Source organism: Aulonocara sp. 'chitande type north' Nkhata Bay, linkage group LG13, assembly GCF_057382095.1.
Source record: "Aulonocara sp. 'chitande type north' Nkhata Bay isolate Kocher_YH1m ecotype deep benthic linkage group LG13, A_spYH_male_GT1.1, whole genome shotgun sequence".
In the NCBI taxonomy this organism is placed as follows: domain Eukaryota; kingdom Metazoa; phylum Chordata; class Actinopteri; order Cichliformes; family Cichlidae; genus Aulonocara; species Aulonocara sp. 'chitande type north' Nkhata Bay.
Window position 1 is genome coordinate 31,720,707 of NC_141356.1, and position 70,599 is coordinate 31,791,305.

At 44.8% G+C, this 70,599-nt stretch overlaps 2 protein-coding genes, 1 long non-coding RNA gene and 2 other non-coding genes across 11 annotated transcripts; 2 read left to right on the top strand and 3 right to left on the bottom strand.

Moving 5' to 3' along the window:
- Nucleotides 1-1,197: 1,197 nt before the first annotated feature.
- LOC147316427 (LIM domain-binding protein 3-like) lies at nt 1,198-36,992 on the bottom strand. Of its 6 annotated transcripts, none has more exons than XM_086259929.1 (15): nt 36,886-36,992; nt 32,356-32,543; nt 21,284-21,435; nt 18,923-18,992; nt 16,127-16,149; nt 14,317-14,505; nt 12,093-12,256; nt 11,837-11,876; nt 8,651-8,707; nt 6,564-6,832; nt 6,093-6,486; nt 5,729-5,909; nt 5,463-5,583; nt 5,012-5,127; nt 1,198-4,903 (listed from the first exon to the last, which is right to left on the bottom strand). In XM_086259929.1, exons 2-15 carry the CDS (start codon nt 32,449-32,451, stop codon nt 4,814-4,816), a joined length of 1,962 nt encoding a protein of 653 aa, XP_086116055.1. In that variant the 5' UTR covers nt 32,452-32,543; nt 36,886-36,992; the 3' UTR covers nt 1,198-4,813. The 6 variants fall into 6 exon arrangements, with proteins under 6 accessions (XP_086116055.1, XP_086116054.1, XP_086116057.1 ...); XM_086259928.1 differs by lacking the exon at nt 36,886-36,992 and adding an exon at nt 32,630-32,784; XM_086259931.1 differs by lacking the exons at nt 8,651-8,707; nt 36,886-36,992 and adding an exon at nt 32,630-32,784.
- On the top strand, nt 22,225-22,298 carry trnat-cgu (transfer RNA threonine (anticodon CGU)). The gene has a single exon. It is a non-coding gene; the product is annotated as a tRNA-Thr (tRNA).
- Nucleotides 22,633-22,706, bottom strand: trnat-agu (transfer RNA threonine (anticodon AGU)). Its single transcript has one exon. It is a non-coding gene; the product is annotated as a tRNA-Thr (tRNA).
- Nucleotides 36,993-38,475: 1,483 nt separating the features above from the next.
- opn4a (opsin 4a (melanopsin)) lies at nt 38,476-66,084 on the bottom strand. 2 transcript variants are annotated; one of them, XM_086259946.1, is made up of 12 exons: nt 65,697-66,084; nt 62,307-62,514; nt 50,611-50,753; nt 49,115-49,248; nt 48,145-48,348; nt 47,807-47,978; nt 47,553-47,729; nt 46,724-46,831; nt 46,010-46,205; nt 45,771-45,935; nt 44,123-44,182; nt 38,476-43,381 (listed from the first exon to the last, which is right to left on the bottom strand). In XM_086259946.1, the coding sequence occupies exons 2-12, from the start codon at nt 62,481-62,483 to the stop codon at nt 43,211-43,213; spliced, it is 1,707 nt and encodes a 568-aa protein (XP_086116072.1). In that variant the 5' UTR covers nt 62,484-62,514; nt 65,697-66,084; the 3' UTR covers nt 38,476-43,210. The 2 variants fall into 2 exon arrangements, with proteins under 2 accessions (XP_086116072.1, XP_086116071.1); XM_086259945.1 differs by having other exon boundaries at nt 65,687-66,084.
- On the top strand, nt 64,608-67,197 carry LOC147316431 (uncharacterized). The gene is made up of 3 exons (XR_015124482.1): nt 64,608-64,835; nt 65,592-65,895; nt 67,045-67,197. It is a non-coding gene; the product is annotated as an uncharacterized LOC147316431 (long non-coding RNA).
- Nucleotides 67,198-70,599: the final 3,402 nt, after the last annotated feature.

Genomic DNA, 70,599 nt, shown 5'->3' on the forward strand with positions numbered 1-70,599 from the left:
AGAATCCGCGAGTTTCTCTGTGAGTTTCCCATTACGTCGTAGCTACTCGGTGCTTGTTGGAAGTTTAGGGGTTTTTTCGCTGTAAAAAGAAGTTTTCTTCCCACGCACAGCGGACACTAATGTTTTTGTCACTTTTTATGGAATCAAACTCAAAGTAAGGTCAGTACTTCCACGCTTTAAACGCTGCACGCTCATACTCTCTCTGCACTCGATATATGATCCACTGTTGATCTGCACACAGCTGTTGTCACGAACGGCGCACTCGCTTACGTCACTGTCATGAGATACTCTTGCAGAAAAATAACGGTTTTAGTAACGCAGTAACGCAGCGTTCCTACGGGAAAGTAACGGGGATCTAATTACCGTTTTTGCAATAGTAATCCCTTACTTTACTCGTTACTTGAAAAAAGTAATCAGATTACAGTAACGCGTGCCCATCACTGTTAATGACCTTGTAGTACCATATCACCCTATTAGAGCACTTCGCTCTCGCTCTGCAGGCCTACTTGTTGTTCCTAGAGTATTTAAAAGTAGAATGGGAGGCAGAGCCTTCAGTTTTCAGGCCCCTCTTCTGTGGAACCAGCTTCCAGTTTGGATTCAGGAGACAGACACTATCTCTACTTTTAAGATTAGGCTTAAAACTTTCCTTTTTGCTAAAGCATATAGTTAGGGCTGGACCAGGTGACCCTGAACCCTCCCTTAGTTATGCTGCAATAGACGTAGGCTGCCAGGGATTCCCATGATGCACTGAGTTTTTCTTCTTCACTCACTATGTGTTAACAGACCTCTCTGCATTGAATCATATCTGTTATTAACCTCTGTCTCTCTTCCACAGCATGTCTTTATCCTGTCTTCCTTCTCTCTCCCCAACCAATCACAGCAGATGGCCCCGCCCCTCCCTGAGCCTGGTTCTGCTGGAGGTTTCTTCCTGTTAAAAGGGAGTTTTTCCTTCCCACTGTCGCCAAAGTGCTTGCTCATAGGGGGTCACATGATTGTTGGGTTTTTCTCTGTATGTATTATTGTGCGATCTACTTTACAATATAAAGACCTTGAGGCGACTGTTGTTGTGATTTGGCGCTGTATAAATAAAACTGAATTGAATTTAATGTAGAAACATTTTGTAACACCTGCCAGATTTCATATGTTTTAGTTTATTATTTCAGTTTTAGCTTAAAATTGTTGATTTGTGATTGCACATTCAGGAGCTGAATATATTTTTATTTTCTTGCTTCTTAAACAAATCTTCATATCAGAAAAATGAATCAATTAGATGTTTCCAGAAGATGCTTCCAGGTGTTTGAAGTGCTCAGTTTATTCAACCTGCAACACAAAAACTCTTCAAATGTTCAAAACCTGTTAAACAAAAAGTAAAGCAGAGTTCTTCACTCACAGTATGACATCATTACTTACAAACACTCAAAAATAACAGTGAACAGACGCGTTAGCTTGTCTTTTTTTCACAAACTGATCCTGATATGCCGCATGCACACATTCATCCTCAGAAAAACACACAAACTGTATAAAAGTACAATTCAGAGTAAAAACTGTACACCGGCACACAAACTGGTCAGTGTGCCAGTCAGACCGAGCAGAGGTGGATTTCAGCAAAGGCACGGTTCTCTGCAGGGAGACAAACGCTTTCATTTAAATCACAGAATAAAACTAAAGTTTAAATCAAAGAATCAGAGGCTCCGTTCACACTACTCAACAACCAAAGTTTATAAGCTGTGCTCAACCCAAAAGCTTACTTATTTGCAGTTCCTCTACTGGTCACTAGGTGTAACTAAAACACCTCGCCTGTACTAGCAAATTAAAGATGAAAAAATCAAATTTTTCTCCAGAAAACAGTGTAGTACTTTAAAAAAATAACTCCTCCTCCTCCTCTTGTTCTTTTACCAAACGTTTCACAATTCCGAAAGTTTCTGTTTGCTTAGTTGCAGTTCCTCTAGTGGCCACCTGAGGCTGCTATAACATACGAAGTGTGTTCAGATGCTTTTCATTCTTTTATGTGAGTTTTATTTTATTTTTCAAAAAAGAATCATATTATATTGTTATGGGGGTTAGTTGGGGTTCCTCTCACGGCCTCTAGATGTTCCCAAAACGATTTGTAGTGAAATGCAAAAATAAAATTACATTTGAAAAAATTACAACAAAACCCCCCATTATAGTCATTTTTTAAATTCATCTCTTAGAAACTTATCACAAAGTCTTTTCTGTTTATAGAATGATTTAATATAATGAAAGTTCCATTTGCGCAATTGCACTTCCTCTAATCACCACCAGAGGCCACTAAAACACCACAGCAGTGTTAAATCAGTTTGGGAAGTAAACAAAGTCAGATGATTTTAATTATTTTATATACTCTATTATTCAGTTTGTAACAGTCACAGTGGTGTGGTGTCTCTTTAATGTAACATAAGTCAAGGGGTTATGAGGTCATTAGTGTGCACCACTGCCCTCTCTGATTTATGGGAACAAAGTGCTTGCTCTCCAGAAACCTTTGCAACGTTACGGGCTGTATGAACACTGTGTGTCATGTTTGATAAGTAGCAGCCGTTCAACCGGGCCTTGTATGGTTGATGAAGAGGAGGTGCATTAACGGATATGCTGTGGAATTCCCAGTACCAGTGTGATCGTGTATTCTTCCTGCTATCCTGCTAAGGTTTCGACCGCCTCCTCTCAACCACTGAACACAACCCAACATTACAACGGAGTTTAACTCAACAAAGGACTGGAATTGAATTACATTGTGGTTTGCTCTGTTGTTGGCCACTAGGTGGTGCTAAAACATGCTGCCTTTAATGACAAAAGCGGAACAAAGTAAAAAAACAAAAACGTAGATTTTTTTAAAGGAAAATCCAGCTTTCAGAAACACAATGCTTCTTCTGTTTACAGAATTTTTTAATACACCAAGAGTTTCTGTTTGCTTAGCTGCACTTCTTCTAGTGGCCACAGGAGGACGCTAAAATAGGGTGACTGGTTATTAGAACATGAACCATGGCGTAGTTTTTAAAATGTAAAAAAGTCTTTATGTGCTTAATGATTAAGTCTTAGCAGAGAACAAGTCAAATGAAAGATCTGAATTAAGTTGTGGTTTGCTGATGTTCCTTTAATGGCCAAGAGAGGCTCCTAAAAACTGTCTTTGTATTAAAAACGTATGAAAATTAACAGAGAAACGCTTTTAAAAACCTTCACTGAAGTCCGTTTCCCCAACTGTAATGATCTAAGTACATATAAGATTATTCTGTGTTTTACAACCATGAGAGCAGCCACATGTTTGATGCCACAAAAAAAATAAAGAAAATACAAAGTCTAATCTTTTTCAGATTTGGGAGGATTCACGGTCTGCAGTGTGGGCGGAGCCATTGTGTTGTTAACAGTCAGACTAAGGTTATCACATTTACAGTGTAGTTAAAACACACACACACATAAATCATCATGAAATCAGTACTTAAACTTAACCACGTGATGCCAAACGCTCTGAAACAAACATGAATCAAATAACTAATCATTTGCACGCAGCAGTGACGATATACTAGCGTCTCAATAAAGATCACACTGTCGAATAAATATGAAATTCAAGGTTATTTCTCCCCCCGAAGCACGTGAAGTCGAAGAGCTGTCTCACCTGAGCAGGTTCACCTGAACAAACAAGTCCAAATGCACCTTAGTGCGGCGTGAGAGCAGAAGCACACCTGCACTTGGAGCCCAACAGCTTCTGTGGTCAGTTTAACGTTTCCAGTTTATCTAGACTCCGTCACTCACACAGTATCTCTGTGCGTTTAGATGCGGTTTTCACATTTAAAACATCTGGAGGTTCACCTGCTCAGGCGGGGCCACAGAAACGTGTCACCTGTCGTGTGTTCATGCCCCCAGAGTCGGAGTAGTGACGACAGGTTGCAACGTCAGAAACACTTTTCAGTCTTTTTTATCTCCAATTTGCTGCTGTTTATAGATTTTTCAGCTTCTCTGCAGTCTGTTGTTTCACTTCGTATTGCCTCATAAAAACTTTCATATAATTTTATTTTAGTCTAAAAGGGAAATAAAAATATTAAAGTCGCATTCAAACAGTCAACAGAGGCACATTACCAAAAATAGTCCAAAAATGGTGAGAACAATATCCGCTATACGGAGTCCAGAGAGTGCCACTCTACAAAGTTTAATTATAATAAATTTGTAATTTCATTCATATGAAATAATTCACAAGTTAACTTGAAATTTTAAACACTACAAACCAAGCCAAAAAAAAGTACTAATAAAACTTTATAATTTTTATTTCTGACATTTTTTTTCATGAAAATAATAACTTTATCAAAATAATTAAAAAAAACTCTCTTAACCCTCTTAACCCTAAATATCCCACTACTTTAACCCCGTGTTTAAGAGAAAAATAAACATACTTCATACACTCTGTTATTGATATTTATTAGAAAGAATTTCTTCCTCATATTATAATATTATTATTTAGACTTACTTAAATATCTATTTAATCCTTATTGCATAGCTTAGCCAGTTTAATATTTTTGTTGTTATAAGTTTGATTATTATTATTAAACACTAAAAAATATAATATTTAATTTGGCACCTTGCAGACTCCCTACAGTCACTTGTATTTCTGCAGCTCAGCAGTCTCTCACACACACACACACACTTTTTCGGGTAGAAAAATAAACCACAGTCCGTGATGCGACGGGTCGGATGGATCTGAAGCAGAATCATCAGGCAGCAGAAATTTGAAATTTGCACAAAAAAAAGAAAAAAACCCAGCGTTTCCACACATGTTGGTGGCGTGATGAGGCGTGATCCGGCGGGTTTACACGTTGATGGCGTGAGCGTGCTTCTTGCACAGAGGTTTATCTTTCTTTGAGTAGAAGGGCTGACCCTCGAGGTTCACGTGGCAGACCTGCAGACGAGAAAACCGGGGTGAAAAACTTCAAACTGACCTCTGCTCCCCTGCATCGAAGATTTAAACAACCGGACCCCCTCAGACCCAGCTGCTCGTGGTCCTTACCGCACAAACAAAGCAGGTATCGTGCCAGGTGTGACCCAGAGCCTCGATGAACTTATCGCCAGCTTCCACTGGGAAGTCGCACCCATGACACTTAGTGCTGAACAGCGCGATGTAATCTGAGCGACACAGAGATAGGAAGTGTTGAAGATGGCAGCCGTGAGTCCAAAAACAGTGAATCATGAAGTACGTAATCCCTGTTAATCTGTTTCACACACTTTGTTCTACTCTTGGATCTTTTTGATGTCACACAGGGCACACAGAAGCTCCACACACTTGTTGTTTGTGGGGGCAGGGCCAATCAAAAGAAAGAGGAGTTAAAATTGAGGGGCTGCACTGAGACTCTGATTAGCAGTTCCTTCTCTGAGCGTGATGCATGTGACAGTTTTTTGTGTCTGCCTGATGTCTGTGCAGCTTTTCTCGCAGCTGTGATGAAGGCGTGGTGTCGGCATACCTTTCTCGCAGTACGGCTCTCCGTCCTCCATGTGGAAGAGGCTGTTTCCAAAGGCTTTCCCACAGGCAGCGCACACAAAGCAGGTGGTGTGCCATGTCTGCCGTAGGGCGTGCATCACTTCCTGCGACATACAGCGTGACAAGATTTAATAAGGTCTAATCAGCCTCTAGTGTCACATATGGGTGGCATTTCAGTGCAAAACTTATGGTTTTATAACATTAAATAAAGGAAAATAAAATCAGAAATGGTGTCTGAAAATTTCTCACCCCCATGATCTTGGTGTTGCAGCGAGCGCAGGTCGGGGCGAAAAACTCTTCGTAGCAGTTCTCACAGTACACGTTGTTCTGTTCCTCCACGAAGCTGACGTCAGCCAGAGACATGTGGCAGTAGTGACAGTTAAACTCCTCGGGGTGCCAGGACCGGCCGAGGGCCACCAGGAATGGACCCCTGCAACAACAGCAGCAGCATTTTAAGTAATTTGATTTTAATTTGCCCTTAAAGTGACATCGTTTCATTAACGTCACTCGTTTTAACCCAAAGGAGGAACCTCAGGAGCAAAATAATAAAGCACCAACAGCTGCAGTTCCTCTGATCTCCACTTGAGGCTCCAGAAGTGTGTCAGTGCGTTACCTGATGACGCTGTTGCAGGCCCCGCATAGAGGCGTGCGACTGCTGGCTGCAAACCTCTCCGCTCTTTGGGCCACGCCTCTGGCCACAGGTGGAAAGGGGGCGGGGCTAGAGGTCATGGGTCCAGGGCTGGGGGTGATGGGGGCGGGGCTGGGAGCTGCATGCCCAGCAGGGGAGGGGTTAGGGATGTACGCTGGTGGGGGAGGGGCGGCCTGGGGCAGTGGCTGCACCTTGATGGTGCTGGAGGTGGTCTTGCCGGGGTCGAACTTATCAGCGAAGTTTGAGTCGGTCACCCACGGGGGTCTGTTGGAGGATGCTGGAGCAGCCAGAAGCGGGGCCGGGGCGGCGGCTGGAGGGCGGTGCTGCGGTGGCACTGCAGCTGGAGCCATAGGTGGTGCTGTGGGTGGAAGAAGTATAAATATGTGTATATAAATATTATATGTGCAAGTTAATATAAACAAAACAGAAACTCACCTGGCTGTGAAGGGTAGATGCAGGCAGTACTGACTACCTTAGGGGGGGCGGAGCCAACAGGGATCTGAATTGAGCTCTGTTGAGTGGGTGGAGCCTGCTGTGTGGGTGGTTGTTGGTACTGCTGTGGCATTGGTTGATACTGCTGTGGGGGCCGAGCTTGTGGAGCTTGCTGCATAGGTGCATGTTGGTATTGCTGTGGTATTGGCTGGTACTGCTGTGGGTGTGGAACTTGTGGCGCCGGCTGCATGGTAGGATGTGCACCGTACTGGCTGGAGAGGGAAAGAAATGTCATTATTACCTATTTAGAATGATTTCCAAATGGTTCTGTCATCAGGTTCAGTTTTGTACTTGGGGGCTCGTCCGGGATTTTTAGTCATAGTGAGCCTCAAGTAGTTAGCCTCAGTGGTAGTTATGGTATTAACTACTTCAGGTTGTACTCAAAAAAAACTTTAACTAAGCTAAGCATGTTTCGAACCACAAGCTAAGTTAGTCATCAACACTGACTCAAATTGTAATCTCATCAATGGGTGTAAAGATCCTGAAAGATGCGTTTTTCATTGTTGTGTCTGACTTTTAGGCTGTAACACTGTGTTATTAAGAATTTAATGCTTTCTTCTAGCAGTTTCCATCTAATATATGTGGAATTCACTAGATTTACTTTGATAAATATTCCAACATTGAATGAAGTTTTAGCTGATATTATTGATGTCTTTGACATGCTTACATGTTCGTGCATTTCATTAGCTATATCAGATATTTAAGATAAAGATAAAGTTTTGCTGTTGTTACACACACAGTAGAGCTGGGTACATAGGAAATCTTCTGCAGAGCTTAGAGTCAAACAAATACTATATACATGTAGTATTTATATTATGTAGTCATTTATCCATGTGATTAGAGTGGATCAGAAACGCTTTTAAAAACTTTTTAAAAATTAATAGCTCCATCAGTGGAGCTATTAATTTGAACTACATTTCAACAATCAATTTAATTTCTAGCTAGCTTTTCTAGAGCACATTTAACTATTTTCACTTTTTCTATATATTTATGAATTTTCAGCTAAAAAATGACCCATAACGTTGAACTCTTTCAGCAGTTTTGCTGATTTTAGTGTTAACCATGTGCTTTTCGGGTTTAGGTAACTGTTTCTGCTGGTTTTAAATTTCTCTCTAAACTGTTTAACTAACCTTTCTTCTAATTTTTGTGAATATGGCGGTTAGGGTTAGTCTAGGCTTCCAAGCATCCCCTGAGGTGCAGATACTCACTGTTTTTAAACAGAAACCTCTACAGACCACATTCAGGTTTGGTTTGCATCCTGGACTGAGTCAAAAATGCTCTTAAACTGGTTCTAACTGTGAATCGTCATCTGAATATAGATAAGTTGCAGTAAACAGTGATTACAGCCAGGCTGCTGCACTGTTTTATGAATCAAAAATGTAATTTGTGAGCCAAAAGTTGGGCTTTGGAGTGATTCGAATGTTTATGATGTTTTTACACTCTCTGGATGTGTCAATATAATATTGTCACAGACAACAAGCATATAGAAACTAGCATCAACAGCTTGTTTGAAAGAAAGAATAAAATGTTGAGCAGGACAGAAGCACAAAGGGTCCTCTTTCAAGAAGTGTTGACAGGTTTTGGGGTGTAAACCTGCAGTTTTTCTTTCTGGGGGTATCAGTCTCAGGTCTGGGTGTTTAGCAGCAGCTTAGCTGTATCAGACTTACCTGATGTAAACAAGGTTAGTGTTAGGGTAGAGGGCTTCAAACCAAAACTGAATTCAGCTTCATTAACAAACAGCAACAAAAGCTTTAAGGTCCTTCCTTCAGAGGGCGTTAGCAGAGACTCAGCCTGTTATTCAGCTGATGAAATGATGGTGGGGTTACTGACTGTTACTCAGGTGTTACATGATCCTGACAGAACTGCCAGAGTTATGGGTTCAAACACCACCCGTGCACAAAACCCTAACAATCCACTTGTGTGCCGCCAGGAGTTTTAGCTGAAGAAGCCTCCGTTTAAAAGCAGCTGCTGTGTTACTGAGTGCTGTGAAGCCCACGGCCGCGAGCGCACCTGCCCGCAGGGGTTTGTACCTGGAGACTGCAGCTCTGTACTGGAGGCCGAAACCAGCGGCAGGCTGTCTCTTCAGGCTGCGGGCATAGAGACAACAGCAGCAGAGGTCATCCAAACTGAGACGCTACGTCCCCATCCTGACCCCCGCTCTCTCCCCCATGATGTTACTCAGGTGCGACTCGGATTGACCATCAACCTTTTTCTTTCTGTCTAACAAATAATCAATAATCAAATCAGGACCCAAAGACCCAAAAATAAGAAACTTCATCGCCTTCACCAGACCAACAACGCCACAGACAGAAGATCCTTCAGGAAACTGCCAGACAGCTTAAAGACAGCCGACAGGATGACGTCACCTCGCTGCTTTGGTCTCAGAAACATTGGATCAAATGTCAAAAAGGTTTTTTTCTATTCTGCAAAAACATTTGTACAAAGCACAGAGATCAAACCAGAGGAAACTCTGACACGATCACTCAGATGTGGTTCCTGAAAGACAGTAATGGCTCTGAAGCGTGACAACTATGTGGATTTAGTTCAGTGTAACTCCAGCAAATGAAGAAACAACAAAAAGCCGAAAAACAAGCAGATGAAACCCACATGTCAGACTCTCCCTTCAGCACGTGAATGCAACACTGAAAGTCTGGGAGCATATATCCTTAAAAAAATCACATCAACACACCAAAGCTTTGGAGAGCCAAGAGGTGATTATTATTTCCTGCTGAGCAAATAGACCATTTGTCCAGGTTTTTATTTTATTTTACTGAACTCTGTTTTATTCCCCGTGTCCCGTCGTGTGCTGATGTCATGGCTGATCTCAGCTCTTAACCCCTTGATTTTCTTCTTCCTTGCACTCTTTGCAACCTTGTCACTGTGTCTCTTATAATCATCGATGAAGCTGTTTAAGCTGCACAGACCTGCATGAAAAGAAGTCAGCGTAAGCCCAGGTGGGCTTAAACACTCTGATTATCTCAGTTTTTTCCTCTTGGATCTGGATGGTGTCATAGAGGGTGGATATTCCTAATATAGTCATCGCAGACGCCAAAGCCACACCCACCAAACTTGCCCTAAATGCAGGAGGAGGAGCTAAAACAGCTTGTTTCAGACGCAGGATGAACTGTGACTCATGCAAAGCTGCAGAGCTTCTATTTAACAGATTAGCTCTGCTTTAAAGGAACAGAGAGACATCGTAGGACATAAACTTTTATTCTGAGAGTGTTTTCCTGCACACGATAGATTATTTTGATTTGTGAAACATGCAAAGCTACTTCAGAAAGGCTTTTAAAAACCTAATTTATTTGCTTCTACTCAGTTTTTCTTTCCATGGACAGAGGAATAAGACAAAGGATTTTATATTTAGCCAACCAACATGTGTTTGTTAGTCAGAGATAAGCCAGTCAGCACTAGTCATTCTACATTAGAGGTGTACGGACACCAGCTCCTTGTTTCAGGCTGAGGACTTTGCTGCACAAAGCCATTCAGATAAATAAGAAATAATTAAAACTTGTGCCAGAATAAGAACACAGATCCTGAGATAAGCAGAATAAACCACCTTTAACTGATAGATTTTTCCATTTCCCAGCATGATCGGGATCATGAAGCTGGATTTTGCAGTGAAAATTTTCTTTCTGTGTCTTTGCTTCTCTGCTTTGAGGCTTCCAGCTCAGCCCTGTGAGTCTAATCCAGCTGCTTCCTCCTTGATGACTTACAGCTAAAGAGAAAAAAAGCACACAGTCTCTTTATTGGCGGATAAAAGCTTGACCTCTGCTCCTATTGATTCACGGTGAGTCATTGGACGGCGTATGGACTCTGACGAAGGACAGAGGGGAGCCGGAGCTTTGAGGGGGAGGAGGTTGTATTTCAGTCCAAATTAGGGGGGGGGGGCAGAGATCGATGGTGCATAATGGAGGGTTGATTAAATAAGTGCACGGAGAATAGAAAGCTCCATCCATCAGAGCTGGGACGGGCTGTACGGGTGGGGCGGGGTTGAAAGGTTTGCTCATCCTCTCGGAGACTCGGCTGTGATGAGATTTCAGACGAGCCGCTGGGGAAACAGGAAGTCATGGAAAACAGACTGAGGGCAGTGACACCTTCAGAGGTCGTCAGCGGACGTTCGGCCCAGCCCTCACCTGCAGCTCACCACACCTGGCTTGTCTGACAGCGCGGACTCTTAGACTGTCCTCGGCCACATAAAGCCCTGTTTAGGACTTCTGAGCCACGCAAGGTTTAAGGGGGTGTAACTGAGATATAAGTAGCCATGTGTCTGCCGTCTGAGGCACCTGATCCCTGAAACCAGCATTAGACCCAAAACTCTTAAACACAGACACTTATTTGCACATGCTAACTCACAGCAGCCTGTTTAAACTGGGCATGCTCCAAACCTGACAGTCTCAGCTGTTCATGTTTCTGCAGGTGAAATGTGGAGATTTTAACTGCGAGCTGTGAGCTTCACCGCCTGTTGATAACCTGATGTCTGCAGAGTCCTGCAGAGTGTCGAGTACCTGCAGGCTGCATACTTTAGTTTGACTGTATGACGTCACACAGGCTGAGAGTAAAAAGTCTGCTTTGTCACGTTTGCGGTTTTTGCTTGACTTTCAATTTTTCCTGCCTCGGCTAAACGTGACAATAAAGAGCTGGAGGATGACTCTCCTCTGCACACTGGTTTTCTCTCTTTAACCAATCAACACCAGTTACCAGTAATCAATAAAGAAAGGACCAAAGAGGCGGGGAGTCCCTCGTGGTGCCCCACCAATTTTTTAAATGATGTTTCCTCTGAGCAAATACACACACACACATTCTCGTTTTGATATCTCAGTGAGGACATCTATTTGACAGAATCCCTAGCTACTCACCTCAACCAAAAATGAACCCCAGCCATAACCTAACTGTAACCCTGAGACTAAACCCACACTATGAGCCTCAAAAATGCCTTCAAACCCGTGAGGACGAACACTGTCCCCACAAGGACGTCGAAACAGGTACACACACACACACACACAGTCCGGTGTCCCCTCCTGCTGGTCACATGAGCTCATTACACGTGAGCAGATTCAAAAGGCTTCAGACACCAACCAATCACATCGCGTTTACGTATATATCAGAGCCTCAAACAGAGACCACCTGTGCAGGTGTTCTCATGTCCGGGGCAGATGAGGTCGAGACTACAGGTGAGGGGGTCAGCAGCTGACTACTGGAGCTCTGCTGCCTACCTGCTCCTCTTCACAGCCGCCGCCTCCTCTTCAGTGAGCGCTGTAACAGAAACAGAGGAGAGGGGGCGACACTGAGCACCTGATGATCAGATTTAACTTTAAAATCATTCCCACAGGTAATCGTTTACTCTAATTACACACCTTTGTTTGTATGGAAACATACATGAGTCTGTTCTTGCTTTTATTTGCTCTTTTAAATAATTGAGGATAATACGGGGAAGAGGAAGAGGAGGAAGAGGAGGAAGAGGACACTTACAGGACTCGGTGCCGGTCATGTGGGCCAGGACCTGGAAGGACTTGGACTGCACGTTGGTGCTGCGGCGGCTCCATTCGCTCAGCTCCGGGTCCTTCTCTGTGCTCTGGACGGCCTGATAGACCAGCGAGGCGCTGTCCACGAGGCGGTCCATGACTGGGACAGAACTGGGACCACAGACAGGGGGCGCCACGTCGCCCACGACCAAAGCGAGTGAAAAATAAAGAGACAGTGAAGCACGAGCTGTGGGCCCAGCAGTGAACGGAAACAAGTTTTCCCTGCCCAAAGTTTTGACGTCCTTCTAACCCTGGAATTAAATATCTGATATTTCAAAGGTCACACGAACAAAACGTTACTGAAGGTGATGGAGCAAAGAGGAAGCCGGACTCGCATGTCTGAGGACGGTTTGTTAGAAAAAGGAACAAACGGAGATAAAACACAGAAAGAGGCTCAGAACATTCAGCTTTGAGTCTCTTTGTGTATCTCACGTGTTTAATTTGTGCATCTTTGTGACTTTATTCCATCTGTTTTTCTGTCTCTTTTTTTTGTCCAGCCCAGGCAGACCTGAACCTTTCTGCTCATTTCTACTTCCTTATTTATGTTCTTTGTCTTGTCCTGCACCTCGCAGCAGCTCACCCTGTTTGAAACCAGCTGTTCTGCCTGCTTGCTTCTGATTGGCTCTCTCTTATAAACGGAAACCTCGGCAGGGTTTTTGCAGCTTTGGTCATTTTTCTGAACATCCACCAGTTTGTGCTGTGAAGTCAGTTTCTTCTCTTTCAGGCTGTTTTCAGTCTTTTAATCTTTGTGTGGATGTTCGGGTCTCTTTGTGGTTACAGATGCTAACATTAAAAACTATTAATGACACCATTGTGTTGTTTTCCATCTTTCTGAGGTTTTTTTTAGTAGTTTGAAATCTTTTGTTGTTCTTTAAGGCCCCTCTACCTGCAGTGCACCTGTATTTGGCTCCGCCCTGCAGGACTGCAGCCTGTCGGCTGATTCTGGTGACACGTGTCATGTTTCTGTCTTGTGTTTGATGTTTGATCTTTCAAAGCTTTAACACAACTCAGGGGAACCAAAGCTTTTACTGGCTCTCAGTGAAGGACGCACGGTGAGGGAGGAGGAGGATATCATACTGGACTGTAATTGGTTTTCCAGAGATGCCCCCTCCTGTACAGATGAGTAGTTTTATTCAGGCTTATATTTCAATAAGAGCGGCTTTATCGGGGTCTAAAATTAGAGAGGCTGAAATAAAGAATGGGCATGGAGACCTTTGGAGGGGGACAGTACACAGCGACAGCGCTACATCCCAGAGGAAGAGCAGGCGAGGAAGACACCACCAAAAACACAGCAGTAACATGACTTTATCAGCAGTTTCTGACAAATCAGTGCGACTGGAAATGCATTCGGCAACAAGACGATAGGTAACAGGGTCAAACGTGATCACGAGCGAAGAAATTGGGATGACCTGCTCAGACAGAGGGAACGTCTCTCTGGGGGACACTTGACTCGGACTGGTCCACCTCATACGGACCGACTCCCACAGCACACCCGAGGCTTCAGCCACACAACACACGACGCACAAAAAAACAGGATCCCAGAGCAGCCCGAACCAAAAATTCTGCTTTCTGATATCACGGAAACCTTAGCAGTTCCTCGAAGCCACCACAGAAGAAGTCCCCCTCTCCCCACATGTGCACAAACAGGCAGCACAATATTGCAGCACCAAAATCATCACCACCAGTGTCAGCGATGAGCCGGACGTGAAGCGGGCTGAGACCAAAGAGGACGGACAGAAAGGAGAGGACAGGTGGAGGACACTTAAATAGAGTAAAGAGAAGAAAAGGGAGGAAGAGGCAACGAAGGGAAAAAGACAAAAACAACAAATGAAAAGTAATTTCTCATCAAGAAATATCTGTGGGTTGAGTACTCGAAGCATCAGCCTGTAAACTGAACGCTGCTGCCTGTAACACATCCACGTGTTAGAAAACTACAAATATGGATGATCAGCCCTCAGCAGGACTGATAGTAACTGTGTTAGTCATTACCCAGGTGGTGTTGTGGCTTTTGATGTTTTTGATACTGAGTGTAAAAAACTGGTGGCAGGGTTGAGGGGTGCACGTGGGTACAGAAGAGGAAGATGAGGATGTCAGGAGGAAGAATTAGAGATAAGTCAACGTATAAAGAGGGAAGGAGGACATGGAGAGGGAGGAGGAGGTGGTGTTCATACCCAGCGTCGTGGCCCTTGGTCTGTGTTTGTCCCGCGATGGCGTCCATGATGGAGTCCTGTGAATACATACTGATGGGCGTGTTGTACTGGGCGTGGATGATGGTGGCCTTACCGCCGGGGCCTTTTACTTCAATGGGCTTGCTGGTGGAGAGGGCGGAGTCCATCAGCACGCTGGGATTGAAGCCGGCACTGTCGGGTGGGGAAGAGGAGGGGAAAAGGTGGAGATAAAGGAGGCGATGGAGGGACGGAGGTGAGGCGTGTGGGTGAAGGTGATGGGTTTGTCATGCTCACAGCAGACGGACTAGTGAGGCTAAAGTTTTCAGGCTAAAGCTGAATGTTTCCAACAGAATCTCCATTTAAGGTGGAAACCCCACCCACAGCATCACGACAGACTACAGAAAACTCTGAGTGGCGTCCCACAGCGATCCGTTCTCCGCCCACTCAGACTCAAAAATTATGCTGACTTTGATTCATTTGATTACATGTAAAAAATGTATGTTGTAAAACAGATTCCATTAAATATAAATTAGATTTGTGTGATTGAGGTTCACAGGATTAACTGTTAATACCAAGCAGGTCTTCCTTAATTAATTTGAACAAAAGAACCTTTGATTTAATAGATTTCATCTGCTTCAGTCTGCTTCACATTCATGAGGGTGAAGAATCTTTTGTTTTTAGTGCATTATGCTCTAGATAATAACAACAAATATCAGGAATATATCTGTTTTTTATGTATATGTTTTTTAAGGCTAATAATAATAATAATAATAATAATCATAATCATAATAATGATAATAATAATAATAATAATGATAATCTGCATGTTCAGACATGCAGATTATCATTATTATTATTATGATGATTATTAATAATCATCATAATAATAATAATGATAATAATAATAATAGTAATGAGTAAATGACTAATTTTGTATCTTAAGCAGAAAACTATAATTTTTTTCTGTCTTTTGAGTACATTTAAAATCCACAGATAACAAACATAATTATATAGTTAATCTAACTGATAACAGAGCTCGTGCATACAGGTGGATTAAGCAGCTGTCACATGAACTCTGGTGACCGTCTAATAAATTCGTGCCACACTGCAGATGCTGAACCATTAGATGAATCTACCTCAAAGCTTGTTGCTGCAAAACGCTGATAAAAATACTAAATTTAACCCTTTTTTCTGCAAATATTGGACTTCCAAAGGACTCACTGGACACAAGCTGAAACCACTCCTATAAAATTAGGTCATTTTTTTGTGGGTAATAAATACAACATGAGCGATGGTCTTTACAGCTGCAGAGAAAAAGGAAAAGTCTTATTTCCACTTCAACAAAACCCAAACTGGTTTCTGCACATTGGTTAGAAACGACTGACGATGCTTTAAATTTCATGCTTGAAACATTCGCATGCGTCCACCGCAAAACGTCACAGCAGCTCATTTAAGCAGTGCGTCAAACCATGACCTTTAATCCCAGAACACAAACGTATCAGAGCAGGAACACAGCTGACATTTAGTCCACTTCACTGCTGCACAAAAACAACCTGAAGGCTGAAGCTTCTCACGCTCTAGCAGGCTTTTATTCTGAAAACTTTCCTGTAGAGTTGCCTCAGAAAAACACCAAATAATGAAAAAACCACAGAAAGCAAAATGCATCATGCAGCCAGCTGTTCCGCAATTTCAGTTTGCATGGATAATTTTGAAATAGAGTCTGTAAAGCTGCAGGACCGCACTCGCCATCACCCCACGCCATGCCTTAAACAAACACACATCCAAGATGCATTCAGCTGCAGAGGATACTAACGGTGGAGCGGCGGGGGGGAAAACCTTGCTTGACCAACAGCAGGGACAGAAGAGAGGACGAACACGTGGAAGGACAAAGGAGGGAAGACAGAGGAGAATATGATGTTAGAAAACATATTCAGCATCATTCACTGTCCATCAGAGGTCAGAGGTCACATCCTCTGTTGGCTGCTGTGACGTCCGCTCTGCGAGTGAAGAGGAAGATTTAATCACAGCCTGTTCACAGATCCCACAGATCCCACAGATCCCAGCTTCAGGGGATGGAGCCTGAGGCAGACTTTGCTGGGGTCACGTGTCTTCTGGACATTTTTTAAAGTTTCTTTGTTTTGGTCTTCTCTTATTCTGTCTTGTCATCACAGATACATAATTATGCATAATGTTATTTATCTGTTTACCTTTTCTTAATTTACGATTCTAATTCTTTGGATTAGGATGTATTTTTCTTCTTATTGCTCCTCTTCTCATTAACAGCAGTGGTGATATTATTATTATTGTTATCAGTAATATTAGTAGAAATAATAACCAGGGGTGTGCATACTTAAGTGTAAACCTATTTATGGAAGTGCAGGAACGTATCAACGTTAACTTTGAGACGAGCTACTGTACATGATTAATATAACATGTGCGGAAAAAACACATAAATGGTGATAATCTTTGTGAGTTTCATCTAAGAAGAGTCAGCGACATATGTGCATATGGTATGATAATTACAGCAGGATCATTATTATTATGTGTGTGTGTGTGTGTGTGTGTCCAGAGGGTCCCCTGACCTTTAAAAGCAGCCAAACAAACTAACAGGTGTTTGGGCTCTTCGGTGACGGAGTAACTGAATCACATTATTAATGGCGCGCGTGTGTGTGTGTGTGTGTGTGTGTGTGTCACTGTATACGTGTTCGTGACTGTAAACACACACCTCCACTGCAGCTGCAGCTGATGCAGAAGTGTTTGGATCGGTCGGCTCATTGCACCTTTTTCTGTAAAGTAACGTGTGACGTGACGCTCTTCTGCTCCCAGCTTGGAAACAGTCACTGACATCGCAGCACAACACAAACTCCACATAAGGTCAAAGGCTAACGCTGAGGTGGCCTAACTCATGATTTACATAGAGACAACATTACACAGCAATCTAAGGTTAGCCAGCTAGCTGTAACTTAGCTGCACAGCACGTATCTGAGCTCCATCGCGTCCAGGTCAGCTGTTCATATTTGCAAATGCACATTGTTGCAGTGGCCTGCAGTTTGCACGGGAGACGCCAGCTTGTCTGCAAACACTTGCCAAGTACAATCTGAGAGGTGGACCTCCTTCAGGGTATGAAAACATCAAGTCCGCATTGAGAACATTAGTAAGTTTTAGAGTAAGTGTGGTGTGTGTATGGGTGGAGCTGCAGTTTAACGTGTTTTTTTTAGGACACGTGACAGCATCACTGATTTGGTTTCACTTTTATGACACTGAAGGTTCAGATGCACTCATGTTTCTCCTCTTTGGAGTCAAAGGTCAAAGGTTACTGAGATTACTGCAAGGTTAACATGAACCTATAGTATAAAAAGTCCTCTTGAAGGGGGCGGAGCTAAAACAGCTTGACCTATAGGCTGAGCAGAAGCCCAGTATCAGATAAAGAAGGATTATTTCAAACTGTGAATCATGCAGAGCTGCTGAACGAGAATCCAGGACTATAAATGTAGAAATGAGCAGAATGGGTCCACGTGAATTATTTTGTATGAACCGAGACACCGGAGACAGCAGTTACTGGTACCGCACCAAACAGGAAACGTATTTTTCTTCCTCTTTGAACCATCTTTGAATCTGTTTCTGCTTCTTGACCTCTCATCAAACATGTCGCCGGGCTTCTAACGCCTCCACCTACCCCGCAGGCCGACCCGCCTGCATCGCGGCCATCTCCCTAAGAGTTTCCTCTGAGTACAGGCCGATGGGGGAGTTATACTGCCTCCTCTGAGCGGGGCTGACCGCCGCCGCACGCCCCCCGGGAGAGTCTGCCTCTGCAGGCCCGGAGGAGGTACTGCGGCCGTTTACCTGCACCGATGGAGGCGTCAGGAAGGGGAGGAGACAGGAAGGAGAGGGAGCAGAGCACACGCTTAAAAGACGATATATTTTTTTTAATCAAGGTGCTGTTATTCTAACCATGGGATCCTTTCAGTATAAAAGCCTGAAAGCATAAAGTGACTGAGAAAATCATCAAAAAGAAAAAATAAATAATTATTGTGAAAATAAATAAACTGACCAAATACATTCCTTTCATTTTAAGTTAATCTGTTGGATCAATTATCATCACTGCTGGAAATCTCTTAACTTAAACAGGAAATGAAATTCATCATGACTGCTCCTGTTTCTGTTTTCCTGCATTTTTGTTTTTGCACAAAACATTTTTGAGGTGCTAAGTTTGGCCTTTCTTGCATTTTTTTCCTGCAGCCACCAGGGGGCAGCAGCCATATACATTTCTCCAAAATACCTTTAACTGGTGTGTGTGTGTGTGTGTGTGTCTGTGTGTGTGTGGGGGGGGGGGGGGGGGGGGGGGGTTGTTTCACTGTAGACAAAAATAACCAGTGCTGCACAAATACAGGACAATGATTAAAAACATAAATGTGACTACAGAATAAAATGATCCAATGCATATGAATAAGTTACTTCACTATGAGGAAACCTGTATGCGTGCATTACAGTGTTGTTACTTCTCTGTAATCATTGTACGCTGCCAGATATGCCAACAAAACAAAGGTGAAGTAAATTCATCCTGTTGAAGAATAAAATAATGATTTTGATGCATTATGGGTTCATTTACCTGCTGGTGAGGGACGACGGGAATCGTGGCGTCCATTCTCGGTGCCGCCATCGGAATCGGACGCTTCGACCTGCACGGAGAAAAGAAAGAGAGGCATTGACGCTCGCATCGTGAAATGAAAGGAGGGCAGCTTATCTAAGAGAGAGAAGATGAAAATGAAACGTGAAGGTTTTAATTCTCGTGCGCTCCTCTGAATATTTGTGCCTCGTAGAAACGACCATAAAGTCTGGTTTTCATCAATCATCTGCATTCTGACAGATTAACAGTGTAGTCTGTCAGAGCGGCAGCGTGACAGCGTCCATCCAGCAGGTTTAATAATCAAAAACAAACTGAAACCACCGTGTGATGAAACGTCTAAGCAGGACTTTTACAAATCACTTTACTTGTGGCTATTATAGAAAAAACATCAGCAGCAGGAAAAGCTTCAATTTCTCCAGAGAAAATAATAAAAGGAGGTCAGATGTTAAAGCAGACTGACGACAGAAAACAGCAAAATTGAAGTCGGATAAAATTGCAGCAAATGGAAGAAAAGGTGAAAGTAAGGGCACAAAACCAAAAAAAGTCGGCTCCAAATGCTCGCCTCAAGAAATGAAAGACAAGGTCTGAGAGCTGCGATGAGAATGAACACAAAGAGAACGTCTGCTCTGAAGAGTAATGAAGCTTCCTGCTGCAGGCCACAGGGCCAACCACAGCCTCACTGTTTCCAGCCTGACCCAGGGGAAATTTCTTTTACTCCACTCAGCACTGTCGCCTGTTCAGCAGCTCTCAGTTCATATTCAAGATTCAGAGACTTCACCTGACAGTGGATCACTATAGGAACACCAGGAGGTGAAAAAAAGTCATCAGGGGTGGGGAACTCCAGGCCTCGAAGGCTGGTGTGAGACCCCCTCAACCTGTCTTGAAGTTCTCCAGAGGCCTGGTAATGAACTAATCATGTGATTCAGGTGTGCTGACCCAGGGTGAGATCTAAAACCTGCAGGACACCGGCCCTTGAGGCCTGGAGTTCCCCACCCCTGTCCTACATGTTGGCAGCTTTAGCTGCTAGCTGCCTGCTAGGCTTTGCCTTAGCTAACAGGAGTCCTTGAACTGGACCTCTGCACCATGTCTGTGCTGTTGGAGTTACCCAGCTAGTAACGCATCTGTCTTCTAAACAGAAGATACCATAACCAGGCTCAGGGAGGGGCGGGGCCATCTGAAAGCAGCAGGGGGCGACTCCTGTGGTCGAGAAAAGAAGCAAAATGATGTTTTCGGTCCCATTAGAATAAAAGAGAATCAAACAGGATGTTATGATGACGATAAGGTTGTGGTTATCTTCAGTGTACGGTCTTCTGAGGTTTTTATCTCACCCTCTGTCTCTTCACAGGTTTGTTACGGTCGTTTTGTTCTGGTGGGAAAAGGAAAATGACCCCGATATGAAAACTTGAGTGAAGTCAGTTTATTGTGAGCGGTCCGCCTCATTGGTCAATACAGCTCGAGGGTGAGCGGGGGTTAACAATGACTTCCTGGCCTGTTTCCACCGCTTCATCACAAGCTTGAATTCACACCAGCAAAACATTTAAAACAACAATAGGAAAGAAAAACGGCGTCTCTTCATCCTGAGCTGAGCGTCTTATCTTCATCACCCGAGGCTCCGTGGTTATGAGAGACCGCAGGAAGCGCTTTGTGGACCAACATTCATTTCCCCTCTCAGCTGTCAGACGTCTTCATGGCACAAAGAGACGTAAACGTAATGGCTGAAAGGAGGAATTGATCCGAGCGCAAAGGATGCAGCAGACTGAGGGAAATCCCAAAATCCACAACCTTCATTCCAGGCAGTGGCCGTGCGCTTCAATCCAACATCGCACACAGGACAACAGGATCAAAACATCTAACCCGGAAAACCGAAGAACTAAAAGAAAGAAAAGAAACTTCACAAACTACATTTCAGACAGAGGATGAGCTGAGGCGGTGCACGGAGGCTTAATATCACACAAAGAAGGATTATTTTGAACTGTGAATCATGCAAAGCTGTTGCAGGAGATTGTGAGGATAAAATATGGAGGTGCAGATGAGCAGAACCTGTCCACTTTAAACCCAACAGGACTTTTTAGTTATGATATCTGACCAGTTTTTCTGCAGAGCGAATAACAAATGCAAAAAACACAGAATCATAAAAACCGTCAGACACCTTCAGATCTTCTGACGCCCCAGACGAGTTATTACCAATCAATGTGACCTCAGAGACTGGCAGGTGTAACTGTCACCTGTGTGGGGCCTAAAAGGTTTACGTTTTCACATCAACATCTGAGCTCCAGACAGCAGGAGGACAAACAGGAAGCTGTTACAGACAGGAAGTGTGAGCAGGGAGGAGTCGGTTCTTACTTGGACATGGTGAGTGCCAGGTTGTAGTTTGCCATCTTGATTTTGTTCTGGGCCTCCAGGTGAGTCATCCCCTCGGTGCTGACGCCATCGATGGCGACGATGACATCACCCTGCATCAGGTTGCCCTGCGCCGCCTTGCTGCCTGGAGAGATCTGTCCAAACACAGAGACGACCACGTGTGAGTCACCTTTCACAGGTCAGCGCGCACTCGTTCATCCTGAAATGGTTTTCCACGAAACAATCCATGAAATGGGAAAAGATTTAATCAGCTTTAAAACGTCTGCACAACCTAATCTGGACACGTTACAGAAACAGCGCGTCAGCACGGTGAGGCCTCAACTTTCACGCTTCAGTTTCTCAGAGGAAAACACGAGAGGAGCTTTTCACAGAGCTGGAAGACGTTTCGATGTTAGACAGAAAAACAGACGTTCCTGCTCTCATGAGTTAGCTGTGAGGTTTTAAAGACAGAAGCAAATCACTCCTCATCACCAGGATTTGGCATTTTGAACCATCCACATGAAGCCCCGCAGTGACGTCATCAGTTCTTTATGTAAGAGCACTTTGGCATCTGCTTGGAACCACACTGTGGGACAGCCACCATTGAGGACACCAAGTCGCATTTTTGTATTTTTGTGTTGAAATTTCATCCCAGAGAAGTTTCAGGTTGCTCTACACACCAACAGAAAGTGCCCTCCTGTTGTTAACACTGCATCAGCATGGCTTTATTTGGTGGGGGCGGTTTAGGCTTGACTTTAAATTCAGTCTGGGAACAGAAGAAGACGCTAACAGTGACACTGTTCCTGGACACTTTGGGGTTCTGGATCTTTAATACATTTCAATTCAATTTTATTTTTATCTCCAAATCACAGCAGCAGTTACCTCGAGGTGCTTTAGATTGTAAGTTAGCAATAATACAGAGAAACCCCAAACCTCAGTCCCAAGGCGCTGTGGCTTAGCTGGTCAAAGCGCCTGTTTCGTAAACAGGAGCTCCTGGGTTCAAATCCCAGCAGTGCCTTTTAGTACACCTTTATTACTTCCCCCTTTAATCAGGCCTAAGATCCATTGGACTTCATGTGACCCTAACAATTGACATCATGCGGGAGGCTGTATGTGGTCCTCCTGGTGACTGCAGGGATGCACGCATTCAGAGGAAGGTTGCTACAAAACAACAGCCTTTTACCATTTTTTGATAGATGTGTACGATAAGCTAGCATTCTGAGCGTGTTTATAAAATGCTGACCTGCAAGTCGAGACCAAGTGTAAAATCATAATTTATTTGAAAGTGAGACTTTGGATTCCTGCTGAAAGGAAACGCTACAAAAACACAGCTGCTGTGTGAGACGCCAAACAGGTACTGCTGGGATTTGAACCCAGGATCTCCTGCTTACTAGACAGGTGCTTTAACCAGCTGAGCCACAGCGCCTCCTGCATGTGATCATTTCCTGTATCTCACACTGTGATATGTGGAAGCTGTTGTTACGAGTTCAAAATTGGGGATGGAAACAAGAAAAAACCCCACAATAACAACACTGGTCCGGCCGGGTTGAGTCAAACGATGATTTTAATGATCACACGCGTGGGAGATGGACACTGTATGCAGACAGCCTCTGATCTCAAAATGGTGGAGCATTGCTCAAACTTTTATAGCGTCTGGTGCCTCCACCTTATCATAAAAAGCCTAAACATTTACATGCTTTCTCTCACACGGCGTCTAAGCTACGACCTTGGCTCCCTGCTTATCTGCTCCTGCTGAGATGGGGCAGAAAACTCCAGCATGTTCTCTTCTAATCAGACAAATAAGACAATAACTCTCTGTGAACAGTATTTCTTATAACTCAGCAGTATAATGCATCATAAAGCAATGTCATTCATTCACAACAAGTCAGCAGTTTAATGTCATGCAAATCAGTTTAACTAATGCAATAGTTATCAGCTTCTTCTAATTCAGGAGAATAATGCAAACTAAACTACATAATAATTCACAATCTTTAATTAGGGATATAACATGGCATAAAATAACACTACAATCCAACACTGTCCAATCGGGCCTCTTGTCTGTGCTCCATGCCTGGTTGAAGAGGAGCTCACGATGGTGCCCTGATCATGTGATGTCTCACATCATCAACAGTGGCTCAACGATCTTCAGGAGCGCCTCCAAGGGGGACGGCCCCCTCTGGGGATGGCCCCTTCTGGGGGGTTTTCACCTGTTTTAGAAGTGAAGAGTTTCTAAATGTGAACATCTCACGGACAGAAGAAGTCCAGCTGCTGTCGGTTCAGGCTCTCCAGACCAGCATGGATGACCTCTGGCTGCTGTTGCTGTCCATGGTGCTGAAATGATGCTACTGATATTATTAATTATTTCTATATGATATTATTTGAGTAAGAGAGAGAATATGAGATGGTCCCAAAATGGTCCGTCACCCAGGGCGTCTCACCGAGACGCTACGCCTGTTTGTCAAACATCAGGGTGGAGCGGATCAGGGGCATTTTGCAACCTTGCAGCTATACCCACATGGCAGGATTTATGTTCCAGCTCCCCTTTAAACCTCTTACTGGTGATGAGGTGAGAGCCTCCAGTAGTTACTGAGCACAGGGACTGAGCTCGCTGTGGTATCACCGGAGTTTATTAATCAAATACAGAGCAGGAGGATGGAAAAATCAATGGAGGAATATGAAGTGTGAGAGTTGGCTGGAGGATCCTCCATCAGCTTGTTGGATGTGACCCAGCACCCTGCTTCATCCTGCAGCTCTGATCCAATCTTTGTCCAAAAGGATGACGTGGTTGGTGCACAAATACATGGTTACCATCATTATCTTCTCTCCATGCAGTGTACCATTACTGAGAGCACATCTACCCTCAGACGAGCTTCACTGCTTTGTCTCTGAGCAGTGCAGGGCTGGGACGGCAGAGTCCTGGGAAGATGACAAGCTCGACATCGTTACGGCTCGCTCTGTCCTCCCGAACCTCAGAAGCCTGCAGAAGCTCAGACTAGTCTAATCTCAGTGTTTTCACACACACACCATCTTAACTGATTCAAGGGAGGAACCTTGTTTAAAAAGACCAGCGGCCCAATCAGGGGATAATCGGGGGTCTGGCTGAGGTGCTGTAGCTTAGCCGGTCAAAGCATCTGCCTTGTAAATAGGAGATCCTGGGTTCAAATCCCAGCAGTGTTTTCATATAAATTAAAGTTTAACTTATCTGACTTCACTGAACCTGCTGATTTAATCGGTTCAGACAATCAAGGTGGGACAGAGAAATGGAAGATGGGTCAATAAACACAAGCAGCAGGACGACTGTCAGCTGTTTAGTCCTCGGTGATTCAGGAATACGATGCCAAACTTGGCTGGTTTGCTGCTCTGAGCCAAATGAAAACCACAGATGGAGTTAAATGGCATGAACCACATGGATGCACGGCTGTGATTTGAATCCAGGATCTCCTGTTTACAAGGCAAGCACATTAACCTGTTAAGCTACAGCACCTGCTATAAGAAGCTAAAGCTAACATATTTGCTGCTTCTTTAACCAGGTTAAACAATGTTATTATAACTAGGTGATCATATGGTTCAACATCCATCACAGGTCATCAATGGCTGTTCAGTTTTCTCACCAAAGCTGGAATCATTCATTTATACTTAGATGCTCTTCATTATCAGACTTTAATAAAAGAGGCTGATGGAAGGGCTGCTCTCAACATGAGGTGAGATTTAATCTGGGGGAGAGAACCAGTGTTTCTTACATGTGGGGGTGGAAAGTTCCACAGCCTGGGAGCAGAGCTTTCGGGTGGTCTGTGCTGGTAGGAGGGGTTCTGGTAATAATGGGGCCAGCAGAGTTTTGAACCAGTTGAAGCTGATGGAGGGATTTTTGGGGGAGACCATGCAAGAGAGAATTACAACAGTCAAGGCGGGAGGTAACGAGACCGTGGACAAGAATGGACGCAGACTGGGTGGAAAGACAAGGATGTGTTAATGTTGCGTAGATGGAAACAGGCAGAACAGCTGAGATTACTGATGGGAGAGTGAACTGTGATGACATCAAGGCTCTGAGGTGAGGGGAAAACTGTGGAGTTAGTGAGAAATGGTTTGCCTTCACTAGGTTGGATTTAGTGCCAATAAAAAGGATTTCAGTTTTATCCTCATTGAGCTTAAGAAAATTAGAGATGAACATCCATGAACCTGGAGGAGGTTAATGGATGTAGTGATGGAGGAGGATGCTGGGTTAGGAGATGATGTGCTCTACAGAGACCTGAGGGAAGCAGCTGTAAGAAGGAACGGAAGGAAATCTTCAGCAAAAGCAGGAAGGAGGAGGTGCTGTAGGTCCGCAGGTCAGAGCACCTGCATGTAAACAGGTGCTCTGACCTGCTGGGTTCAAGTCCCAGCAGTGCCTGAAGGAGCTTTTTCTACATATTTCACTGCGACATCACCCTGATGATCTGGCTGTAGGAGCTGTCGGCCTCTCTCATCCAAACGTTTGTTTGCTGCTTTCAGCTTTTCTCGTCACGGCCGAGCTGCAACAATGTGAGGCCTGTCCAGGCGGCAGAGTGGCCTAGTTTCACTGGGAGCTGACCTACATACACACACACACGCACGGACACACACACAGATACACGTTAGGGGTGTCCGAAGTGAGATGACATCAGAGGAGGCGGGTCTCCTTCTCTTTATGGTCGCTCGTCTCCTCTCTGGACAAGAAAGAGTTAGAACTGAGGCTCTGGACTTTCTCTGACAGCAGCGACAGTAACAGTAGATGAGCTGAGAAAGCAGAGATAAGACGTGTGTGTGTGTGTCGGCGTGTGTGTGTGTCCGTGCGTGGGTGTGTGTCCTTCAGAGGCTAAAAACAGCCCGCTGCCTGTCAGCAGCTGCTCGCCGCCTCGCTGCAGAGATAAACTGCAGCTGATTATTTCTCACATCGATTCATAAAGTTAACTTTTATCTGTTTGCGTCAGATTTTTTTTGCATGCCTGTGTAACATTTTGTCCCACAGCTGTGGGCTGAGTGGATCTGTGACGGCCACTCCTTCCCGTCGTCCTCACAGTGGTTTTGCTTCATCCTTCAGTCTGAATGTTTGTTGCTTCTTTCTGTCTCTTTTTGATCATCTTCCATCCTCAAATAACCATTTGTGTCACCTTTGTGTGTCCTTGCATGTGTGTGTTTGTGTGTAGGGATTCAATTCTATGCCTTCTAGTTTTTAAATTCTTACTGTTTTTTACTTGTATTGCTTTTATTTATTTATTTATTTTATTTATTCTTTTTAGATTCAAATAGCTGTACGCTTTATAAATGAAGTTATTATTATTGTTATTTATTATTTGTATCCTTTATTTTGCACTTTCTCTGATTCTTTTGGCCTCCTCACAGTTGATTTCATTTTCTTTGTTTTTCTGTTTTACATCCTCTTTGTGTCTTTTTGTGCGTATGGTTGTTTTCCATTTCTGTGTTGGTGCTTTTTGTTGCTTGCTGCACTCTGTTTGCATCCCTTTTCAGACATTTTGCATCCCCTGGGCTTCAATTTGCACGAGTGATTATTGTACATCTCTTTTAGCATTTCATATTTTGCATCCTTAAATTATCATTTCATCTTTTGAGTTCATTTTGTGTGTCCTCTTCTGTGAGTGCACATCCTTTTGTAGCAGCTTTTCATCTGTATGAAGTTTGTTTTTGGTCCTTTTCCCTCCATTTTTATGCATTTTGCAGGCATATTTTGATCTTTTTCAGCGGTTGTATATCTGGTATGTGCACGTTGTCTCTTTTTGCTAACTCTGCGCCTCCTCACAGTTGTTTTGAATCTGTTGTGGGTCCAGCATGACTGAAGAAGGCCACAGTTGTTTTGACCCTCCTGCTTAGTCTAAAGAAACGCACCTCTGTGCAGTCTGACTAAAGCTGCTTGGTCTATTTGTGTCGATCTCACAGCTGAAACTTGTATTCAACTCCCCGCTGACCTACTAAACCGAGTCCAGTCTTAGTTCACACGTCTTATTTGGGGTTTCCTGAAGCCATTTGGGATCCCCTGACCATCAGCAGCATGTGCAGCTGTGGCAGGAAGCAGCGGGGTCAGCGGGGAGCTCGCCGAGTGCTGAGTCAGCTCCGTGTGTTTGTTACAGCGGGCATCGAATTACCGCCGGCTCGGCTTTCGCCCCGACTGTAAAACTCGAGCGAGCTTTGAGCTGTGAGAGGAGCAGCAGGAACGCTCAGAGCCCCGTGAAGCTTTGTAAGAAAATCACTAATTAAACACAGACATGAAGTAAAAGCACAGGAATCTCTGCTGCGTGGGAACAAAGGTCATTTATGTCTGAAAAAACAGCCACAGAGAAAGACTGATGTGTCCTTCAGCAACTGCAGACTTTCTGGTATTTACTTTTTCATCTTTGATTTCTTTAGCTGAGAACAGAAATGCCTCAAAACAAGAAGAAAGTCTTTGCTTTCACACAAACACACCTCTAGCTGCTCAGAGAGACATTTAAAGATGTGTTTCTAACTCATCTTCCCAACATTTGGGGACAATCCCACAAACGGACTCGGAGTCGATGACGTAAACAGGAGATCTCTAGTTCTGCCTTTCAAACAAACTCACATGTGTGAAAAATATATCACAACAAAAAAGTTTTTTTAATAGATTTTGTAGCTATAGCTACAAAATTCTTTTGTGTTTGCATGAAAGCAAAGAGACAAATGTTCTTGTTTATGAACCTTTCCTCAGTTTGGTCTGAGTAACCAAATCCACAGATCAGACTCTTTAACTTTCTTATTGACGAGTGTGGTTCTGCTACGTATACCAAAACATCATCTGTGTACACTGAGATTTCGTATTCTTCATATTTGATCTGATCTCCTTTGATGTGGTTGTGCTGATGATTCTGTGCTAATAGTAAACAGTACAAAGAGCTGCTGTGCAAAGGTTTGGACAGAAAGACCCTCGAGGTGGTGACACTGTTTTCAAGTCAAAGAAGCAAAGCAGAAATCTTGACGGCATTTTAAAATCAACTCTAAATCAACCTCACAGCCAGGAGGACTCAGCTGTAAGAAGCTGCAGCGCCCTCAGGAGGCGTGCAGCTTAGCTGGTTGAAGCGTCTGTCTCGTAAACAGGAGAGCCTGGGTTCAGATCCCAGTAGAGCATGCTTTACAACAGACCTGGTAAACAGACTGAATGAGCTTTTATCTCTGGGCTGCACAAATGAAACCCATCATGTTCTAGATTCTGGATGATGTAGACAGCGTTGGCCTGACACTGAAAAAAGCTCCTGCAGTGTGTCCGTGCATATCCTGCTGTTACTAGACTGTCATCTGGACAGGATGACATTAGAAATATTGGCTAAAATCTGCAGAACATTTGGGCTTCTTAAACGCCATCTGTCACCTATTGCATACATAAATCCTTCACTCCAAATAACCTAAATCAGAGATGCTGTTTGTAAAATACTAAAAAACCGTTCAAAGGATAAAAACAGTGGAAATGACCTGGAGATGTTGGCTGTAAAACAAAACTGGAAACTTTTAGAGGGTGTGCAAACTGCGCAGAGACGTTTCCATGGATTAAAGCGGCACGAATCCTGCTCCGTGTGAACACTTCCTCACTGCTGCTGGTCCTTTAGAGGCCACCAGCTGTCACTTTTTCAGCCTCGAATCGTCCCAAACTCCCAGACACGACTTCAGAACAATCGCCGCTGCCGGCCCGAAGGAAGGACTGAAGTCATTTGGCTCTAAATATATTCAAACAAGGCGCTGACAGAGCGCAGAGGAACACTGAGATGGAGAGGATTCATTACAAATCCTTTTAACTTAAAGCAGCAAAGCTTAAAGTGAAGCTCCTGCAGCTTCTCAACCAATCAGGGATGAAACATGCAGACTGTCCGGCACTGTGACATCACTCAGTGGTACACACTGTGGTACACACTGTATGGCAGTTATCTGCTACATGAGCTGGTCTGTGATCCAGTTAAAAAGTAAGAAGTCGTTACTATTTAAATAATCCAAGTGAGAGTCACACTGGACCTGTTTGACCCACACTTCACTCATGTTCAGGGGAAAGGGTGCATCTGTTGGGGACTATTTTGAGCAGCAGATTAATCCACATCTGTGCCGGTGCAGCGACATGCATTTCATTCCTTCTGGAGCTCTGCAGCTCAAAACATTGACGGAGAGATGTCGGGCTTTGAAGGAAAGCTTGGATGGGGAGAATCCTGTGACCCTGCTGATATTCTCTTTGAGCGCTGAGCAGCAGATTGGATCTAACTCAGCCTCGTCTGCCTGTAAATCCCACCTCTTCACCGCCGCTCCCTGAACCTCATGCTCTGAACAATGAACCAGCGAGCAGAGAGGGATGATGGGAATATGAACACTGCTGAATTTCCTTCCTCACTGGTATTAGTTTAAGTCTGTTGAGCATTTGACAGGATGCAAGTGTGTCTGGCCTACAGCAGCAGTGAGAAGGGAAAGCAGACATGTCTAAATCATGGCAGCGTTGGCCGACGGAGCTGCTTTACATGATCCGCCAGCAAAAGTAAAGATGCATTTCATTTTAACCACAGAATCGGTTATCAATTGGCGTCACACGTTCATGTGCAGGAGTCACTGTGAAGGGCTTTTATTGTGAAAGGAAGGAACAGGAAGAAGCTCCATCTGACTTCCTGTCCTGATGGAGCAGCAGCAGGCTGCAGCAGGGTCGTTACAAACCGACTCAGGACGGAAAACGTTGACAGGGACGTGAACTTGGATCCGAGCCGACAATCAGGCAGAAACTGGAGGGTCGGATGGAAAAGGAAGGTCCTCGTTCTCAGTTCTTCACGTAGAGCATCATCGGCACTAGAGGTGAAACGAGGTCCATGTAGCAGAAGTCTGTTAATACTCGTGAATCCACAGTTCATTCAGAACTTTTTGTGTGGTTGTATGGTTGGTGTAACATGACTGTCACATCCCAGAGCGAGGAGCAGAGGTCCTGCCAGCCTCTCCGGGGTTAAACCAGTCGCTGACTCTCACACAGACAGAGGTTCTGCTCGAGTCTTATTTTTGGCTCGTCTCCGGCAACGTGGAAACACCTCCCACCAACTCCGTCAGCGAGGTGCAACCTGAGAGGCAAAACCCGGGGCCAAAAACAGCTCCTCGAACCAGGAACACAAGATTTACTGTTCCTGTACGAGTGCTGCCCTGACACAGACATAAGGTCTCACTTCAATCATCAAGTGAAACAATTTAAGAATAAAAAACTAAAAAGGTTCTGAATCGTGAGGCTTTGTTTCAGCCCTGTGACTGTTCTGGACGACTAAACATGATTTAGTATCTCAAAGAGGACCTCCATCTTTCTCAGCCTGACGGAGGAGCTGCGTAAAGTGCGTGGAGCTGTTAACAAACAGCGCGCTCACAGAGGCTGATGAGCGTAACAGCTGAGCAGGGGGAGCGCTGAAGGTCGGCCGTCCCCGAATGAATGAGTCCTCACAGCGTGTGTGTGTGTCTGTGTGTGTCTGTGTGTGTCTGTGTGTGTGCGTTTTTATCACTGCTGCTGTTGTAGGGTCCTAAATCTGTTCACAGTCATGTTGTGGGGACCTGCGTCTGTCTCTCCTGTGGGAGGACTCGGTTTAAGGTGAATGCAATGATGGAAACTGTGGAGCCGCCAGCAGAGACTTGGATTACAGATGCAGTGAATAACAATGGAAGAGCAGCAGCACCCAAACACAACACAAAACATCTGTAGGCTAAATGTGTGGAACAGAGGCTCACATGAACATCTGGAACATCCTGCCAAGTTAAACAGTTTGAATAAAAGTACAGCAACATATATGAACCCCAGTAAACACAGCTCAGGGTCCAAAACCACCAAAGTCGGCTGGACAATAACTGCAAATCAGAAAGAAACATAAAATGAACCCGAGCCCATCACAAAGAGACGCACAAGAAAACTAACAGAAACACAACAACCCGAAAGGGTCAGAGGCTTGAACTACAAGAAAGACACAAAACTGCCAAACTGAGCTGCAAAAAGACGACTTACAACCTGACAAAAGACACAGAATTACCTGAACGAACCAGGACAGACGCAAAAAACAACTGAACAATTAAAAAAACGTTAAAAAGACCCAAAACACAAACAAACCCCCGAATTTAACAACCACAAAAAGTCTCAAAATCACTAAAAAGAAAAGAAACCCAAAGAATTTAACTACACAACAACTGCACCAAAAGGCAGAAATACCAGAGAGAGAGACATTTAATGACCGTAAAAGGAAAAGAAACTAAAATTAGATGCAAAACTACAGAAATAAGTTGTTCAGTATCTCCAAAACCATGCAGACTAGCTGCACTGCAAACCCAAACAACCCACAGAGACACCAAATAACAGCAAGAGGACAAAAACAATCAGCACTGATGCAACGTGACCTGAAAAATGCAAAACTGCCAACAAGAGGCTACACAAAGCTGCAGCCACAGCTTTTGTCCCAACACATCAGGCATCACATCCAAAATCACCAATCAGAACCCGACACAGAGGTCAAAGGTCATCAACATCCCACTAGCAGATTACAGTGGAGCTGCAGGAACTTCGTCTCTCCATCTGTCCAGAGAGGCGAGGCTCCGAAAGCAACACCAGCTCCAGTTTCAGGCCTCCACCTCTGCTTCGGCCTCCCTACCTGACCGGGGGGGTCGACGGGCTTCACTGATTCAAAAAGAAATCAGCCACACATCAGAGATTATGTCCCAAAGCAGCCACGTCTCCTCAGCTGGACTCGAAATGGAATTAGTCTACAGCAGGTTGAGTTTAATGACTCATGAGCACGTCGAACAGACCCGAGGCTCACACCAGCTCGGATTTTAAATATTAATCATTAAAGTTTCAGTAACAATGCTGAGGGGAATTTTGAGCTTTATTTTGAAAGAATACAGATGACAGGAAATAAGGCAGGACATGCAACAATGGTTTGCATCTTAAACCGTCCCAGCTTCGTCTTTCTAGATTCATTCCCTTTTGTAACACCACTAAGGACTCAGACTGGGACACAGATATCAGAGACTCACATCTGTCAGCCAAACACAGAAATTGGGCGAAGCTGCAGGTGAAAAAGTGCGTTTCCTGTCCGATTTCCTACCCTGGAGATGGTCAGCGGCATGTTGAAGTCCTTGCCCCCCTGCAGCCTGAAGCCCCAGGGCCCGGGGCCGGGCAGCGACACGGTGTAGGTGCTCATTCTTCTTCCACACAACTACAAAGATCCTTCAAAGTCAGAGCAGAGTTTCTGGAACAAAACCCACCGGCAGCTGCAGGAGACACGGGACGGCTCTGAAAGCAGAGAGGCGATAGAGAGAGAGGGCGTGAAGCAGGTGAAGCAATCACGGAGGAAAGAAAAATGAGTGAAATGCACCAACCGAAGAGGAAGAGAACGAGTCGCAGCAGCTGAGAGGAGAAAGAGGAGGACCTGCCTGCTTGGACGGGCTGAAGTGACAGCCTAAGAATAGCCTCAGACAGTGGTGTGGCATTGTGGGGGGGCGGTGGGGTGAGGCGGGGTGAGGCAGGGCAGGGGGGTCTGCAGGGAAAGGAGGGGGGGTGGACTTATATGGCGTGAAAGGGGACACCCGGTATGCCAGGCTCGCCGTGATTCACAGCGGCTAATATAGACCAGCAGATTCTTCTAGACCCTCCTCACTGCCCCCCTCAATCATGCAGCGCCCAGGGTCTCCCACGCATCCAATCAGGGGCAGCGTCAGGAAACGTCTCATTATCTCGGTGGCGATAAAGCCCAAACAGAAAGGCCACGAGTGGAGTGGCACTGATAGCTTAAAGGTCAGCAGGTTCAAATCCCTCCACGGGTCGCTGCCGAAGGCGTCAGCGAGGCCCGAGCCCGACTTCACCCGTCAGGGGAACGCTCTGAGCCTCGTGGACTCAGAAGAAAAGTGTCCACCTGTCAGGACTGTCCTCAGGTTTACCCAGCCTAAAGGACTCCAACACCTACAGAAAACTACAAACATGACCGCCACAGAGAGCCAGTGCAGCCAAACACAGAGCCGATAACCTCAAAGAACGGCAAAGTAATCACACAGAGATTAAACCTCTCAACACCAGATGAAATTTATCTTTACGAAGATTCAAAAGTAAACGATTAATGTCCGACAAAGAGAAGCACGATGACCACAACAGGACTCAGCTGCCACAAATAGACCTCGAGAGGACGACAGCTTAGAGAGACGCAAGACACAAAATGATAACGAAGAGACAAAAAAGCCTCAAATTAGGTGGAAAATGACAAAACGGGACAAAAACCGCTACAAAGACACACAAACAGACCCTCAAAAGACAACAATCCACAAATATTAGCACAAAAACTAGAGAGAGGCAAGAAAGAGCCAAAAACTGCAGAAACAATCACAGAGACAAGCAAACACACACGAGGGAACCTGACAGGACAAAATGAGAAGCCCAACAAAGTGAGTCTGAATCAGCACATTCAGTGTTTTTAAAGGCGACACACGAAGCCCACGAGAGCATACGGGTCAGATGTTATCGGGGTAACACCACCTTCTGCCTGATGGTGGGCAGGGTGGTGTCAGTGCGCACACTGGGAACCAGAAATGCTGTTTGTAGGTGTAATTTGGGGGGCAGAGTCACACCTATAAATCTCACGTTTTTAATTCAGGTGGTGCTCCATGTGTTGTATGTGGTCTTCATTAAATATGATAAAGTCTGTGAACTTTCCAAACACCTGAGGAGGCTGCAGGACTTTAAACAGCCCAGGTACCCCGAGCACACCTGTGGACGCCCCGAGCACACCTGTGGACGCCCCTCTAACAGGTGCGTGTCAGATGGAGTGAGGCACTGTGGTTAAAGCGCTAGCCAGCTAAACAGGAGATTGTGGGTTTGAATTCCAGCACCGCCTGCTTATTGACAGGAAGATGAAAAAGCAGCTCTTCTCTCCAAGCAACAGTGAGTCAAAAACCACCAGAGGTGCAGAGCCCTCACTGCTCACACAGGCTGGGGGCGATCGGCCCTCTGCACCGACTGACAGGCTGATCCCAGAGCAGCGCTGAGCCTGTTATATCACCGGCTAAGTTTAGACTCTGAGAGGCAGAGTGGACTGGGACGGAGCTGTTTAAGGTTTTAGAAACTTTTATTTAAACCATCCATCTATAACAGTCCTTACCAATGTTCCCTCTAAGCTGCGCACGTGCAGCTAATCCACGTGGTTGACAGGCTATGACAGCGTCCTTATGTGCCGACACCGGTGTTTTAGCAAAGCGGCTGATGCGGAGTGAAGCCACGTTAATGACAACGTGTACAACCATTGGAGATGTGAGCAGGACAGACGGAACAACTGACGGAAACAGTGTGGACTTTATACCAGTTTTTAAACTGTGTTGATCGGCCACGTAAAACCAGAGTTATGATAAAATATCTGCAGTGTTTGGTTTTCTTCCTGAATACTGTCGTTGTTTATATTTACTGCAGGAAGAAACGGTAAAAACTGCGTTTTATAAGGAAAACGCTCGAAATCCTGTGAGAAAAAACAGCCCCCCTCCAGCCTTTCCTATTGGTGGAAAAATGTACCATGTGGACCAATCAAAACATGATATGGCAACATGGCATTTAGTTGTTTAGGGAGGGGGAAGTTTTAGGAGTGACGCCGTGTTTGAGATGTGAGAGATTTGCGACATTCAGCACAAATGTTGTGTAGTTAGTGTGTAGTTAGTGTGTAGTTAGTGTGTAGTTAGTGTGTAGTTAGTGTGTAGTGTAGTCAATAGTTGTGTTGTGTGTCAGAACAATGAGGCGCCTGCTGAGTGTTACAGGTGTTACAGCAGTGACACATCTGCTGCTGTCAGGCCTGCAGGTATCAGGCTGTTGTTCACCTCATAGTGGACAGAAATTATTTTTTGGAGCGGCACAAATAATTTGTGTGGCATCAGATTTGATGCAGAACAGCTGATTGTTCTGTAAATAGTTTGAAATGTTTGTTTAAAAAACGCTTTGGCTGCATTTTTAGGTAAACAGCTGCAAATAACTTTGTTACTTTTTTGAAGAAGTAACTATATAGTTAATTTCCCAGCATTGGTCATTATTTACTGTATTTTGCAGACAGAGAGTTACAGACTCTCTCCCAGACTCAGACTCATCATACAAGTCAGAGCTTTATAAAAAAAATAATAAGAAAGTTGTGTTTTCAAAATTGGAGTTGAAGTTTTTTTTTCCTTCCAATAGTGTTAACATGCTGCAGGTCACAAACAAGATTTGTTTACATTTTCATTGTAAGTGGGCTAAAGCAGTTAATTAAGAGTCGTCTAACATAAATGCTGTAATTTGATAATTTTAATAAACATGTAACTTGGATGGATTAGATGCCGACGTGACCACAGTGCACACGTCTGCTGTCGCTCACAGTGGACCTAGGGACGCTGAGGGAGTTTGTGTGTTCGCTCAGACACATGGAAAATTAGAGGGAACATTGGTCCTGACTCATAACAATCATCACTAAAATCTCACTGACAAACTGCAATGAGTGTTATCCACGTAAACGCGTCAGAAAAGATCGCTTATTTATCCATAAAAGGAACGCATGCTCAATGGTTTTTCAGGGTCTAAGTTAGGAGTGTAAATGTTTAACCAACACTGAGAAACACCAAAAGCTGCAGTTCCTGTGGCGTCCAGCAGAGGCAGCAGTGAGTCAGTCTCCATAGACTCCCATGTTAAAACTTTCCAGCACAAACAAACATTTTTTACAGCCTGATACACAAACTGTTTGGTCTCTGTGGATCATTTTGTGGCTGCTTCAAAGTTAGAGTTCAGAAACGAATTACTGTGACCATCTTTTATATACAGTCTGTGGTTAAGCCAGAAATAAGGAGCTGTGGGTTTAATGTGCAGGCCTGGCTTCTGTTACTCAGAACTAAAATGAAGCTTTGTGGATCAGCACTGCAGGGACGTGTAAAGCGAACCCTGCTGACCCTCAGCGAGGAGTTTAAAACACAAACTGAGTCAACCTGAAGGCATGAGAGCGGAGGGGAAACCATCCACAGCCACAGCAGTGATACTGATCCCCCCCAGCATAGAGCCACAGCTGACCTCTGAGCATGTGTGAATAGTTTGTCATTTTAAACAGCTTCTTAATGGAGCTGCCTCTTTGCATGAAAGGTCAGCTGGTGAGTTACAGCCTGCTGTGTCTGTAAACATCAGCTACATCCTGTTTGTGAAGACAAACTCACAAACAAACGTAACAAGATAATGAAGCTCTAAAATCTGAGTCCAATAAAAGCCTCAGACGTCACAAAGTCGTTATTACTCTTCCTAAACTCGACGCTTCCGGTTTCTGCTCTCAGGTGGTCTGCAGACTGACACCGCCCACCTGCTCTCTGCTCCGCCCAGCTCGGCGCACAGAACCTAACGCACACCCTCAGAATAAGTAAAACCCACCAGGTGAGGCTTCAGGCTCCTCTTCTGTCATACCTGAGAGCTGACCCCACCCACCGACCCGGTGAGCCGGGAGAAGCTGTCGGTGTGACCGGCCGCAGCAGCTGCGAGCCGGCGGGCGGTGCGACTTGTTGCCGGTTGTGGTGGTGATGCAGGAGGTGGAGAAGGAGGATTAAACAGTAGAAAGCAGAGGGTGGAGACGGGAGGAAAGGGTCTGAGAGGCGGGTACCTGCCGTCGCTGTGCAGCTCCGACACACCGAGCGGAGTGGCCTGCCGCGATCACGGGATCCTGCTCCGCTCCTCGGGCACAGAGCAGCAGGGAGGCCGGGGGCAGGAGGAGGGCAGCAGGGGTGTTAACAGCGGATTTTCATTAGCAGGATTTTATTTAAAGAGGCAGGAGGCACCTGAAACCGCGCAGAGCTCCAGGTAAACACAGAAAACAGGAGCATCCGGAGCCAAACGCGTCACTCTGCGTTCATGTTCATCTATTTAATTATATCCGTAAAGAAACGAGCAAATACACTGAACGGGATTATGAAAGGATTAAAGAAATGAAAGAAATGACCTGTTTTGTATTATTAAACCTTCATTATAATCAGTCTAGTTTTTATAGGCCTGTGAAGTGTATTCATCACATTTCTGTGGTAAATACATGTTTAATGTGTGCAGCGTTAAACACAGGCTGTATAACAGAGATGACTCTGTGACGGGCATGTTTTATATCACTCATGAGCAGTGTTGGTCACGTTACCTGAAAAAAGCAATCAGTAACTAATTACTGATTACTTATTTTCAAAAGTAATTAGTTACTTAGTTACTTTTTAAAGTAACAGCCTGAAGAGGTGATAGAGCGATAGATCTTTCAGCCCAATTCTACTTTTTCTGCATAATCATCATACAAAATGTAATCAAATGGAAAAGTCTCTTTTTAAAACTTGTTTTATTAGTTTTAATCTTTTAACTTTATGCATCAAGCAAACATTTAATTATCTGCAACATTCTCTGACTGGAAGAAATTAGTTTAACATTTAAACCTATTTTCTGCACATTCCAGCACATAAAATAAAATATTTTTTGTGTTTACACTCAGTCTTTCAAATAGATGCAAGTAAAACACAGCAGAAAATAAATAAAGTCACAGACTCAGCGGTCCTGTTGCTCTATTTTCACCTGTAAAGCAGGAGTGGGGCAGGCGGAGGTTTACCCTGGTGCAGGTGTGCCGCGGTCAGTGGAAGAATCCGCGAGTTTCTCTGTGAGTTTCCCATTACGTCGTAGCTACTCGGTGCTTGTTGGAAGTTTAGGGGTTTTTTCGCTGTAAAAAGAAGTTTTCTTCCCACGCACAGCGGACACTAATGTTTTTGTCACTTTTTATGGAATCAAACTCAAAGTAAGGTCAGTACTTCCACGCTTTAAACGCTGCACGCTCATACTCTCTCTGCACTCGATATGTGATCCATTGTTGATCTGCACACAGCTGTTGTCACGAACGGCGCACTCGCTTACGTCACTGTCATGAGACACTCAAAGTCCTCTCACAGTTTTAGTAACGCAGTAACGTCGCGTGCTTACGGGAAAGTAACGGTAATCTAATTACCTTTTTGCAATAGTAATCCCTTACTTTACTCGTTACTTGAAAACAGTAATCGGATTACAGTAACGTGTAACGCGTTACTGCCCATCTCTGCTCATGAGTGATACGTTTGTGGCATTATGGAAACACGTCATTTATAATAGCTTACATTTATTATCAAATACCAGAAATCACTTTTTTTACACGATAATAACAAGTTGAAAAATTCATTTAAATTAAATTAAGTTAAATTTTAAAAGCTGTATTAAAGTATGAAGGTATTTTAGGACCTGAGAATATAAGGGACTGCATGTGATGGTGATAACGATCATTTACTCTTAGATTAAAGTTGTAAATTTAAAGAAAAACTGTTTAATTAAACTGATTAAATTAAATGGCTGATATGAAAACTGACAGCTCTGGCCTGGCTGTGTGACGTGTCTCTATGGTGATGGGGGTACAAAGGAGGCGGAGCATCACGGTGAATGACAGATTTTATTTAGTAAAATAAAGCAACACTGAAATAAATGATCCACAGTAACTTCTCTGCCCGCTCTCCAACATCGCTTCATCCGAACAGGAAGTTTAACACAACAAATCAAACATCTGTGTGTGTGTGTGTGGGGGGGGGCAGCAAAGACCCCCAGCAGCTAGAAAACAGTGTTGCTGACTAAATCTGTACCAGCTGAAGCATCAGTTAGAGAAGTGAAAGCTCTTCCACACACTTTGACAGAAAATAGCCTCCTATTCTGTTTCTGTAGTCATGTGACTGCTCACCACATGACCCTCTGCCATTTTGGGCACTGACACTGCGGGGTCATGTCACAGGCCTACAGAGGCGTGTGTGACCCCTGGAAACTAGACGCTCAGAAAAATGTGCGACCCCGACGAGCTGGTGAAAAACCCCGACTGCTTTGATCACTGACAGATGCCGATGTCCTCAAGCAGTCGCCTCTCTAAGTGAAACTATCCCGTCTTTAAGTCTGACGTCATTCGCCGTTTCCAGATCCAAACTCCGCTTCAGGTCAAAGTCAAACGAACGCTGCGGCATCACTGAGAGTCACAAACTGTTGAAATTCTTTCATCTTTTATAAAATGATCAGTGTTGCTGCTTTACCAGGTGTAACAATGACGTTTAACATCCATGAAAACAGGATTTATTACATTTAACGGAGTTAGAAGTTATTCACAATACGAGGTTAGTCATTAATATACTGCTGCTGGGCTGCAGTTACATCGTAAACTGAGCTTTAAAATGAAGAGTGGTAATAAAACCCGAGAGAGGCCGACAGTGAGCACTGACTGTTTTTGTTCAGATTGAATGGAACAAAATACAAAACATGTTAAAAATACAACAGCCTTAATAAACACAGAGTAGTTTGGAAGCAGGGTCCATCCTTCATCACTTAGAGACGGGATAGAGTACCACTTCCTCATTTCCTGTTTGTGTAGTTGTAGACAAGTCAGCGTCCTCCACACAAGCTACAGGTGACAGTGGCAACCTGCTAATGTTCAAAGCAATCACGGGAGGTGTTTGGTGTGGCATCGTCTTTATGACTGATTTCACCTCCACCAACCAGCAACCAGACTCCAACCAGTCACAGGGAATCCACAGTTTCCCGTGTGACTGCTGTTTTTGCATCATGTCCACTATGATGGTGGTATTTACTTTTTCCAATATTCAGAGTTATAACCGTGCTCCATGTTTTTGTACATCTCTTTCAGTTTATTGGCTTTTTTGTGACATTTGGATGCAGAAATGTTTTTTAGGATTTTCATATATCAGGACATGAGAAATCATCTGGTCCTGATCAGGTCTTAAAATAATTCGATTCAGCCTCCGGTGAACAAAAGCATGTGGCACGTTACATCATGTTAGTATCTATTAAAGATAAACTAAACTAACTGCAGTGTGAAAGTCTAACTCCGCCCCCTGATTCAGCGGCGTGTAGCGCCTCCTTCTGAGTTGCGGTGATGTTTCTGTGTGACTCCATGCGTCTGTCACGTCACTGTGGAGCAGTTTTGTCCCACTCGTCTTTACAGCGTCGCTTCATCTCATTCATGCTCAGCTCTCTGAACTCTCTAACCCTTCCAAGCGAGCCGCACCCGTTCAGTGTGTAGCTAACTGAGCTGTCATGAACTTTAACCTTTCACCTGCTATCGAGGCCTGTATCTTGTGATTTTTGCAGTTTCTCTGCAGCCCATATCTGCAAACTGCCAAACCGTCTGCTTTTATAGACGTGCTCACACTTGCTGATGTAACAAACGGCTTTAACCTGCAACTTTTATGAAACTGATTCAGATTAATGTTGGAGTTTAGTCACCTCTGAAGCTGTAGATGCTAACAGTTAGCATGTACAGAAGATTAGTAGTACAGCACAAGCTAACAGCTCATGTGTGTTAGCAGCATTTAACTGCTATACTTGCTAAAACACACTGCTTCAGCTTTATCAGTCCGATCTTGTTTTGTTAAACCCGTTTTAACCAGTGAGTTTGATGGTTTGCTTCAAGCTTCCGTCCCAACAGGAAAAGCACCATGAGCTTTATCTTTTTAAATAAACATTCAGGTAAAGTTTAGGGAACAGCTGAGGAGCTCAAACAGACATGTCAGATGACCAAGAGCTGCGCTATTATCGACATGATTTTCTCTTTTAAACACTATAAAAATATCACAGTCACATTCCACGACACTGCGCTTCAGCAAAGTACGCCTTTAGTTAAATAAAGGAAAGGAAGCCGCAGAAACAGTACGAAATGATCTGAACAACACTTTAAAACACAAAACACTGAAAATATCTTCAGAACAAAAGCGTTTTTGCAGGCCTCTCAGGACTCGCGGAGATTACACCGAAAGAATCTGACTGGAAATAAACTCTATGTACAGGCCACAATGAGCTCAACACAAAGACTGCAAAGGACGTCCCAGCATGTTTTCCCCAAGTCGGGCATCGGGCTTCCCGGAAAATCTGATTTTCAGCTTTTTAAAGGAAGAGTTTAACTAAAACTAGAATTTACAGCTAAAACACAGCAGTTGACTTTTTGGTTTGTTATTCCTGGTTTAGATATGGTTGTTGAACGTGAACTAACCCTGAAGGGTGTACTACGAAGGAAAGCTACATATCCAGGCTTTCTTTGTCTTAGCTGGATCAGCAAAGCCCCAGAGATAACAGAGATGACAGGTTATCAACTGAAGAAAGACGATTCGTGCATCATGTGACTCTTTTTTTTCTTCACAAAATGATCCCCGTGAGCGCCACCCGCTCCATTTAGAGATGTTATAAAGTGAGGATGATAAAATAGTAAGTAAAATATTATTAAAAAGAAATTAAATGTTTACAAAGAACATAAAATATAACAGCTAAATAATCTGAAGATTATTGGAGAAACTGATTAATCTGGTGATTTGTGTCACAGAGATTTGAATTGCAGTGAAAGATTTTGTGTCTGAGCACGCTCAATGCTGCTGTTTACTTCTAAGCACAACATTACAGCAACATTACTTTTTGCTTCATTCAGCGCTCTTTGTAAGTAGATATAGAATCTATATCACACTGAAAACATGCCAGAAATAAAAGAATCGTTGACAACTTGGCGCTTCCAGACAATTTTAAACTGAAAATTCAAACATAACCTGCTCCTGGCCAGGTGATGTGTTCAGCATCAGTTGCCATGGTGATTTAGCTTGTAAAATAAGGGCCACATTGGTGACATGGAAAATTATGACTTTAAGCTCTACACAGTTCACTAACCCAATAATCTTCTTCGTAGTTACACCCCTCAGTTTAGAACATATCAGTGTTGGTTACACAACAAATAAATGAGCATCGTTTCAGCTCTCCTACTGCTGTGGTTCAAGAAGTCACAACTATGCAGGCCAAAAACGTTGTGGGCAAGAAAAGCAGCTTTATGTTTTTTATTCTTAAAGAAGGTTTGGATGGCTGTTCTTTTTACTGCCCCTTATTAGGTTTCTGGAAGCTGACCAATCAGGAAACAGTGGGTTTATGGGGGTGGGGGTGTTCTTAAAGAGACAGGAGCTAAAATGGCTCATTTCAGATAGAAGATGAACAGAGGGGCAGCTTTAAAGGCCGATACAAAGGTTTTGTTTTTCTAAACTGTTCATAATGACAAAAAAGATTTAAAAAATACTTTAAAGTTGGAAATGAGCAGAAAAACTGCTTGGTGCAGAGCCACATCCACAGCGATCGGTAATCACTGTGGGTATAAGATCGATGTCCTGAGATGTTCTTATTGGCACTGAGTCAGTGATTTCTTGAATTTATAGTTAGTTTTGGTTAGATGGGATGCACATAACCATCTTCATGATTTAACCTTTATGATTTGCTCCGGTGGCATCACATTGAGGTCTGAGCTGGAAATCCACATGCAAAGCAGAAACATAAGAAGACCAAGGGCAGGAAAGCACACGGTTTACTGAGGAATCACAGAATGAAGAATCTCCTCCCTCAGCTCAAAGTCCTCTCAGACACCAGAAAACCTCTAAAGGGACCCTCACCTGTCACAGGAGACCTTGGCTAAAGAGGCATTTTCATCAGTCTGACTGAACATTTCCACCCTCAGAGTCCGTGTGGCTGCAGTGTAATCAAAGATCAGACCTGCTCTCAGCTTTCAGGAGCTCTTTAAAGAGCAACTCAATGCAAAATATGAATTCTGTAACATTTCAACTCACAGCAGCTGCTTTCCCTTCACTCAAAACAACCAAACAGAGTGAGAGGATACACCTTGTTTCAGGTAAGCTGCTCTTTAAGTAAACTGTTTTGTTCGTTGGTAAAACAGCTCCAGGTTGGGTTTGGAATTTGTCTCCATCCATATCGGTACAAATCGGGTAAAATCTATAAACGACCTGCAGATTTACAATCTGATGAGTTCTGATGGCTTTTTCTGAACTGCACAGTCCCAAATATCTGCCTGGACCTTAGGTGGTCACATGGCTGCAGGTGTTTAAACAGGAGAGGGGGGTGGAGCTCTACGCCGAACCCGCCCCTGCACCTCCACCGCCGCTGCTGTTGGTCGCCTTCGATCGAGATGTGCGGGAACCACTTCGTCCCGTGGAAAGGAAAGGGCTGGACTCGGAGTTGATGACGATACTCGGGATTCGACAGAGTGCGCCTCTTGCACCATCTGTAAAATCACCGTTCTGTGAAAGAGACAAAGACGGTTATTTAAAACAAATGTGACTGATGCCTAAATCTGAGAGGGCAGGCATGCCATCGTAAACCAATCACGGATCAATGATAGCGCTAAATGACCACCGCTGGGTTTTTAGCGCCATCGTCGGCACAAAGCAAATTTGTAGGTAATCATTTAACAGCTGTTTAACAGGGATCCAGAGGTCACTGGATCCCTGATTCATGAGAGTCAATCCTCCGAACCAACAACTGAAGCCAAAGCGGGAGTGCTAAAAACAAAACCTGCAGTTCCTCTAGTGTCCAGTGGAGGCAGCAGTGAGTCCGTCCCCATAGACTCCCATGTTACAACAGAAACAAACATGTTTCCAGCCTGATACACAAACTGTTTGTCTCTGTGGATGATTTTTTGTTTCATAGAAACAAAATGAAACCACCAAACGATGAATCCTGTGCAGGACGTGCGTGGTGCTCTCGTACAGATTTGCACAGATGGTTTGTTAATTCATCAATATTCAGATCATTTAATAACATATAAAATATTTGTATTACAACACTGGTGTCACATTTTCAGATCTGTATAAATCTTTGGATCAGAATAAAATCGTTTCATCTAAATACAGATAATCGCTTACAAAACAACATAAATAAAAAAAGCATAAATTAAATGAAAGGGTCCTGCTTTCACCTTCACATCATTTACTGCACCTCCACCAACAGATGTGACTGTAAAAGCTGTTTGTGAAACTCACATTTGAACTGCTGCTGCGTTCACCTGCTCCTGCCGTGGGAAGCTTAGTGTCACAGGACGTCTAGAAGAGAAACACATGGACTCATACTGTGACTCATGCTGCTCAACACCAACAGTTCAACATCATGAACCATGAACGACAATGAAGACACAAGGAAAATGGTACAAATCACCTATTTAATCCTAAAATCTTAAAATATATGTGCAAAGTTTTCTATCTCTGAGAAAAGTTAAAAAATTGTAGATCAGCCGTTGTTACGTATATGTTATTATTGTTAGGATGCCTGGGTCGTTGACCCAGGGTTTTTGAGTTTATTATTATTATTATTTATAATTTCTAGTCTTTGGTTCCTTTGTTAGAGTTCTGTCTTTTGGTTTATGTCTCTGTCTTCTCTAGTTGCTCTGTCTCCCCTGTCAGCTGTATCCCCTTGTCTAGTTCGCGTCTCTGTGTATCCTTAGTTCCTATATCCCCGTGTCCAGTCAGTGTCTGTGTCTGTCCTGGTCCCACGTCTCTGTTCCCTCTGTAGTGCCTGCATGTGAGTCTGTGTCTTTGTTCAGTCTGTGTTTTGTGTTTCCTGTTTTACTTTGAAGGTCTCTGTCTTATCTCAGTGTGTTCAGGTGACGCTTCCTTGTCTCGTCAGTTCTGATTTGCCCCAGCTGTGTTTCCCTCCCGTTACCCATTCCCTGATTGCTCCCTCTGTGTATTTAAGCCCTGTGTTTCTCTGTGTCTGTGTTGCGATCTACCGTTTATTTAGCTGTGTGTTCTGTCAGTCCTCTGGTTTGAGTTTATTTTGGTTTTTTCCAGTTATGTTATGTTTGAGTTCAGCATTAAAGCTATTTCAGTTTACGTTTGTCTCTGGAGTCTGCATCTTGGGTCCTATTCCTGTCTGCACACAGCCGTCACTTAACAATTATGGCTGTTACTATGAGAGAAGATCTATTAATCCTGAGTCTTGGCAAATTAACACAGAGGCCAAAACATTAAACATAAATTAAATAAAGTCTGTAGTCTCTGTAGATTAAAAAAGCTCAATACATTTAAAAAAGTATTTAACTTCCGGTGCCGCTCTGAGCTGGCAGCCAGTATCAGCAGCTCTGTTCTATTCTATTCTAAAAAGCAAAAATAAAAAAATACAATGGTAATAAAAAGTTAAAACATAATAAACACAAGATAATAAACAATTAAATAAAATAAAGTTTAAAATAAAGACTAAAAATCGATTGCTAAAGATAGTAAAACACGTGTAGTATTATGTGGTTAATATTTTACAGATGAATCATACTAACACTGGTATGTCCTCAGTAATGATATTTATTCTGTCGTGTTATCGCAGCTGTGATTGTGAAACACGTTCTCACATCGTCATCATTATATTAGGCCTCCGGGTTGGATTGTATTGTCTGTCTGTGTGAATTCACTTCCTGTTCCATAGGGGGCGCTCTTGAGTTGTCCTGGTTTTATTTGTGGATTTCAGACTTGTTGTTTTGAGCCTGCGGCTCTTTGTGTTTGCAGCATTTACAGCGCTCAGTTTTGAATAAACGAATGGATTTTCTTTTTGTTTCGTCCTGATGGCGTCAGCGGTTCGATCCTCTCTGTGACACTTTCACAGTTTATCCACTATTTTACATCTTCCGTTCTCTGAGTTTACCTTTTCAAAGATGCCCGAGTCGTGGCTCTTCAGCTTGGACTTGAAGCTGGATGAGGGTTTGAAGTCGGGCAGCTCGGCGGTGTCTCTGCTGATGTCACAGGAGACCTGACGGCTGGCCGGTCTGGATCCCAGACTGGACAGGTCAGCCTCGGTGTCTGTCAGACCCTGCAGAGGTTAAACGGACGCTCCTGAACATTGACCGTTTTTTAAACTTCCTGATTAAACCGTTTCAAGCTTACCGATTCGCTGTCAGAGGCAGAGGAGAGGCGGGACTTGAAAGTGCTCTTCCGCCTGAACTGGCTGCTGATGTCAGAGGTCTGGCTGGTCACAGTAGAGCGGCGTGTCGACACGAAGCTGCTGCTGGTCGAGCGGATGTCACGAGGACGGACGCAGAGCAGCACGCCAAGACATGGGATGTACTTGGCCAACGCTATCCTGCAAAGAGAGGTCAAAGGTCAGTGTGGAGTCTATACCGATCAGTACTTCAGTGGCTCATGCAGCTAATGCAGTGTCCAGTCATTTGTGATATTTAGTCTCCTTTTCAGCTCACTTCCTGTTTTATTTTGAACTGCTCACAGCCCGTGCACTGATTTTTAAAGCACCCGAAGGTCACAGTTATCAGCCTCGTCTGATTCTCTGAGTATGCTGATGATGAGATGTTCACAGTGAAACTGAGTCACAGCTTGTAGGTTTACTTCTGAGAAACTCTCTCCTTCCTGTTTTAGAAACTGATCATGTGATGGACCTGCTGCCAAATAACCTGATCAGCTGCTACATGTTTTATCAGGTGTCACTAAATCGAAGGTCACATTTTTCTGAAAATTGAACATTTTCTTAGTTTAAACATCTGATATGTTTTCTATGTTTTATTATGAATAAATGTAGATTACACTCTGTACATTTATTTAGAACTGGGGCTGCAGTCAGTCTTTTACCTGTGAAATGGGGTTTACCTGTATTTTGGGTGTGTGATGGCGTAGATGATGGGGTTGTGGATGGCCGAGGCCTTGGCGATGATGGCGGGGACAGAGTTCATGTAGGGTGTCAACATGTCTGCGTACCTGTGAACCAGAACACACCGGTTAATGTGGGGCTCGCCGGGTTAAACGAGCATCGGTTCAGACAGTCGAGCCCTGCTGCTCCTTTCACACTCGGTTTGTATCCTGGGACTAAGCAGCTCTGCGTGACTCACGGGTCGAATTTGAACCTCAGCCATCTCTTAATGGCTCCACCCCCCCACCCCCTACCCCCCAGTCTGAAACAACTCGCTTCAGCTCCTTTTCTCTTTGAGGCCTCTTAAACTTTGATTGTCCAGCTCCTGGTATTTAAGATCATTCTCCAAATTGTTTTTACCATTTCAGTTACAGTAAAGTCACTTTTTGTATCCTAATTTTTAAAAATATGAAGCAAAACAAGAGGACCTGACAAAATAGGAGCTTTTTAAATATTATTATTACTTTTTAAAAATGTTTTGTCATTTAGGACTTCAGCTTTTTGTTTTCTGAATTCGTTTACAGCGTCAGCCACTCTTTCTTTCTCACCAGCCTCGGCGATGAGCTTGGATGAGAAAACACTTTTTAACAAAGATCTTTCAAACTTTAAAGCCGCAGTGGACAAAAATGTAAATGAGCTGAAATAAACGAGCCACATTTCTCTAAGAGACGGAGAGCGGCACCTAGTGGCCATCAGAGGAAGTCCAGCGACACAAAGCTCAGAGTTTTGTTGTAGTTCGACTCAGATGACACACACGTTTTCATAGGTGTGGAGGTTTGAGTGTTTTACCCGGCGAAGGCGGTGAGGGCCACGGTGGAGTACGGCGACCAGGAGATGACGTAGAGCAGGATGACGATGAGCGCGATCTTCGCCATCTTCCACTCGTTCTGCAGCCGATGGAAACGCTTCATGGAATCACGAGTGCTGCCGTGACTGTGAACACTGCCGTTAATCTTCCCCACTGCCCTGAAACGCACACGAGCTTCAGTCAGTCACTGAAGTCAGGCACAGCTGAACGAAAGACATCTGAGATTCAAACTGACTGGTTGGTGGTGCGGATGGCGCGGAAGATGAAGATGTAGCAGTAGATGATGATGAAGAGAGGCAGGAAGAAAACGAAGATGAAGAGCAGCATGGTGTAGGCTCTCACAGACGGCGTGAAGGTCATGTAGTCCCACGTACAGGAGGTCATCAGGCCCTCAGGGACGTAGGCGCCTGAAACGTTAACACAGAGAGAGGTGGTTCTTTGGACCGCCGTTTTTATCTGGATCTTTGTCGGAAGTCTACCTGACATTAAAGTGTTATTCAGTCTGATAAACGCTGTTACTGTCACGTGCTGTCGTATACAGTATTCTAAATGTGCTGTGTCGCGTGTCCTCACTCCAGCCGAAGAACGGCGGCAGGCTCCAGCCCAGCGAGTAGGCCCAGGCCGCCACGAGGATGAGGAGGGCCCGCTTCCGAGACAGCACTCCAATGGATGTGAGAGGCCTCGTGATGACGAAGTAACGGTCGATAGCGATCACCGTCATCGTGATCATGGAGCAGATCCCAAACAGAGCGCCACAGAAAGCATACAGCTCGCAGCCTGCAGGCAACAGAGAGGGATTAGAGTTGCTTTAAACTTCTCTTCTTTCCTGTGACAAATAAACCTCCTTCGCTCAGCGTCTCTCTGAGCGACTCAAACACAGCGCTCTTCTCTCTGAGCTGAAAGTTACTGGTTCACATCGTGGTGGAGAAGAATGGAAAAGAAGCTGCAGATAGAAAATAAAACAATCAGTCATTTTAAGCCCTGAAGCTCAAATTCAGTCACACGTCGGACACGGTGAAGGAAAACACCTGTGAAGAGGCAAGAACATCTTTAGGAAGGCAGAGATTGGTCAAGAGGTTTCTACGCAACAATAAGGCCATAAGACAAACATGTGTGTTACCAGCCTCTGTCGTTTCACTTACATCCAGCAGAAGGCAGTGTACGCGTTTATAGACAGACCCTGAGTGAAGTGGGCCCCCCCACCTTCGCTACGTTTGTGATGCTAACATTTTCACTGGTGCCGCTAAAGGTTTTTAGGGGTCATCCAAGGTCAACCAGCCCCTTTCCTTACAGTGAAAACATCACAACATTACAAACACTTTTATCATGATCACACTCTTAAAAGCAAAAAAATGTAACAGTTACAATCAACTTTGTATTCTGTCCGAGAAAGAAATACAAAAAAAGAAAAAAGGGGCGTGGCCTGACTGACAGGTGGCTGTAGCTGCTAGCTGTCTGTTAGCTTCACCTCAACTGGTCCGTGTTTGTGCTGTTGGAGCATTTGTAATGAGATCATCTGTAATATCAGCCATGCAGTTGGTACCTTTCTCTCCAAAGATCCACCTCTTGTGCATGCTGGTGGTGAAGAAGATGGGTGACTGGGTGATGCACATCAGGAGGTCAGTGATGGCCAAATTAATGATGAACATGTTGGGCGGCGTGCGCAGGCTGCGACTCCTGCAAAGACATTTTAAACAGAATTAATTTGTTAATTACAGAAAAACTGCTGAAAAATACTCGAACCTCCCACAAACTGCTAACTTTAACTAAGTGATATTGTTACATTAGTGAAATTCTGTCTTTTACAGAAAATAAAACTGAATTTTGAGCAGATGATCCAAATCTGAACAGTTTGATGTTTTTCAGTAATGACTGAGTCTGTCTGAAGGAGAGCACTCAGGGCTCCTTCAGCTTGAACATGAACGTTTAATCAATGACGCATTCGCCTTAAACCACAGCTGATTGTAGCAGAAGAAGGATCGATGCCCATCCAAGGAACAGGCAGATCGATGCGCACATCGAATTTTTCTTAGGTGGAAAAGCTTCTTAAAGGAACTCCTGAAATCATTGTGCTCATTGTTTCTCTGCAGACATGGAAGAAGAAAAGAGCTGCTCGATAAATGAGCGGCAGCTTGTTCCAGACAGAGGTCCTGATTTCCTACTTATCCCAGCATGAGGAACCTCTGATTAAAGCCTTACGGGCCGTCCTTTCTCTCCGGTGCTTCTGCAGCTGCTCATGCGCTTCATCCTCAAACACTATACCAGCGTTCTTTTTAAAGACCGTTCATTTCCAGCTCCATCCTTTTCCTCTTGGACTCTCTGCTCCTTATCCATCTTATACTTTCCCTCAGACCATCCATTAAGCCTACTTTCTTCTTACTGGGCGACTTCTGTAAGCCTGTGAGCCTGTCTGTAGCCAATGAGCAGATAAAGAAATCCTGGATGAGATGAGTTTGAGTTGAGCCTCTGTTAACAAGTAAAGCTAAATCTGTTTAGTCGTTTCAGGTTCCAAATATTTATTCTGGACTCTCCTGAGGCAGCTTTCCATTACTCAGAGTTCAGAATAATCCTTCTTTATCTGATCCTGGACGGCAGGTCCAAGAGTAGAAGTGAGAGTTTTTAGAAGTGTCGGTCGTGTCTAATATGATTTCATTTGAACAGGAGACGTTTGAGGGCAGAGATGAGAAATTTCAGACTGTGAAACATATAAAAACTGTTTCAGCTTTCATGGTGTGTTGTGCAACTATTATTCTACGGCTAATTAACCCAAATCTGAAGATTACCTGAGATTTAACATGTGACACCCTGTGTTATCATTTGATCAGTGTAGAAGCTCCTTATATATATATTACAATGCACACATGAAGTTACTACAGTTATCACAAAGCAATAAGACTTCACACTGTGCAGCACCGCGGTTACAAATAAATACATGAGTGAGAGTTTTAGTCAAGTTTAGATTAAAATAAAATGAACAGTAACTGTTTTTGGGGCCTAAGGCTGCATTTTCACCTGAAAGCAGCACGGTGATGAGCGTACCTGCTGAAGGCGTAGATGACCAGGAAGTTCCCAATCATGCCCGTGATGCCGATGGTGAGAATCACGGAGCCAATGGTGTAGTGGGCGTGGTCGGGCACATCCACGGTGGGGAATGGGCGTGGCGCCTCGGGCACCATCGCCACCTGCAGGACCGAACGCAGAATGACAAGAGAACGTGACACCTCTGCAAAAGCAATTGCGAAACTTTCAGCTGCTTCCTTCAGGGGGTCACTATCTGAAAAGAAAGAAAAAGACCCTACAATAATACAGAGAAAACCTCAACAACTAGACCACCCCCCTATGAGCAAGCACTTTGGCGACAGTAGGAAGGAAAAACTCCATTTTAACAGGAAGAAACCTCCGGCAGAACCAGGCTCGGGGTCTGCTGGAGCAGCTGGGATTGAGGGGAGGAAGACTGTGACGCGTTGTTAACGTGTGAACAGCAGCTTCTGGAAGCTTTTAAGGTGGAATGCTTCCCTGCATGTCAGTTAGTGTAAGAGCTTTGTTTAATGAAATGAAAATGCAGTAAAAAGTACATACGACAGAACCATGACACAGAGATGCAGGGCTGAGATATGATGGTCCTATTTAGAGACAGGCCGTCGTTGTTTAATGTCCCAGTTTTTCTTGTTGGGAGGTCTAAAGCACCTGTGTGAAACAAAAGAGCCTCACAAACACACCCCAAAAACGACGAAGCATTTCCTGTTTCCTGTTCAACTAAAAGTCCTCTTCAGATTGATCTTAAAACACAAATACAGATTTAAACCTGCAGCTGGAGGACTGATCGTTTCTAAAGACTAGAAGAGAACGCGAGGCCAGAAACTCCTTCCTGTCGATGATGTTGTTATTCCACTCGGAGGAAAGCCTTCACGCTCACAGACTTCACTAATCACTAACTGGCGACCTAAATCCTTCCTGACAGGCGGCGTCTTCACAGGTCTGTCCATCGCTGTTTCTAATGAACCTCCTCCGAGCCTCCTCCCTGTCAGGCCTCAGATCAGTGCCAGCAGAAACATCAGGAACAGCTAATCAGAGTTGGAGGTTGGCCCGAGGAGCGACTCGAATTATTGGACTTTTAATAAAGCGGTTTAAAACCCTGATGGACTCTGGCAGGGAGACGGACGCTCCTCGATCATTTCTGCAGGAGAAAACTTAAAGCAGAGCCGAGAATGAACTGAAATCATCTTGGTGTACAAACTGAGCCTTTTCCGCGGAGGGACAGTCTAATGAAACGAATCAAACCTAATCAATCGAATGAAACACCAGAGATCCTGAATCGATGATCTTTGTGTGTCACAGCCTCAGTTTGTGTTTGTGGATGGCAGCGAATCAGAAACCCACACAGAGGCGTTATGAGGACAGTGTGGGGAGGGCTGCAGATGTTGAGTTTTGTGTTTGGACTCTGTTGAGTTATCTTCAGGTTGTTTCAGGACCTGTACGAGCACGTGGTGAAGAACAACCCAAACGTCAGATGTGAGCGTGTCCTGTAACGAATAGAAACACTGAAGATGTCGTGATGTAATATGCGTGCACGTGCAGATGAGCTGTGTGAGGCTCCGTGTCTCTGTTATCGTGTTTCCTGAGAGGTCGGGTTTTTTGGATGTTTGTTTCTTTATCAGAACAGTTTGTTTCCAAAATAAAAGTTCAGCATTAAAGCTGTGTTTGAGACCACTTCCTGCCGCCAGACTGCCATTAAACATGCCGATGAGTACAAAGGTGGAACCTGTGACATCAGCATCTGTGGGTGGGGCTACCACAAGACCGTCATCCGTGATTGACAGATGCAGCAAACAGATTCTGTCTCCGACTGAAACGAGCCACACGTCTGTCAGAAACGTGGAAGAAGAGTCGTTTAGCGGTCGCATCCACACGCGTCTGATTCTGGAGGACGGGTGGATCCGTGCTGACGTGGCAAAAACCGGCAACATGGTAAACTGCAGCTGATGCGTCACAGCCGGCATCGCTGCGTTCTCCACAGAAATGGGATGAAACGCGACACAAGTCTGTGCTGCAGTGATGAAACATCCACTGTGGGGATAAATGCTGAGTGTGCTGCACACAAAACACTGCAGAGTAAACTCAGCATGATGCATTCAGGTCCTGTGTTTAGCAGAATCACAGGCTTGGATGGGGGACACACACAGCAGTGGTGTGAGCTGTCCACAAACTTCTGGCCCCGAGTATCCAGTGGAATAACTTGGATTATGGATTGTGCAGAACAGAACAACGTATAAATGATTCTTGGCTTGTTTTCAGCCGTGAAGCAGTTTGGACACGGACACACACAGGTCAGCGTTGGCGTGTGTGACGCCGATGGTTCCTGTCTCCTGCCGTGACCCATGAATGCAGTCGCATCCACCATCAGCTGTTCTCAGAGCCCCGCCTTCGATGATGATGGCGTCTGACAGGTTGGGACAGGAAGGGAAACGTTCAGCTCAGGACGGACGGCCTGCCTCACACAGAGACTCGGAAAAATGACAAAACATGACACAAAGCAACGCCTCCATCACTCACCAGCCACTTCATTAGGTACACCTGTTCTGCTGCTCCTTAGCACGCCAGCAGCTCGTTGGACATAATTGAAGAAGAGCTGCTGAAGTTCAAACGGAGCCTCAGGATGATGAAGAAAAGTGAATAAAGGGAGAAATGAGCCGCGGTTGGTCAGAGCAGAAAGGCCAGGCTGCTTCGAGCTGATGGTGAGGCAACGGGAACTCAAATAAGCACTCATTAAAACCAGCATCTGCAGAAAAGCGTCTGTGAACCTTGACGCAGATGGACAGAAGAGCACAGTCCTGTAGCAGGAACAGCAACCTGGACAGCAGAAGATGGAGAAACGTTTCCTGGTCTGTGAGTCAGTTTAAAGCGTGGCTCCATCCTGCCTGTATCAGTGCTCAGCCTGCTGCTGTGGTGAGGGCCACGGCCTGTCTGAGTGTTGCTGCTGACCACGCCCATCCCTTTCTGACCTCACTCAACCATCCTCTGATGTCATAGTTCACTCAGACGGCTCCACCGTCACAGATCTCAGTTTAACAGAGCAGCTTTGAGATGTGGAGGAACAGGAGGGTCTGACCAATGATGTCATGATGATGTCATGTCAACATCATTCAAAACCTCTGAGGGGTGTTTCCTGCAGCTTGCTAAACCTGATCCATGAGGAGCTAAAGCAGCTCTGAAGCACACCGTGTAGCAGCAAGGATCAACCGGTGAGGTGGAACGCAAGAGCAAACGAGCCGGGAAAAGCAGGAAACCTCGACAACGAGGAGAATAAAGGTCAACGAAGAAGACTGACGAGGTCAGGCGTGGAAACCGTCACAGCCTGACTGTTATTTATTTTTACGTCTTCAGAGATTGAATAGAATAGAATAGAATGACCCTTTATTGTCATTGTACATACTGATGATCTGGACAGTTCCGAGCACATGGACGTGAGGGACTAACATTAAAGTTTGTGTCCCGGCTGGTTTTCACCATCAGTACTAGTTAGTTAAACTAGTGCTGGGACATGGTGTAAAATCAGCCGTTGTATGTTGGTACTCTCTAGAGACTCTGTTGTTTCGGTGCTTTGAGTCTCCTTCTGGGAGGTCTGAACACCCGGAGCGCTGCGATTCCTTCGGCGCTCGTGTGGAAGCTCCTCCTCCGGCGACTTCCACTGGGACGTGACATCGTCGTCTTTACCGATCAAAAAATCCGAAGCTGAATCCGTTCCCGCAGAGACAAAAGTAGTGCAGTAAACTGTGGAGGATTACTGAAATGAGAGATAAGGTTAAAATGCAAAGTCACACGGGGACGTTTGAATCTACATGCTGCTGCAGTCTCAGAGTCGTTATTATGAAAATGTTTTCCGTCTCGTCGGCCGTTTCCGTTTCGCCGCGAGGCCACAGATCCTCCCTGCTGATGAACTCCGTGGAGCGGAGCGCGCCCGTCACAGAGGATTCAGAGTTTCACCACGACACCCGAGCGAGGATCGCTGCAACAGCAGAAATCCTCCCCTGCACTCACTGAGACGCTGATGCGTGCATCTACTGCTCATCTGCCCACATGTGCAGTCACAGAAGTCTGTTATCAGTGATCATCATTGAAGATGCTGCTTCACCTGTAATCACGTCTAAATTCAGCAGCTCAGCGTGGTTTTCATTAGTACTACTGATCACTGCTGAGAGCAAACATGCTAGCATCTTCATGTTTGGGTCATTTTTCAATAACACTTATATTTACAAAAGCTTATTTCCTGTTACCTCCTCATTCCACTGTATTTGCAGCTAAAGTCAATTATTTAAGTAAAATACACTTGAATTTGAATTACAGAGAAATCATAAGTATCACCAAAATATTCAGTCTGATTGTTTCAGTAATAATGAATCACATGCTGTGCTGGAATAAACTCCTGAATATAAAAAACTATCATGACACATGAAGCAGTATTTCAGTAATAAGCATTTGTAATAATAACTTTTGTTATTATTCCCACAGGAAACACTAAAGTCAAATAAATGATACGATAATCACTACATTAGGAAACAAAATATTATCAAATATAAGTCATATTTAGATCATATTTGTAGATGTAGATCTAATTGTAGAGACTCCAGTATAATACAGATATAAATATATATAGCTGACATGAAGGTGCCCCTAAAACACGTGTGCAGAGTTTTCAGCACACGTGGTTAGCCTCCTCTAAGTGCAGGACGATACGAATGAGCGGATCAGTGCGGGCGTACAGCGGCTTAATAATGAAACACAATCAGTGTTTTTAGTCTCGCTGTAATTACAGTCGTGCTCGGATCGCTCTGCGTGGAATTAATGCTTCGCAGCTTCATGCGTGCTCATTATCGTCCCTCGTCTGCTCTGCAGGGACATTTTTCCCGTCCTCAGAGATCTCACGCTGTCTGTTAGAAGTCATCTGAAAGTCGAGGCTCGCGGGCTGAAGTTTGGACAGGAGGAGACTTATCGGTGGGTCAGCTGATCACAGAGCGTCTTTGTTTCTGCTGCTGTAGACTCAAAGAAAGAAAGGAGCTGTTCTTCCTGGATGACAGAGGCTGTAAAAGCTGAGATCAGCTGACCTGAAAGGTTAAAGTTCCTGTCCTTTCTGTTCCCTCTACGTCTTGGGTCAAACATCTCCAGCTGGTTTGGTTTTCTGCACCTCGTGAGTCTGCTGGACGCTTCACAGCAGGCTGAAGGTCCTGCTGCTTCTCTCTGCAGGAGCGCTGTGCTGCTCGTATGACAGAAAACTGCAGGCACTAGATAGAGCGACATCATCTACTGGTGTCTGTTCTCCAGTTTCACGTGTGGGTTTCTTTTAAAGCCAGACGTTATCCCCACTGCAGCCACAGACTGTATGACACACCACAGATACCCGCTAATTAGTGCTCAATAACGTCCTTCCCTGAAACCTGCAGTTCCTCGGGCATCCAGCAGAGGCAGCAGTGAGTCAGCCCCATAGACTCCCGTGTTAAACCTGTATCGCAAAAATAAACACATTTACCACCTGATACACAAACTATTCTAGTGTTTATAGATAATTTAAAGCTTGCATCATTGGGGGCGTGGCCTCTTTGACCGACAGGTTAATGATGGTGGCACAGGCGGCTGTAGCTGCTAGCTTCACCTGAACTGGACCTCCGGACCGTGTTTGTTCTGTTGGAGCATTTTTAATGACATCATCTGTATTAATTAGAATAATTTATCTGGTCTCTGTGTCTGTGTGACGCTTCCACACAGCAAGCAAGCTAACGTTAGCTGATAACTTCACGCTCTCGTCCAAAGGGTGAAAACACCAAAACCAACGAGTGATGTCGCTGTGGTTCATTTTTTATATACAGTCTATGTAGATTAGCTAATGGAAGCCTGCCTCTAGTGTGGTGGTAACTAGAGGAACTGCAGGTTTCAAAGTGAACAGCAGGTGTTTAAATGAATCTGCAAAACTCGCTTCATTCACAGCGTGAACAAACGATAACGACCAAAACAATCTGTGTGGACATAAAGAAGGAAAAATGCAGTGGAGCAAGTGCACAATATAAGAGAGCGTTGCACGTGCTCACTGGCAGCCTTCCACTGCTGCATAATCCCAACACAAAACACACATAAACAAACACACAAATGATGGCGAAATGTTCCATCTGAGCACGCCGTCCACGTCTTATAACAGGATCAGACGAAGTCAGACTGTGAGGAAGAGCAGTGCAGAAAATCCACATCGCAGGCTTCATGTGGCTCGAATCTTCCAGAGAGGAGACGATGATGAGACCACAGCTTTCCTCATTCCGACACATGATTTACCCTGCGGCTAATACACTAATGCGAAAACACCAGTAATACAGTGGACATTTATTCTTCATGCTGCAGATTATCTGAAAGTGGAATCTGATGGTTTGCTTTGGTAAGATGATTAGAGGAAGCTTCCACAGTCCTGTCTGTCATCAAGATCAATAATTACGTTACAGCTGATTTTTTAATGCAACAAAAAAAAATCTTAGTTTGTTCTAAAAACATAAAACACAAATAAATCTATCAAACAGAACCTGAGTCTGCAGAGAAACATCAATAAAATAGCCTAAACGTCTCCCTGGAAGCACATCTGTCTTCACACTGACCGAACTGGAACAGGTTTCAGTGTTTGAACAATGAGACAGAAAAATTCCAAAGAAATATAAAAGTGGAAACTTGAAAATGAGCTGAAAATCAACAACAATCAGAACCGACTTTGTATTTCTGCAGCTGTGTTTCACCACCAGACACGACCCATCTCTCAGATTTTAATCGACAAATATTGGAACAACTGATCAATATGTTTCTGGAAAAAATAATCATTAGCTGCATCGGTGACTTTCACGTAACGAGGTTAAACAGAGCGAGGAAAAAGGCACATGCTTTTAATTTGAAAAAAAGAGATCAGATGGTTCACAGCGCTAGGGCCTCACGCTGGATATTTCTGAGCGCACAAACACACACACACACACACACACACGCACACGCCGTTCGTGCTGGAAAACCCTCCAATGTGTCTGAATCCAAACAGTCCTGTGAACAAGGGCAGAGCTAAACTTCCTCCACAGCGATATGACTGAAGTTTGAAGACTCACTGACGTTATCTCTGCTGCTGAGGGTGGAGCAACCAGTCACGAGGGTTAGGGGGCAGTTACTGTTTCACACAGGTAGGTTTGGATGGTGAATTAGGCGTTTATCCAGGTTATGTGTTTATCTGAAACATTTGCTAAACAATAAGAATTCAGGAAGAGAACAAATACTGAAAATCAGACAAACTTCAACCATCAGAATATTTATTAAAAGAAAGCCAGAGGTGTGTTTTGGTATGAGAAGCATCGAACATTTCAATTAGTAGAGATGTTGCTTTTTTTTTTCTCACAGCAAATAGACTCTGAAGATAACGGTTCATCGGACGTCTCCTGTTTCCTTGGAGATGGTAGAAGAATTAAATTGTGCACTAGAGATGTCTCAAGACCGGTCTCGGTCTCGACGGACTTTGGTCTTGTCTCGGTCTCCCACTGTGTGAGAGCCGCTCGGCTCTCACACAGTGGCTCAGCTATGCTCCAATCCCTCCATATTGTGGCCAATGACATGCGAGGATATAGGATAATATCATTATGTGAAAAACAGAGAGCATGAGAGCGTACGTCTGTCCTCTCAGTAAGTGAGTGAGACAGTAGACAGCGGTGAGGAGGGCTGTGCGAGTGCATCGCAAATACACATAAATATGCTCGACACCCGTAAACCTGCAGTTTAAAGACTTTCTTGTCTCGGTCTTGTCTCGACTTTGTCTTGGTCTTGATTCGGCCTGTCTTGGTGCTGTCTTGGTCTTGGTTTAGGCGGTCTTGACTATAAGTCTACTGTGCACACAAAGGATGAAAATATATGACGACAGTGCAGACAGACGTCACACAGAGGCACAGATCCGATGGCAGGCTTCAGCTCCACATGACTTCAGCTTCTGATGGAGCTTTGCAAAACGAACCCTCTGGGCCACAAAAACTCTTCATTTGCTTTGTCTACCTGCCAAACAACATCTAACGTCTGCAGCCACGTTAGTGCTGCTACACCAGCCACAAAGCACACAAGCATCCAGCTTCAGATCCTCTCCGTCCAGCCGCGGAGCTCTCAGAAATCTAAGAAATGAGCTGAGACCTTTTCCTTCAGCTTCAGAGCAGAGCCCAGAAGGAGGATGGTAGTGTTTAATGCCCGGAGAATCGCTTCAAAGGTCCAAGATCAACTCTCTGATCTCGGCTCTGCTGCTGCTTATGCTAATCCGGTTCATTTGGTCTTTCAAAGCTACAAAATCAGACAGAAGAGCCGAAGTCAGGAGGATAAAGAGGCTCGGTGGTCGGTGACGCAGTGTATACTGGTATCTTTATAGGTGCCTTTCAGTTATGGAGCAGCGGCTCCACTCTGAGACCCTCCGCTTTTGCAGAAGCATGGTAACTGCAGCCAGAAAGTGAAACCAACTAGGCTGTTTGATCGAAACTTAAAGTGTGGTGTGACGTCGAGAAGTACATAAATAACCTGGCTTCCTTTTATTTGCTTGAGACCTTGTGTGTTCATGTGTTCAGGTCTCCATATTCCGGGACATGTAAAATTAAGGATCATTTTTTAAGTAAAAGACCACTTTGAGCCGTGTCTTTTTTGGCCGTAAAGAATATAAAAGAACGGGATTTAATACTCCACAGGTAAGGAACCACTTCCTCACCTGGATTTTGATTATGACACCAAGATCCTCTGGCATGTGAGACGTAAGACTTTCAGCCAGAAGAGAAGAGCTTTAAAACTGAGCTTTGAGCATATCTCATGACCTCTGTGGTTTCAAAGGAAACCGTCTCAACAGCCGCATCCTTAAATGTACTCGTGATTTTATACAAATGTCTGATTTTCACTTTAATCGTTTGCTTCTCAGAGCTCAGAAATGTGATGCTCTGTGGGAGACGACGTTCAAACCATGGACATTAAAGAGTCTGATTTCATTGATAATTAATGAGTCAGTGACACCAGCAAATATTTACATGAAGTTTAAAACAAAGTGAAAGTCGGGGCTGCGTGGAAGGAGAATGATCCTTGAAAACATTTCCAGACTCCTCTCCTAAAATCGATGACTCACTCGGTGGAACTTGGGCTGGTTTGTGGGTAATCGAGGAAAATAGGACACTGACGTGTTTTGAGGGTCAGTACCTCGCGCCTCAGGAGGTTAATCCCCGGGAGGATCAGCAGATAACCCTGTGATGGTGAACGGCAGATTAGATGCACACTATGTTGCATTTTCAGCTCTTTGTGGATTGATTTCCACGGAAAGGATTTACCTCGAAGAAATAAAAAAATTGACGTTAACCTTGTTTACTCATCAATCACCATCAGCTTAGAAATGCACCAATCACCGAGCTCAGCAGACTCGGACCAAGCCGGCACAGATTCAGCTCTGCTTATTTCTGATCAGCTGCACCGGCAGCAGCAGCAGTAGCACCGACCTTTGACCTTTGCTTGGTTGCTCTAAGCCGTGCTCTGACTCACACGTGGCCCGAAGCGCCCCCTTAAATATCACCAAAGGTTATCAGCCAGCAATGTGTCTGCACGCTGGTCCCAAATGAAAACACAAGACAGAGGAGCAGCTTGAGGCGCTGGCGTGTGCCTCCCGCCGTAACGCCTGCAGGGCTCCGCCCCCAATCAGAGCCTTCAGGTGAAGTCTGGGGTCCAGCATCTGTCTGCAGCTGTGACTGAAAACAAGGCTGACTCTCGTCCAGATGTTTTTACCTCATAATAAAACGACATCGTGGCAACAAAACGCTGAACTTACAGCACTGTGTGGCCATTTTCTATCTACAGTCTGTGTTTATAACAACATTGTTTCTGGGAGATGCTGCTGTGTGATAAAACCGTTAAAGATCACATGTAAATGTCATCAAAATGCCAAATTGCAAACAAGAGCAGTGTGAACGTGTCACATTAACCTACATTTGTGTGCCTGCTGGTCACGGGAAGTGCTCCCAGCCTCCTGCGCGCGTCAGCTGACCTCCTGCAGCGCCGTCGTTTATAAATGCGGGGCTCTCACAGAACCGTTTACTGGACTGAGGTTTCCTGCAGTGATACAGACTTCCTCGAACATCACGCCCAGACTCAACCAATGACAGCCAGAGCAGGAAGGACAAAATGTTCTGACTTTAAAAACAAGTGTCGTCTAAATGCCGCCATCCCAAGTCACTGAACACAGACTGTTAGCAGGCGAGGCACAGATTCGATCTACACGAGCGTGCCCCAGCACGCCCCCCAGCGCTCCCCCGACGGCTCATACTGGCCCAAAGCAACCATGTAAACTTTATGGAGGGCCAAAAAGGGTAAACTAACTAAAGGCTTCACAGCTGCAGGAGTGTTAACTCTCCTCTGAAGGCTTCGGGTTGGAATCTGCCCCTGACGGTCGGCGTCCTGCCACCAGAGGTTGGAGACTGTAAACCACAGCAGCATAACTCCAAGCACCTCTTGCAAAGGACACAATACCAAAGTACCCCTGCACGGTACAGTGAGGTGCTGTACTGAGTGTGTAGTGTAGTGTGGACCGTGACACAGTCCACTATGATCACACTTTCACTTTTAGTGGTTCATGGGTACAGTGAAGGAGAGGTGACAGAGGAGCATGCTGGGATAGGAGGAGGTGGAGGCAGGTGATCTGCTGTGGAGAGCTCTCAGGTTCAGGTGATTCATGTCCAGCCAGGAAGAAAACCTGGAGCAGAGGGGGGAAGGAAAAGGACGAGAGAAGGCCAGAGTCAGCTGCTGGAAACCCACCACTATGATTAGGTCCCATGACACTGACTATGCACTGAAGCAGAGAAAAACCGCCTCCACCTCCCGTCACCCAGCTGGTCTGAAGCAACTGAACCGCTGCGAGGGAAGACAGCATGTGAACCACAACCTGCAGTAAACACCAACCTGCCAGCAGAACATCAGAAAGAAGAACGCCGACTCCGCCACTGACAACAGCAGCTCTGAGAGCGCCACACCTCACATCAGCCTGAAATCAGTGTGTGGACACACAGCAGCCTCACACGCTGTTCTCAGCACGCCACCAATCACCTGAGCCACCCGCAGCGTGTTCCGCAGCCTCAGTGTGTGTGTGTGTGTGTCAGCATGTGTTTAACTTCAGTTTAACTAGAAAGCATGCTGGGCTCACAGCTGTACAGATGTGCTTTGCTAAGCGCTGTTGGGTTCATACAGACACACAGAGCCTGCAGTAAACCTGGATGCACTCAGACCGCCGCTCTCTGATTTCTGCTGCTGTCACTCTGAATTAACGTCACTTTTCCCGATCAATAATTTAATTAATACTTTAATGAGCTCATGATATGAGGCTGATCAGTTAGTTGTCAGATTAATGATCAGCTGCACTTTAAAGCCCCGAGGACACCGACGAAGCGAACCTCAAACTATGAATGTGAGATTTGAGTTTTCAGCACTAGATTTAAACCGCAGGTACCGGTACCGACTCTGTCTGACTCACTGCTCGGTTTGTCACACTTCACAGAATTTTCTTTGTGTTTAAACAAAGCTCTCCGCTCTCCCGCGCCGCAAGCGCCGTGCGTAAAACCACCGAAGAACCGCCGAGTGGATCAAAACGCGCTCTGGCAGGTGGAAGCTGCTCAGGTGTGTTTGGATCCTGCGATCAGAGGAATCAAAGAAATCAGAGGATTTAGAGGGAGACTTACGGTCGTAGCGGCCGCAGCCGGCAGTTGGAGCTCCTTGAGCTGGAGCGCGTCAACGGCCGAGTCGTTGGAGCTCCACGCGGAGGATCCTGACAGCTCCAGGGTGTCCGGGTGGCGCGCGGCCGTACAGTTCGCCTCACGGTCGCTGCAGGAGATGATGCTCTGCCGCGCCGAGCGCATGCTCTGAACTGCTCTCTGCTCCGCTCGCGGACTGCAAGCACAAGGGGAGAGAGGGGAGGGGGGGGGGGGGTTAGTTCATGGAGGTCTGACTGCAGGTGTGACAGGTGGGAGAGAGAGGAGCCACAAACAGCAACACGTGATCAGCATTATACGGTTTCGTTTTATTCTCTCTGTGAGAAAAAAGCCGCAGTTCCTCTAACATCCGCCAGAGGCAGCAGTGAGTCTGGGCTCAGAGATCACGCCTACTTCCTAACACCTGGATTCCATCACTCACCTGTTTACACTAGCTGTGCCGCCAAAACGTCGGCTGCATCCTTCGGAGGACGCATTTGTAGGCCAATTACGTCACAGCCAGGCGACGAAGGCTGTCCCAATTTGTCGACTCCTTCAAATGCATCCTTCATTTCCCCGGATTTGAAGGATGGGTCGATGTGTCCTTCGTGGCCCACCATGTCCCAGAATTCATAGCGCGGCCGAGCCGGTTTCAGCTTCCAACAATGGTGGCCGCTGCTTAGTTTTAATATTACTCTTATTATTCTTTCTGGGTCACAAAATAAACTTTTAACATATTTCCAGGCGAGAATGTAGCTGTGTAAACTTCAAATATCTGCTTGGTTTATCAAGACATCACATATTTGCAAAAGGGCTTTGACGTTTTCGGTGACGTCTGTTACCCACCAGCTCGATAGCTGACCCGGGGGTTCAATGGTCACTAGAGCCCGTGAGAGCAGCGGACTCCCGGCTTCATCGTTTTCAGACCCCCGCTGTCTGTCGCTACTCGGCTTAAACATGATATATAAGTCACTCGGATAACTTAAAAATGTTGTTGTTTGGCTTTTTTCAGTGTTTTATTTGTTCTGGAGTAAATCGGTTTGGCTGAGATCAAAATTATTAGATTATTAGATTAAATAAAACTTTATTAATCCATCGGGTGGGTTCCTCCGGGATTTTCACACAGCTGAATAAACGTCAAACAGAAAACTGATTAAACAGAAGTGTGAGACGGTCAAGAGTTTACTCCAGTGTCCTGTTATATTTTAGATAGCAAGGAGCAGACGGCCGAGTTTATTAAACTCCACCGAGACAGCGGCGACGCAGATCTGAAGGCCAGACCGTCACATTTCACAACCTCACACTTCCAGCCTTCTCGGTCTTCGAAGAAACCCGGCCCACGTAGACCGCAAAGGCCGGGTCCTCCAAAGGGACACAGCTACTGTGTTCATATTTTAAATATTAGGGGCGTGGCCTCTCTCTGCTAGCTCGAGCTGTTTAAGGAGAGTTTGCACTCAATGTCATTTACTCATTATATTATATACTATATTATATACTCATTATATTGTATATTGTATAGCTTTCTTGTTATATGTAAAATTGTATTGTATTTATTTATTTAAATTTTTACTTTTTAATTATTTTACTTGCATTTTTAATCACTCTTATATTTAAATGTTCATTTGCTATTTTATCTAGGGATTGAGAGTAACGTAGTTTCTATTCTCTGTATGTCCTGTACATGTGGCAGAATTGACAATAAAGCTGACTTTGACTTTGAGAGCATGGCTGCTCTGTTTTTAGGGTTCAGTGTGCAGACCTGAGGAGCCGGGATCAAACCACGGACCTGCTGCTGTCGCTGCTCAGCCACAAGTTTCCAAGTCTGATCTTCAGTTTTCATCAGAATGAGGTTTGTGATGATGTCGGTGGACTTTTGATCCGTTCGTCAGTTATATCAGAATAAAATGAAGCGTTAACAACTGACAGAAAACAGACAGTCTGGTTCTGCACCCGCGGACAGGACGCCATGCAGGACGATGCTGCTGCACACCAACAAAGACATCTGGACCTTCGTTACTTATATTCGGTCACTGTGGGAAACACAGAGGTCCAAAGATAATGTGCAGTCTGTAGGTCTGTAAAACCCCAGCCTTCGCTCCTGTGTTACTGGTGTCACTGGTGTCAGTATATCCAGTGTATGTGAAACACGGCGTCACACTCTGGGCTGTCAGCTTTAATGTCCACGTTGTTCAACACTGACACCAACACATCACAGTGAGCATGTCTGACGATGGGAAGCTTGGCAGTCGTATAGCAACAGTAACCAAGGTGATAAGGACGCGTGGAGAAAAACATTTGAAATGAAATGTAATGCATATTCAAAGAAACGGTCTGAGAGGTGAAAGGCTTTCTTCCTCTGGAGCAGCACATTAGTGTTAATCAGAGGCTGGACTCTAACCTCAGACCGTGAAGAGAAGAATGAAAAGAAACTGTGTGGGAGGCGAAAGTCAACCTGAGAGCGTCTGACCTCACACAGACCGCCAAAGCAGCTCCAACACAGCTTACTGGAAACATTTAAAGGTTTTATCTTCCTCCAAACTCATCACACCTTTAAAGGCTCTGCAGACTTTCACATTACTCGTTTTTCGTGCACAGACACTTCGAAGCTAAATGTCAGCAAAACCTGAACAATTCATTATATTTGAATTATTTTTACAAAGCACCTAAAACTCAGTTTCCAGCTGTTTTCAACTGTTCATTCAAATGTTGCATTTGAGTGAGTTAAACCTATAAAAACATCCTTCCTGTAATTATTCAGTGTTTTATGGACGTTTGTCAAATGCATCTCTCATCAAGTCATCCTGAGCCACAAACATCCTGTCACAACGTAGAAGCTACGGTCAGTTTCTGGTTAAGTGGCTTTTACAATCCTTTATTCTAAAAGTGTCACTGACATTAACAACGTCTGCTTTGAGACTGAGCTGGCCAATAATGTATCAGAACAGTATATATGGCAACAAATGTAAGATAATGGTTCTATAGATGGTTTTATAATGTAGGTGCGATAACACAAGATACTCACAGGAAGGTAATGTCTTTGATTTCTCTATAACCTGTTTGTAAATCACTACAGTCTTTCAATACAAACAAAGATAAAACAGCTAAAACAATTAGAAACATCAGAAATGACCTTTTGCAACATGGAAACAAATCTGTCCTCGTTCCCGTGTTCAGTGTTAACCTCACAGCAGGATCAGGTGGACGAGAACGTCAGCTGGACGAACTTAACAGTGATCATTGAATCACTTCAGTTTTCTCTGCTTTTGTTTCTGACAGTGTCAAACAAAGATGCACAAAGCCAGCACACAAGTGCCAAACAAGCAGAAAAATGTCCATGTGCGCTGTGAACATGCAGAACACCTGAGACTGACCTCTCTGTACCTGGAAGCACGAAGAAGCTGGACGAGCTGAGCTCTAAGCTTCGAACGCCCAGAGCCGAGAGGAGATCTTCTGCTTCAGCGTCCACGCACTTCCACGTTTCTCCAGGCAGCTGCCAACACAGAAAGCTCCACAGACGTTCAGATCGTGTCAGGGAGACGCTCAGAACCAGCTGACGATCTGCAGACGAGGCTGATCGCAGGTACTCGTACTTATAACGAGGGAGGAATGCCTCCCCCGCGGGGGGAAATGTGGGTCTTCAGGTCAGCGCTCTGATGAAAAGTCATTACGCTGATTATCTGCTGGCCTGCTGCAGCTTAGCGAGGACTGGAGACACAATGAGAGGACAGCAGAGGTCAGGCTGGTTTCATCAGAGTGGAGAGATTTCCTGTCACCGTCAGATTTTACTCTTATTTTCTTCTGTCTTTCTGTTTACTCATTTGTGTTTTATCCACTTCCTGTCAAACTTCCTTTTCCATTTGTCTGGTCATGGTTTTACTTCCTGCTTCTGAGCGTCTCCTTTTCTGTGGATGTCCTCGTCAGGTTCACCTGTGTCTGAGCCCAGGCTGCAGCTTGTTCTTCCTTCTTGTTGTATTTTTGTCTGAATATTACTCTGTCTCCGTTCTCTGGAAGCGGACGGCGCTTAAATCCATCCAAAGGAACGGTTCAGGTGTCTTTTTTCAATCTAAAGATGAAAGTGGAGTGTCTGTGGATAACAGCTGGTTTGGTCCATTTTCACATAGTAATGGAAGCATAAAGACTCAGGCTCGGTCGTGCAGGAACGATCAGTTGCTGCTTCCTGCTCAGTATTGGAGGTGAAGCTTCCCCCTGTCCTGTTTCCGGTGTCCTCCGCCTGCAGGGTTAAATAAGACGGCGTGTCTTATTTAACCCTGCAGGACACGAACCTTCTCCAGCTCTCCTCACATTATTGTTTTTTCCTGTATGTAGATGAAACTGAACGTAATTACAGCTCTCAGTTGTGTTATAAAGTGTTAGCAAGTTTTCACAAGACATCCAACGCGTGGCAGAATAAACGGTTGTTCTCAGTCAGCTGTTTCTAAAATTTGGAGCACGTGCAAACAGAGTCAGGAGGAGTGTTAGTGAGAAATCAGCTGATCACTTCCTGTGTCACTTCCTGCTCCGTGCGCTCTGTGAAACAACTAAAACACTGTCATGGTCCCCGTCCTCTCCGGCTGGCTCGTGATGGCTAAAGGTTTTCTTTATGTTTCTCTCTCCTCCTTTCTCCTCTCTCCCTGGGCGGAGCTGGTTATCGTCTCTGGAACGCTGACCCTCCCGTGTTCGTGCTCTCAGCTGTCTTCGCCTGTTAGACTAACCTGTGTTCTGTGCATAGAGTTTCCCGGACCTGTTGACGGACCCTTCCCTGTGATTCCTGTGTGTGGCTGCGTGAATGGAGATCAGGATGAGAGTGGCTAAAGAGGAGAGTGTGTGGATTACCTCTTCCCCCCGGACCCCTTCTCTCTGTACACATATACTGCACTGTGGTTCACCCTTTTGTAAATAAACTGTAACCTTTGACCCTGATGGCTGGCTTTAAATCCCAGTGTTTCCTGTTTTTTCTATTTGTGTCTAACATTTAAAGTTTTGTTCTGAGTGGTGGTCTCAGCTGTTGCTGATATTGTTTCCCTTTATGTTTCCTGCCTCACTGCTGAACATGAACCTGGTCCCTGGTTTCCTACGACAGTTTTCTCTGCAGTCTGTTTATATTTCAGGTATCTTCGGGCTTTTGCATTATTGAGTTTTCTTGTGTGATCCCTGCCTGTGCCTGTCCCACCTCTGTCTGTTACCTGTCTCGTCTCCACGTTTATTCACTTGTTCGTCCGCCTCGGTTTGGTTCGTTCACCTCACACAGGTATTGAACTTTTCCTTTGGTCGTTGTCGTGTTGTTGCCGTATCCTCCTCACGCCGTGTTCTCTGTGTCTTTTGCGTCCTGCTTCAAACTTCTGGCTGTGCCTTTGTTTTGCATCGCCTTCTGAGTTTGTGTTGTCCAACAATAATCCGTCTCCAGAGTCCTGCACTTCCAACTTCCTGCTTCCACGCAGCCACAGATTTTGTAAATGGTTGCATCAAAACCTGTTAAAAGGGAGTTTTGTCCAATATTAAATTTAGTTTAATGATCTGAACATGTAAGTGTGACAAATATGCAAAACACTAGAAAACCAGGAAGAGGGCAGAGGTTCACAGCTGGAACCGCTGGCAGCAGCCGCGAGGTTTGGCTGTGAATGAGCGCTGACTGCTTCCTCAGTGAGGTCAGCGAAGACGTGAGCGACTGTTGGAGGTTCTTGAAAGGACGGCACGTGCTGCAGGATGAACTGCGGAAAGGAGCAAATGTTTCTCAGCCGGAGCTTCGATACGTCTCCTGAAGACAAGTTTCACACCTCAAACTAACAAACATGAGTGCAGGATGTTGGTGTTTAAGACCAAGCGGCACATTAGAGCACATTTCTGGCCCAAAGAACACAAAAGTGCAAGACAGATGACAGCACATGAGTTCAGGGTCATGACCTCGTCCTTACTTTCACTTTGACTGGCACTGAGTTACAATCAAGAACCGAAAGAGAAGGCATCAAATCACAGCACGATTATTAAAAAACACAAAGACACAAAGTGGGGCTAAATGATGACAAATCTCACAAACCACAGGGACACTAAATGGCTAAAAGAAAAGCACAGTGTGTGGTGGGAGTGAAGATGACTGCAAAGCAATGAGAAATGACTCAAGCAGAAAGCTTTTTAAAAAGGTGCAAAATATCCACCAAGTGATGCTTAATGCCTACAGAGGGGCTCAAAATGACTAAAAAGGTTTCTTTATGAGTACAAAGGGATGGACAACAACATCAAAGAGGTGCAGAAGGATTAGAAAAGGGCTGCAAAGAGACTTAAAATGACAAAAAGGATGCAGCATGACTCTATAGGAGTGTGAAATTCCTGCACAAGGATGCAAAACCACCCTGAAGTGCAGATAGATGAGCACAAAGATATAATGAACTATTACAAAGGAACAGAACGACTTCAAAGGGATGCAATGTGCGACATACGGCTGTGAAACGTCTATAAAAGGACAGAAAATGACCTCAGACAGCATCAGCTCACAGTAACGTACATTACTGTGAAATGTACAGTTCCACTACTGTCCAGCAGAGGCAGCGGTGAGTCAGTCCCATGTGTACAGACACTGTTTGGTCTCCGTAGATAATTTCCTCCTTCATAAGAACTGTGAGTATGAGCTGATGTAAAGGTTTACATCAGCTCATACTCAGCACATTTACAGTCATAAAGACATTTACCTTCTGATTTTCAGCGCTGTAGTTAATTAATTTCTGACTGAAACTGAAACAAGTGTAAAAACTGCACTTTAACCCTGTGGAGTTTCTCCTGAAGCAGGCCCTGCTGAGATTCAAACACAGCCTCTGCTGTTTAACCAGCCGCAGCACTGCAGCTGAAGCAGCTCCACCCGTCCAGGGTGATGGAGCAGCTGGTGGTGTTTGCACCTTTGAAGAGCAGCTTTGCATTGAATAAGAAGACTTCTAATGATGGGCTGCTGGCTCAGCTCACCAGGTCAGGTAGCCTGTGCTGTATGCTGTGAGGCTGCTGTAGAGGTCAGATGATGTCGACGGGTGTTTGATCTGCTGGCCTTTCTTCCCAGTTCCCACCGTTTCCCCCTCTTGCCTCCCCCTGTCTCGTCTTCCTTTGCAGCTCCGAGCGCACTCTGTTGGCGTTGCACTTTTTAGTTTCTTCCCCAGAAACAGCAGCAGCACATGCAGCGCTGTCAGGCCAGCAACGTGGACTCTTCAGTGTTTACGTGTCGTGAGTTAGACTTGGTCATTAATCATGTTATTGTGCAACAGGCTTTCAGTGTGTGTGTGTGTGTGTGTGTGTGTGTGTGTGTGTGTGTGTGTGTGTGTGTGTGTGTGTGTGTTTGTGTCACTAAAAGCTGCTTTGTAGAAAAAATCAGAGCGAGATGTTTTAGTTTTTATGTTTTCGTGGTTTGACACACTGAGCAGCATCGACCCATGGAAGAATGATTTCAATCAACTGTGTGTGTGTGTGTGTGTGTGTGTGTGTGTGTGTGTGTGTGTGTCTGTGTGTGTGTGTGTGTGTGTGTGTGTGTGTGCATCCATTTAATCAACAGTTAAACTGATGGAAGCTGAGATGAATGTAGGACACTGAGTGCGCACTCTCAGTAGGGTGGATGTTAGAGTCCAGGAGCAAACATGTGGACTAACACTGAGCAGGAAAAGGAAGACGAGACAGAGGGAGGGAGAGGGGGAAACAGTGAGGGGATCAAACACCTGTCGACATCATCAGGAAAAGCCTCATCAATACGTAATAATAAGAGTCAAGCTCACACCTGAGCAGTGATTCTAGGAAGTGAGCCTCCGAGTGTGCGTCCCCTTATGACGCCTCACACAAAACACACAAACTGCCTTTCATTCTTAATGAACAGAGCTCATGAAGCTGTGCAGCAGCTGTGCAGCAGCTGTGCAGCAGCTGTGCAGCAGCTGTGCAGCAGCTGTGCAGCAGCTGTGCAGCAGCATGCTCACATCCAGGTGGGACAGTTTAAACACCTGGACGGCCTCACAGGAGGTTCATGAATGTGTGAAGGAGGACATGCAGAGGCTGGAGTTGGAAGAACACGACCACGTCAGAGGGGACGCTGCTGGGACGCTTTATCCAGCTAAGCCACGGCGCCTCCTACAGGCCTTCAGTCAAGTTAAACATAAACCGTGGATCTGCAGCTCAGGTGAAAGGCGAGGATTTCAGGTGGGGCCGCTCCATGGTCCTCCTTCTCCTCATGTGTGGTCACATTTATGTTTGATTTGAACTGTGAGTTGATGAATGAACCTTGGAAACACGTCACCGTAAGCTGAATGATGAAGCGTGCGCC

Coding starts and splice junctions, on each gene's coding strand:
- LOC147316427 (XM_086259929.1), bottom strand. CDS start 32,451: ATGAGCACCTACACCGTGTCGCTGCCCGGCCCCGGGCCCTGGGGCTTC. Junction 11,877..12,092: donor CATGACCGGCACCGAGTCCT/GTAAGTGTCCTC, acceptor TTTCTGTTACAG/CGCTCACTGAAGAGGAGGCG. Junction 5,584..5,728: donor GCAACACCAAGATCATGGGG/GTGAGAAATTTT, acceptor TGTATGTCGCAG/GAAGTGATGCACGCCCTACG.
- opn4a (XM_086259946.1), bottom strand. CDS start 62,483: ATGCGCTCGGCGCGGCAGAGCATCATCTCCTGCAGCGACCGTGAGGCG. Junction 49,249..50,610: donor GTCATCTACGCCTTCAGCAG/GTACGCTCATCA, acceptor ATGTCTTTGCAG/GAGTCGCAGCCTGCGCACGC. Junction 47,730..47,806: donor GCCATCCGCACCACCAACCA/GTCAGTTTGAAT, acceptor TGTGCGTTTCAG/GGCAGTGGGGAAGATTAACG.